The sequence below is a fragment of the Glycine soja genome, chromosome 10 (genome assembly GCF_004193775.1).
Source record: "Glycine soja cultivar W05 chromosome 10, ASM419377v2, whole genome shotgun sequence".
Lineage (NCBI taxonomy): Eukaryota > Viridiplantae > Streptophyta > Magnoliopsida > Fabales > Fabaceae > Glycine > Glycine soja.
The window spans coordinates 11,263,593-11,335,681 of record NC_041011.1 but is presented as its reverse complement, the minus strand read 5'-3'; the positions used below and the strand labels follow the sequence as shown (position 1 = coordinate 11,335,681).

At 31.8% G+C, this 72,089-nt stretch overlaps 4 protein-coding genes and 1 long non-coding RNA gene across 7 annotated transcripts; 4 read left to right on the top strand and 1 right to left on the bottom strand.

Moving 5' to 3' along the window:
• The first annotated feature begins 6,594 nt into the window (after positions 1-6,594).
• LOC114370960 lies at positions 6,595-8,564 on the top strand. The gene is made up of 2 exons (XR_003657972.1): positions 6,595-6,769; positions 8,075-8,564. It is a non-coding gene; the product is annotated as an uncharacterized LOC114370960 (long non-coding RNA).
• Positions 8,565-13,995: 5,431 nt separating this feature from the next.
• LOC114370883 (myosin-binding protein 7-like) lies at positions 13,996-18,227 on the top strand. The gene is made up of 4 exons (XM_028328286.1): positions 13,996-14,529; positions 14,821-16,329; positions 16,863-16,909; positions 17,790-18,227. The coding sequence occupies exons 2-4, from the start codon at positions 15,013-15,015 to the stop codon at positions 17,896-17,898; spliced, it is 1,473 nt and encodes a 490-aa protein (XP_028184087.1). The 5' UTR covers positions 13,996-14,529; positions 14,821-15,012; the 3' UTR covers positions 17,899-18,227.
• Positions 18,228-29,491: 11,264 nt separating this feature from the next.
• Positions 29,492-31,898, bottom strand: LOC114369408 (LOB domain-containing protein 20-like). Its single transcript, XM_028326640.1, has 2 exons — positions 31,432-31,898; positions 29,492-29,922 (listed from the first exon to the last, which is right to left on the bottom strand). The coding sequence occupies exons 1-2, from the start codon at positions 31,822-31,824 to the stop codon at positions 29,596-29,598; spliced, it is 720 nt and encodes a 239-aa protein (XP_028182441.1). The 5' UTR covers positions 31,825-31,898; the 3' UTR covers positions 29,492-29,595.
• Positions 31,899-44,228: 12,330 nt separating this feature from the next.
• On the top strand, positions 44,229-51,568 carry LOC114370553 (calcium-dependent protein kinase 20-like). 2 transcript variants are annotated; one of them, XM_028327936.1, is made up of 7 exons: positions 44,230-45,577; positions 47,789-47,932; positions 48,062-48,214; positions 49,287-49,402; positions 49,708-49,875; positions 50,518-50,742; positions 50,816-51,568. In XM_028327936.1, exons 1-7 carry the CDS (start codon positions 44,668-44,670, stop codon positions 50,885-50,887), a joined length of 1,788 nt encoding a protein of 595 aa, XP_028183737.1. In that variant the 5' UTR covers positions 44,230-44,667; the 3' UTR covers positions 50,888-51,568. The 2 variants fall into 2 exon arrangements, with proteins under 2 accessions (XP_028183736.1, XP_028183737.1); XM_028327935.1 differs by having other exon boundaries at positions 44,229-45,577; positions 50,518-51,568.
• A 1,643-nt stretch (positions 51,569-53,211) lies between these two features.
• On the top strand, positions 53,212-56,219 carry LOC114369690 (APO protein 3, mitochondrial-like). Of its 2 annotated transcripts, none has more exons than XM_028326935.1 (4): positions 53,212-53,455; positions 54,347-54,744; positions 55,073-55,503; positions 55,596-56,219. In XM_028326935.1, the coding sequence occupies exons 2-4, from the start codon at positions 54,371-54,373 to the stop codon at positions 56,003-56,005; spliced, it is 1,215 nt and encodes a 404-aa protein (XP_028182736.1). In that variant the 5' UTR covers positions 53,212-53,455; positions 54,347-54,370; the 3' UTR covers positions 56,006-56,219. The 2 variants fall into 2 exon arrangements, with proteins under 2 accessions (XP_028182736.1, XP_028182735.1); XM_028326934.1 differs by having other exon boundaries at positions 54,342-54,744.
• The last annotated feature ends 15,870 nt before the right edge of the window (positions 56,220-72,089 follow it).

Below are 72,089 nucleotides of genomic sequence, written 5' to 3'. Positions count from 1 at the left end.
TGGTGCCTCCTCTGCCAGCGAAACCACTTACCATAATGTTAATAACTTCTCATCTCCCTCCTCCCTGGATTGTTGAGGTGCCAACTTGGTCTGCTTGGCTTTTATTTGTTCTTGCTTTTCACCAGGGACTTTTTGTCCTAAGCTGCCATGATAACTTCCTCAGCCCTTGCCCCAACCTCTATATCTGCCCATGTTGTTATTAGGGGTGTATATGTAGTTTGCAAGGGTGCCTTTTTGTATGAACTCTTCTATTATGTCTTTCAGGGCCACACACTCCTCTATGGTATGGCCAAAGTTTTGTTAATGTCAACATTGCTTGGATTTGTCTGCTGAGTTGACCGGCTTGGTTGGAGGAGGTAGAGACAACATTTTTGTGTTGAATGCTTCCTCCAATAATCGTGCTTAGCTGACGTTTAATGGTGTGCAGTGGTTGTACTTCGGTAACCTACTAGATTTTTTTGAAGGATTTATCTTGAATGGGCCTTACTTTGTCTTTGGTGAGTTCCTCTTTTTCTGCTCTCCAAAACGTATTTGGTTGTGGAAAGTAGATAATTCCTCCATCTGGATGATCTTGTCACTTTTGCTCGGAGTTCGTCCAAATCTTTGGGTTGTTTCCTACAGAGGTTGTCGATGAACATCCCAAGCTTTAGTGTTGTGATCATGGAATGCAGTGTGACACCGAGGTCAAGATCTCTAATTTTGACGAAAATAGTCATGTATCTCTCCATGAACGACTGCAATGATTCTTCATTAGCTTGACATAGATTGACCAAAGCTACTGATGTTGTGTGATGAGGACGGATGGTTGCATATAACGCTATGAAATGTTGGGCTAAGGATGTGAATGAATCAATAGATCATAGGGGGAAGCGCTTGTACCACGTTAGCATTGGTCCCTTGAGGGAGGTGGGGAAATCCTTGCACAAAACGGCATCATCATTGGAATACAAGTTTACCCAAGTGGTAAATGCATCCAAATATTCATCCAGATCTAATGTTTTGTCATATCTTTCAATATTTAATGACTTCTAGGTTATGGGCAGAGGTATGTCCATGATGCCATCAACGAATGGGTGCAACTGAATGGCATCATTGTGGATGTTCAGGGACCGAAGTTTGGAGTGGATTGGGGTTTCCTCCTGATTACTGTAAGAGGAGAGAAGAGTATGGTTTTCCTAGTTTCGTGTTTTGGCATGGGTGGATACTTGAAAGGATGGGGAGTGTGGTAGGGTTAGTGGTGGAGGGGGTGATAGAGGTGGATAATGAATGACAAACCTTGATCTGAGGTTTGTTTTTTCCTCCCTTAACTATTGCATGCCTGCATCATGCTTTTGCCTCGAGGCCTCTAGGTCAGCCTCACTTTTCAATGCATGAATTTCCTATATTGTTGATGTCGTTGCCCTTGTGGAGCGTGTAGACAAATCGGGGTCACCTCTCCTTGATGGTACCATCTTATGGCTGAAGGAAAAAGTTTCCTTGGCCCAACGATGGGAGCCAAATGTTCCTACGGAGTTCCAAATGAGTTGTTTGTCTTTGTTCCTTCTCTCTCGTTGTAGCAGGATCTCTGACCTCCTATCCTGGTATGAGGTGAAATACCTATAAAAAGGACTCTAACGATCAAGTCAGATGAGCCTGAGGTGTTTAAGTATTTGTATGTAAAGTAATTGAAAAACGTACATAATGGTCTATCCTCTAAGTCTATACATACATGTCTGATCTTGAAGAAGTTACGCCTTTTGAGGAGTCACATTGACTAACTGTTCCTCTAAGTGTCGTGGGGTGATCATGGGGAGTTAAAGGACACTACGATCTGAGTACTAGCTGAGTTCGTGGGTTATATGATACACTTTCATTATACGAAAGCTAAGAAAAGTATTAAAATAACAATAAGAAAGCCTTCAAAAAAGCTACCTTATTGTTTTTTAAGATCAAAAATTTAAAATTCCTTCAAAATAGATGAAATTTTAAAAATGAGAAATGATACACATTGAATAATTTATACAAAATTATTTTTTGTATTTATATCTCTCAATTATTATGACATGTAACGAATGATGTGAAAAAGAGAGATAAACACAAAAATTATTATTGTACAAATAACATTTCTCTTTGGTATGATTTTAATAACAAGTTGCAGTTAAATATTAAAAACTAATTTCAAATATATATTTTATCATCAAAATTCAAATATGTTCTTAATATTTATTTTATATATTCTCTTACTGTTTTAATATCAACTGAACAATTTAATTTAACTTTCCATCTCTTTTAATCTATCATTTTTAAAATATTCAATTTTAACTTGAATTTCAATATCATTTAAAAGAAATTATCAATAATTAAAAATGATAATATATCACAATATAAATTGTTTATCATAAATCTAAAATAAAATTTATATGTTTTAAAATATTTATTTACTATAAATTTTAATTAGGCTTAATTGTATTTTTACTCTTGACTTTTTACTTGTTGGCAAATTTTAGCTTCAATTTTTTAATTTGACACATTTTACCCCAAACTTGTGAGAAAGTTGCAAATTTTAGCTCAATCATTATCCATTAATAATCACAAAAATTGGGAGTAAAATTTGTCAAAAAAAAAAAGTTGGGTGTAAATTTTGCTCAAAAATAAAAAGTTGAAGGGAAAAGTGTAATTATATTCCTAATAAAACGAAAGAAAATAAAATTCTTTAAGTTTCTTGAAAGTTTGAGTAAAATGTACTAAATTAATTTGTTAAAGTAAAATTTTTCAAAATTAAAAAATTAAGAATAAAAAATACATGAATTGTTATAAATCTCTGATAATATTTTTAATTTTTATAGATAAAAAAAAAATCGTTGCGATTGATGAGAGAAAAATACACATCCAGGAGGTTTCCTATGGCCTCATTTTGAATTTGAAGAAGTTTCGTCAGCACCAAATATCTTGATGAACTTGGTACTACTTGATAGTAAATGTGGAAGACTGGAAGCTATGAGTATGAATGACTCTTTAAATGCAAGAGATCACGTAACAGATGTGCAACCAATAATACTTGGGTGAATTTGATTTGATTTCTTTTTATTTTTTTATTTTTTTCAATAGTTGATATTTGTTTCTTAACGAATAAGAAATGACTAAGTCTCTGTTCCCGCGTGCTGCTGCTACTACTCAACCTTCCAGCGGGCCATGGGGTCCAATTCTGCTGCATTTTTGGGCCACCATTTTATTTCACTTGCTAAATACATTATTTCAAAAGAAAAGGAAAATTCGTTTAAGAACTAGGGTTTTAGCTTTCAAACCCTCTTTAAGTATAAATTAAACTAGGTATATGATTTGTAAGAATTTCACTATATTCTCTCCTGTTCGACTTGATTTAAAGTCCCTTTTCTAAAGCAAAAGTGAAATTACACTCTCATCTTATATAAATAGGTTAAATTAGCTTTTTTCTTTAATTTATTATGGATTAAAATATGTTTTTAGTCTTTTAAATTTGCATAATTTTTTTAGTCCTTAAAAAATATTCTATTTTTATTAGTCTTTCAAATTATTGAAAAGTTGCTTTTATTTCCTATCATTTTTTGTGTCAACAGTATCACAATTTGTGACGATTTTACACTGTTAGAAATATTTTTTTAATTTAATTTCTTTAAAATAATTTGTTGGAATAGGTAAAAAAGTCATCAAATCATACAAGTAAAATATCTCAGCAGTTTAAAATTGCCAAAAATCATTTTTTCAAAAATAAATTTTAAAAAATATTTTTTGGTGGTTAAAATATCACCACAAAGTGTGAAGCTATGAATCCAATAAATAATGAGGGACTAAAAATAGCTTTTTGAAAATTTGAGGGACTAATAAAAACAATTTTTTTAAGAACTAAAAAAACAATTACCTAATTTTGAATGACTAAAAACATATTTAAGTCTTTATTATTTAGGTTCAATTTAATCTTTCAATTTTTAAAATTGATTCAGTTTGGTCCTTTAATTTTTTTTTGAGTTCAATTTGGTCTTCTAATTTTTAAAATTGATTCATTTTTTATGAAAAATATGCATTTTGTGATAGTTTTAAACAAGTGTGATTTCTTACTGAATGACCGATTTAAAAAAAAATTAGAGTACAAAATTGAACTAAAAACAACTAGAAGATCAAATTGAATCTAAAAAAATAAAGAACTAAAAAATTAATTTAACCTATAGAAATGCTAGTAACGTAAATTTTAATATACTATTTATTTTATGTTCAAATTTATTAAAAATCATAAATTTGTGTGAATATCACTTCTTGTTTGATGAATTTTTATTCTAATTTTATATTTTCAATCAATTTTAAGCTAACAATAAAGTGTGTGTATTGAAGTGTGTTGTTAGCACCCCTCATACAAATATTATTCGTTCTAAAAAAATTATCTCCTAAAAAATAATTTAAATTGTTCATTTGGAGGTGTTTGTTTCAAGTTATAAAATTATATTTTTGGGAATTATATTTTTAGGAATATTATATATATGAGAATATTATTCCCATGGATATGTTCGATTGTCATTAAGAATTTTAGAAAAAAATTAAAACTTATTAAATTATTTTAAAAAAAACTGAAAAAAAATAAGTGAATATGAATAGTTAATTAGTTATTGTAGAAAATATCTTTCATTTTCATAAAAAAATATAAGATATCCAACTCTTAATAGGTGATTAAGAAATATCGTAAACATGTGTATTTCATATTCTTAACACATGAGTATGAATAGTAAGAAGTTCTAATTATGACATTGTAAAAGTAATTTAGTCACTTTTTTTTTGTTCATCACATTTTTTTAAAAATCTTAATTTTAGAGCTATATAAATCATTATGAGTAAACTTGATTAAGTGTCAAACGAAGACAATTAAATATAAATATTTAAATTAAAATATTGTGACAAAAGTGTGAGATTCACATCATATTCTGAAATTTTTTCCTCCAAGAGTAATCTCTTCTTTGCAATCAAGTCAAGGGTAATGGTTTTTAGAGGACAAAAAAACTACCATAAAAAACAAAGAAAAAAAAACTTCAGCTTGAAGATAATTTTTAAATTTTAAAAAAAGGAATATAACTATGATTTGGTTGCGTGCCTAAATTTTAAAATAAAACAATTAAATAAATTATCAAGTATATGTCTTTTTGGGTTAGAGATAGTATCTGTCTCAAATATAGTAATGTGTTAAATATTCATTTGAGCGAATAAATTGATACTGTGAGATTAGAGTAGACAAAAAATTGAATAAAAATTGATGACTTTAATTATGATTTTATACTTTTTTTGTTTTTAAATGTGAGAATAAAAAATAATATTAGAAGATTTATAACAACTTATAAATCATACTCGATCAATCGAAATAGATTCCTTAATTTAATATTTTTTGTTTTAATTAAAAGAGGACTCTTATCAGAAAATATTTGTAAAGATAACGCAGAAGGTCGTAATACCATCATCACCTCGTCAAAAATTGAACATAAAGGTCAAGGTGGGGGAAGAGGGCACCAGCAATAGATTATTATATAATTGATAAATCATTGAAAAGAACTTATTGGAATCTCTTAAGATGTGTATGGGCCAGCTTTAAGCGCCTTGTTTATCCTACAAAGGAAAAAAATAAATAAAACTGCACCCAAAAAAATGATAGAAAATTAAAGAAAACTATGTAGTTTTTTTTTATAAAAAATATCACCATTTATTCCAAAAGCCAAGTGAATTATGAGTTTCTGGCTTTCCTTGGGATGGGTTCATGATTATGAAGGGTCCTTTCTTATTTTTTGCTACATTCTCTTAAATAGATCATTATTAGAATGATGCTTAATAAATTCTTATTATCAAATCCAATCAACGAGGGATAATAAAAGAATGGAAATTGATGTTATATGAGAAAGCATAAAATTCTTTACTAAAAATTTATGAGCATATAAATAATTGGCGTGCTTATTTTATAATTTAAGAAAGTTATTTAAGAATTTGAATAAATATAAATTATTGCTTTCTCACTTCGGTGAGAAAGAATTAATATTTTTTATTCACCTTATTGAAATATTTTTCCTTTTTCTTTTTTTTATTATTTTTACATTTCCAATGAGAAAAATTATTCTTTAATTTTTACTTTTGCATTATTTTCTCAATTCTAGTGAGAAAATATTCTAAAAATGTTTCAAATTCCAAATTTTTCTTAAAAAACATATAAAGAAATATATAATGAAAAATTTAAAAGAAAGATATTTTATTCATTTTCTGTATTACTTTTCCACTTCTAGTGAGAGTGAAAATATAACTATTTTTTTCACTTCCAATAAAAAAAATATTCTTAAAATTCCTTTCTTTTGATAAAATACTCAAGACTTTTAAATGATTGATTTTATAGTTACATAAATAGAATATAAATATTCTACCAAACATAGAGCAGGAATAATGAAATTAGAAAGAAATAATCTCTTCTTTTATGTAACATCCTTTTTAAGAAGAATATATTTATAAAATACATTATTTTTTATTAAATATTTTTTGTTTTTTGTTTTTTTATAGAAAATAATAATAATAATTAAATTATGTTGAGTTAAATGTTTGTGGGCCTTTGATCTTGGAAATCCAATTCAACTCTAAAAATTAACAGGTTCTCTGAAATTCTAGTTTGTTCCTTACAGGTCTTCTTTTTTTCTCTCTTTGGAGATTGTCTCATCAGAATCGCGAATGGATGAGGGAGAAGAAACATAGAGGATCGTCGTTTCTACCGCTTTGTTTGGAGGGACGCATAATTGAGGTAAGGGGAAGTGGGTTATCTCTTCTTCTTTTTTCTTCTATTCTCTTCCCATGGATGAGCAACAACGAGTCACAAATGGACTTTATGATCTTAGGTTTATGTGTATTGTGTGTTTAAATTCTTGGATAGATTGTGAATACCCAAAAGCACTTTCAATTTTGAAGTCATGAATTTATTGTTTGAATGTTCTTAATGTTATCCCTTTTTTCACTAATTGAGGATTATGATTAATTGTGTTTAATTATATATGAGTAATATGTATAAGTTCTACATATGTATACAAGTGTTTTACCACTAGGACATTTGACTGTGAAAGTTTTGTCATTTTTGTGAAGATGGGTATTGTACATCGAACCAAATACTCTTCAAATTAGAATTTGCAGCTGCTTTAAATAAAATTGGCCAAAATCTTCCTTCTATTGAATTAAATTGTGTTTTGATTTGAATTACAGGGTTTGAATTCTTGTGGCCGAATTTCTCATGCTTGAATTCCTTGTGGCTGTGTTTTAATATAATTAGTGTATAGGCATATATGTTCTCAATATATAGATACGATCCTAATTTGTAGTATAAATATATAAATTTATTTAGTGATGTGACTGCAACAATTCATTTTAGATTGTAATTTCATATATGATATATATTTACTTAAGTATATTTCAGGAATCAGTTTGTGATTCATGAGTCCAGAATTTTTACATTTAAAAATATGTACTCATATTATTATTATTATTATAGTATATGTGTGTAAAGCACAGTGACTATATATTTCCCATATATTTAAAAGCTTTGAAGATAAGTATATTTTATTATTAGTATTTTTATACATTTAATTAAATGCCTATATGATGTATTGTTTTCTATTGGTAATTGATGGCTATGATTTTGTAGTGTTATTATGATATGATCTTGAAAATTATTGTTATGTTGTAATTAGAAAATATTATTACTTGATTTTATGCACATGTATATTGTGTCCTATAAATATTATCATGATACATGATGTTTATACTATGATTCAATGCATGATGTCTATGAATGAATGTGAATGCAATATGACATGATATGTGTAGGTGTTACAAAAACATTAGGAGAACTTAGTCCCCACCGAATAGGAATCTCCAAGAGACTTTGAAAACAAATCAAGTGCATATTGTCTCTGAATCATGTATTATGTTGTTTATACGTGTTTTGAAGTGAAAGATGTTTATAAACCTAACCGAGGTCATGAATGAGTGGATGTACGACTCTACCCTTGGGGTGTGACGATTTGAAATCTCCTTTAAGCTCATACTGATCATGTAGGTTGGAGTATCCTTGCAAGGCCGAAACACCCTAACGCGCTACTGGTGGTGTCATCTCAGTGAGAGTGATAATGTCAAGTTGCTCATTGTGTGACAATCCGTTGACTACATGGACTCTCAGGCTACATTCACAAAGTGTTTTTGAAATGGTACCACATGCATGCTAATTCATAAGTTAAATGTGAACCATCCTGCATCTGTGTCTATGTGTATTGAACATTTGAAGTGGATGTTGTGTGTTTGTGTGATACAATTATTTATAATATATCTTTTCTCTTTATGTCTTCTGTGAGTTTTAAATATTTGTGAAATGTATCTTACTTTCCATTTGTTTGTTTTGTTTGTATTTGGACTGAATGTTACTTTTACGGGTGAAACGCTATAAGGTCAAGATGATGATGTGGGAGGAAAAGCTTAGCCCTTTGTTTATTGTCTTTTATTTTTAGTTTTATTTTGGGACAATAAAGCTTTGACGGTTTGTGTGGTTTATTCTTTTATGTAGTGATTTTTTAAAACTAAATTAGTGATTTTTATTTCTTAAGTTTGATTATGCTTTAAGGAATTGTAAGGTAAAATGTGAGTCAATATATTTATATTGACAATATTAGTATTTATTTGAGTTTGAATTATTTGAGTTAAGTATGTAATGATTTTTACCACATGATTATGAAAGTTTTAAATTTATTATTTTATTTCAAAATAAGTTATCTATTTATTTATTAATTAGCTACGCATTAAATGGTGTCTCATCTTCAAATCTCTTATTTTCATTTTTGGTGGGAAAAAAATCTTCAAATTAATTTCTTTCTTTGATAAGATCTTCGAGATTTTTTATAAAAATATTTTTAGGATTTTTCTATTTGGTTGTCTTTAAGACACATTTTCACATTAATATGAACAATGGAACAATACACATATTGATCTAAATTAATCTCTATGAATAATATTGATTAGTGAGAGAAGAAGAATTTACCTTCTTAAAATGTGAATTAAAAAAAGATAACCTTAACATGTTAAATATAATGACCCATGAGAAGAATAATAGAGAGAAAATAAAGAAGATTTGAGTTTAGAGAAAATAATAATTTATGAATATTCTTTCCAAAAAGAATAATTTATTTATAAATATAAAAGACAACTCAAGAATTACGGAAGATAAACATCAAGAAAGATTACTGTAAGTCCTTACAGCAGAGTACAACAAATCAGCAATACTTGCCAGTTCTTTGTCTCCGCAAACGAACAAAAATAGTAATATAAAAACAATTATTTTAGCAAGTATTAAAAATAACAAAAATTAAACTGGAAAATGTTCTTGGTTAAAAAAAACATTTCTAGCATACATAAAAGCTAAAATAAAATCAACATTTGATTTTTTTTAATGGCAACATTTGATCTCATAATGCTAAAATGGGAATTGTCAAATTTGCAGATTTTTTTTATTCTGATTGCAGAAAATATACAAATGGTTAATATAGTTTTTTTAGGGCAAATGCTGCAATGTGTAATAATTACCTTTAAAATTTTAGTTAGTATAGCTAAGCCTGCATTCCTGTTTCAACACAAAAACGAAGAGTTTTTATTTGCATAAAAAAATCAATTTTTTAAGGTATATATATATATATATATATATATATATATATATATATATATATATATATATATATATAAACTAGGAGTTACTGTCAAACAATATAAATGTATACACGACTTTTTTGGTGGAGGCGATTCACAAAGTTTTATAAACTAACAATTAATTATAGTTGCCGAAACGGTAAACTGAAATTCCAACGCTGCAACTTCCTAAACTTCAAGGTCAAAGAACACAATAACTGTGAAGAAAAAAAATTATTGAATCACAAAGATATAATTCCCAAAGCTCTAAAATAATAGCAGTAGTAAAAAGAAAACAGAAAAAGTAAATGGAAAAATGCGTTCAAACTTACTTTGAACTAATTAAATAGTATACATTGACTCTATTTTTATGGGAAAGGTTTCAACTCACACGAAAATGGATCAATAAACACAAAATTTAAATAAATTATAATAAATATTCTTGGTATTACTTTTTAATTAATTAATTTTATTTTGTAGCTAATAGCTGGATCAATAGGCTTTGTTGTTCCCTTCGCTTCCTGGACAACAAAGAGTATTGTACATGCATAAAGAACATAAAAAGTCTTGCCAGAAAGAGTGAAAGCTATTTTTACACATAGGATGACTGGGAGGGAGTTCTTGAATGTGGAATATTTGAACTCATACATGTCGGTTGGCTGTGTTCCCGATTAAGATAAATCCGATTTCATTGTATCGTAGAAAAGAAACTTCGCTTCTAGTTAGGAACCCTAAGCAAACTCCAGTGATATTGAATTAGCGAGAAGGTTTATCTTGGACAACAAAATTATATTGGATCTTTGATTTGAATTTGTACAAGCCACCTTCAACATCGGTTGTGCCAATCATCATTCGTTAGGTGTTGTCTTGAATAAGACACTTGTCAACACAAAATATGAAAGTGCAGTTTAAAGAAGAAGCCAGTTTGGCGACTGAAACCAAATTGATAGTAAAAATAGGCATGTAAAAGATATTGTTCAAGATTAAAGCTTCATTTAATTTAACTGTGCCTGAATGAGTAGCTAGAATCTGTTGACCATTTGATAATCGAGCAATAATAGATGCAATCTTTGTGTATGAAGTGAATAAACTCAAGGAAAAAACAATATGATCAGTTGCACCTGAATCTAGGATCCAAGTGTGTTGATCATGTTTGCTTATGGTGCAAGTAAATGGTATAACAATACCTATAGTACTTTGCAAGCTGAGTGATAGAGTACCCATTTGATTAATTGAAGCAAAGTCCCTCCTTGAGGGAATTGTTGTTCAAGCAAACTCATCAAAGTCTAGTATTGTTGAGCTATAATCATCATTCCAGAGCCACTTGATTGATTATCTGAATTTTGATTATCACTGGTTTCATTTTCTACCACTGAGTTATTTATATTTGCACCTTGAGAAGGCTTATGTAATTGATGCCATAGGGGATAGCTATGCTTTTTATAGCACTCTTCTACCGTATGACCTGTAATGCCACGGTGTGTGCATATTTTTCCATTTCTGCCTCCATTACCTCTACCACTGCCAAATGAGGTTCTACCTCCTCTACATCCCCTAATAGATGAGAAATTCGAACAAAGCCCATTTTTCTTATATTTTCATTTGTGTGGTTGTCCTTTCCACGTATAGCTATATGAAATTGAGTTAGATGTTCTAGCTCCATTAATCACACTATTAAGCATGTTCGAATTCATAAATTATCTCCCTTGATGCACCACACAGGAAAACACCTTGCTTATGGAAGGTAAGGGATCCATCATCAAAATATTAGATCAAACATTAGAGTACTGCTCATTTAATCCTCTCAGAAATTTCATAACCTGATATTGTATTTTTCTTTGCATTATATCCATAAGTGCATTGCAAGTACATTTAGTTGCATAAACACAAAAAGGATTTGGTCTATAGCTTTATAATATTTTAATGGAAGAATCACTTTGTTTGATTGTTGTTAATTCTTATTGCAAATCAAAGATCCTCAACAAATCTCCCTGCGAGTATCCTGACTTCAAATATTCCTAAATGTCTATTGCATATCATCAAGCCACAAAATGCTTTGCCTGATCAAAGTTGACACAAAATGCACTAACCACGAAACCACCATATTATTACATCTCTTCCACGCTGGAAACAACACATGATTTGACGTAGGCTTGCAAATCATTCCATCAACAAACTCTACTTTATTCTTTGCACTCAACGCAATGAGCATCGACCTGCTCTATGAATTGTAATTCATGGGATCAAGAACAGGTGAAACCAATGACATAGCTGGATTTTCACTAGGGTGTAGGCAGCAGGGGCTATGAACATTTTGGGATGAATCTTGCAGAGTATCTTGACTCTCACTCATGATGATCAAAGATGAAAAGGAAGCAAAATTGATTCAATGAAAAGGAAAACAAAATAAAAGGATGCGCAACAAAGCTCTTTAAGTTAAGACCTCTTATACCATCATAAAGTTCATGATGAACATGAACGAACAGAGAAAGAAGCAAAAGCTTGCAGAGAAAGCAACAATTGATCAAATGAATTGAATGAATCTCATTGAAAGAATGAATGATGAATACACGTGTTTCAGCTTATATACAATCAGTTTTTGGCGCCAATCTAACTAATAGAAAATATAACTAACTATAACTGCTTTTAACTATCATAACAGAAAACAATTAGTGCATAACTAATTCTATATGTTGAGACTCACATAATTGAGGAATTTCCAAAAATAAGGGAAGAAGTCTATAGGAAGCTATTTGAAGATATGACTTTTATCTTAGGCAATCAAAGCCTTTAGCTACGTACTCAGCTACCTGAGCTCATTCAATACCAGACAAACAAACATTCATTGGCTACCATAACTACTCATATTAGATATTGGCTTCCTAACTCCTTTAATAGAAGTGCATATGAGATAATCATGTTCAAGAGAACTCTGAGGAAGCATAACCTAGTAAGAAGAAGATCCATCAGCGGTGAAGATCCCAATAACAACTACTTGAACACTACTTATTATACCAACAAATGTTGATTCGATTGGCTTAGATTCAATAGATGTTGAGTTGATAATCGACGAGTAGTAAATTATTATTCTCACCATCTCATTTTATTTGTGATTTTTTTTAACATCTTATTGTCGTGAAATATAGTAATCTCTAGTAGAAAATCAAATTCACCACACTTTAATGGAATCTCTCATTTTTCCCCTCAAAGTTGGAACCTGAAACTAAGGATAAAAATAGGTTAAGTTAGATTAGCCTTTAGTAAGCTTGAACATGATCTTTACTAAAAAATAAATCTTTAACTTGACCTATCTACCACAAGCCTCTTTTAAAGGTTTGACTCGACCTTACTTATAAGTATGTTTAAAAAACTTATTATGACAACTTATAAAATGGCCTATAAGCCACACATTTATGGGCCTAAGTGGGCCTAAGCATGCTTATTAGTAATTATTAATTATATAGCTTTTAAATTATCGTGTAATTTATTATATATAATTATGTATAGCAATATGTCCGTCTATCAAACTTAATAAACTTTTTTTTAAAGCCTAATTAAGGCCTGACATTTTATTTAAATAAACTTTTAAAAAATATCTAATTTTTACTTTTTAATAAACAAGATAGGCTAGGTCAATTCTTATATAAGTCATAACATAAATTCTTGATAGGTTACTTAACCTATTTTCACTCATACCTAAAAATTTGCTTAACAAATTTGAGTTCAATTTCATTGATTCCAACAATATTTTTCATTTCAAAAATATTTTCCTTTCTCCAGTTATTTATTATTTTAAAATATCAAGAAGGTATTGCTTTTTTAAATAATATCTTAAAAACAAATGTACTAGTAGAAGTATAACTTTAACTATACAATATAATTAATTATTTATAAAATAAGAAAACTTTAATCACATAAAATTATTTTATTATAGTTAGAATTAATATAATTAATTATTTTCTTAAAACATAGCACCTTAAATAACAAATAAAACCCACATAATATAAAATGTAGTTAATATATATATATATATATATATATATATATATATATATATATTCAATTTCTCTTTCATTTTATTTAACTTTTTTTTACCTTCCACCTATACCAAAAAAAGGGAAGCACGCTTAAAATTTTCCTAATATTTTTATTTTATCAAATTGGTAGAATGTGATAAATAGTTTTCTTTTTCTTTTGAAAAAAAGAAAGAGGTTAATCATTATTATTATTATAATACTAAAAAATAGTGCATTGAAAAAAAAGTTGTAAATTCCGACAACGACACAAAGCTACCTCAAACAGCTCACTCTCTCTTTCCTGGCGTTTACAATTTTCACCGTTCATTCATTCTCTCTCTCTCTCTCTCTTTGTTCTTTTCTGTCCTTCTCTCTTTCTCTCTCTTCGGGGAGCGAGATCAATCAGCTACAGCTTCTTCCCCCCCACAAAAACCAAAAATCAGATAACCCAGATAAAACAAACATCCCAAAAATCAATGAACACACAAAAAAAAATAATCTAGGGTTTCTGAATAATAAATTCGCTCTTGCGTTTTTTCGTTTTTCGTTTTTTTTTCTCTTTCAACTTTTTCCTTTCCGCCAAACAAACACCGTTCCCGCTCCTCCATTGTCCATTCTTTCATTCCAAGAAAGCGAGAATTCAACTGTTCTCGGATTGGTACCAGCTGGTGCATCTTTTTTTCTTCAATTTTTTTTTTCGGAATTCTTTTTGGTTCCTAATTTTATCAGGAGAAGCTGAATTTTCCGGGAAAATTTGCGTTGTTTTCTCTTCCTTGCGACCTTCGCCGCCGGCTGCTACTGATTCGTCAACGGCAACTCCTACGAGGTGGGTCCTTATTTTTCTTCTTATTTTCTATTTTCCCTCTTTTTTATTTCTTGGTGGAAAATTTCTCGCCTTGAGTTTCTCGGTTTGGGGGGGGGGGGGGGGGGTGGGAGTTAGGTTATGTGGTAAGGTTTTGAGCTTGTTTGCAAAAAAGGAAATTAAAAAAAATCGATTTTTAGTTCTGGGGTTGAAGTTTTTCTTTATTCTTTTTACCTTGTAGGTGCTGTTTTTCTTTTTGTTGAATTTTGTTGTTAGGTTTAATTTGACATTGTTGTTTACTTTTATTTGTTATAGGTGTTTTGCCTGATTTGTTGATCCTGCGGAGAAGGTGCTTGGAATAGAGGGAAGGGAAAAGACAGAGGGAATGTTATAATAAATCCCAAATTTCCAATTGATGAAATTTTATGTTAGTTGATTTCTCTTTTATTTGGTGAAACGTTATTAGCGACTTTAAGTTGTTTAAGGGTTTTGAATGCATTTTGATCTATGGCTTCGGAAGTAGTCCCATCTTCCGGGGATTTGTTGAAGTGTTGCAACTGTGGATGTGGTTGCTCCTTGGTAGCTCATTCTTCGGGGACATGGATGCGGTCCGTTAAACGGAAGCTTGATGAGTTTAAAATGGACGACCAATTACCCATTCCTGCGTTTGCGCGGATTGAAATTGAGAATGAATGTGTGGCCTTACGCGAGATGGTCAGCATGCAGCAGAGAACCATTCAGGATTTGAATGCTGAGTTGGACGAGGAGAGGAATTCTTCGTCCACAGCGGCCAATGAGGCCATGTCGATGATATTGAGGCTGCAGAGGGAGAAGGCGGAGGTTCAAATGGAGGCGCGCCAATTCAAGCGTTTTGCAGAGGAGAAGATGACACATGATCAGGAGGAGCTTCTGTCTTTGGAAGATTTGCTCTATAAGAGAGAACAGATAATTCAGTCACTTACCTGTGAAGTTCAGGCTTACAAACACAGGTTGATGAGCTTTGGTCTTACCGAGGACGAGGCTGAGGGTGATCAATATGAACTTCCAACCTATGAATATCCTCCTTTGAAGTGTAATGTGATGCATGATGCTATGGATGCTGATAATGATGACACTGATATAGAGAAATATGTGTTTGATGAAACCCCAAGTGACCGTTTGAGGAACTTGGAAAATAGGATTTCTAAAATGGAGAAAACCTCAACTTACAGTCAGATGGATGGGGATTTTACAGGGAAAAATGTTCTAGAGAAAGTGATCGTTGGACAGTCTCCAAGATGGACTAAGCATCCTAGGAGATCGTCCAGTGACTCAGCATCTTTGAGCGGGATGGGAAAAGAAATAGGTCCTGAGTCTATGATGGATTCTCCCAAGCTCAATAGTAACTATAGGAGAGATTATTTCTCACAGTCAGAGGATCCTTCCAATTTCAAGAAGGTAGATAATGCATCGGATGACGATGATACGAGTGACAGAATTTATACAATTGACTCTGTTCATTGTGGGGCACCATATAATGGTTTCACAGATTCCAAAGCTGGTGCTTTTGAAGATTATGCAACCACTCCTAGGGAGTCAGGGAATCATGCTGCTGATTTTGAGGATCCCTACATAAAGAAGCTTCATATGAGGCTTCAGGCACTTGAGGCTGATAGGGAATCAATGAGGCAGGCAATCATTTCAATGCGCACGGATAAAGCACAGGTGGTGTTACTGAAGGAAATAGCTCAACATTTGTGCAAAGAGATGTCACCAAAAAGAAAAATGGCAAGGAAACCGTATTTTGCTGGCAACTCTAACTCTATGCTCTTTTCAATTGTTAAGGTAATTTAAAGATGAAAATGGTTACTAGCAATATGTTGTATGTGTTTCTTCCATATATGATATATCTGACGGGGAAGGACACATCCTATTTAATCTATCCATCCTTTGGTGTTGTCTTGGGCTTGCATTTAGATAATCAATCATTGTTCCGTCATTCTGCTTATTATTGCTTTACTTCGGTTAAGAATTTATTGCAAGTGGTTTTCAGCTAAGTTGGCTTTTCCAAGTTTATGAAAATGCCTCACAAGCTAACTTATGAAGTCAATTAATGCATGAAAAGAAATGCCTTTCATTTAACAGCAGAAATAATTCATAAGCTGTTTTTCCTTTGTTCTCTTGGCAGTTTTGTTTTCCCTCTTTGTAGTAGACATTGCCTTTGTAACACCTCCGTTACTGTATGAGATATTGAGATGCAGTGGGTGCTGTCTCGCAATGCATGCTATTTTTTTACTAATTGCATTATTGAAAACATGCATATATTTGATGAAAGCTTTGAAAATGGAACTTATGCCATTTCATCTTTTTGTATTCAGTGGATCTCATCAATTGTTTTCTGGAGAAAGAGAGCTCACCAAAGCAAGTAAGTGACAGCTACACTTTTTCTGATTGCTTAAAATTATATCTTTACCTGTTGCAGAATTTATTTATAACTTTGTCTTGTTATTTATGGGTGGTTTACTAAAGAGGGAGTGAAATAAGGCATAATTCATTACTCCTATAATAAAATATTAAGAATTTAGTCATATCTGTATCTTGGAAGTTTCACCATTTGCCTTTAAAACTATATTACAGTGGGCTGGGATAATCAAAGTATTGAGTGTATTTAACATGCATTGGATTTGGGGTCTGGTCCTTTTTTTCCTTGAACTTTTCTTTTCCTTCAAAGGGAAAGTTGGACCAAACACAATTTTAGAAAATATTTTAAATCTAAAAGTAGGTTTTGCTTAATGAAATAAAACCAAATACAGAGCTTCTATAGAAGCTAATTGATGGAGCTTCTACTTTTACAAATTATTTTGTTGTTTGTAACATGGCAACATCTCGTCTTTGAACAGTATCGGAAGATATTACTGTGAAGGGAGGGATGAGCTTTTATTTGTTCTTGTTATGGAACTTTTCAGGATGTTTCTCAGTATTGATGATCTCATACTGATACAGTTCCCTCAAAGCATAGGCACTTTTTTTTTTTTTCATTCTGATGATTTCTGTTAATTATGCATCCAGGTTTGAAACAACACAAGTGCCCTGTGAAACCACCCTATAAAAGATATTAGCAAATTTCTGTGTAATGTTGTCTATTAAATATGCTAGTATTTTCTTATAGGTGTTTTCATAGGTTATGTTATGTGCATTGTTTTAAACCTGCAAAGGAAGAGAAATGTTTGTTGCTGATATTGTCGTACTTTACCCTTGATGATCCTTGGCAAGAAATTGTCCATCTAAAATGCTTGTGACTGTAGGTATATGTTCGGGCTACCGCTTGAGAGTGTCGGCTTGCTGATGCTCCTGGACAAGGGAACGCGTGCAAGGCCATGGAGATGCATTTCAAGTACGCAAGTGTGGGATTAACTCTTCAATTCCCTAGTCAAATGTGGGAGCAACAACTGAATTTTAGTAACACTACTACGATGAGATTTTGATTTTTCCCCATGGATCGTTAAAATTGGTGTATTGTGCAGTGTTCTTTTATTGCTATTTACGTGAAAAATGAGTGTAATTTGTTGGTTGATTTGGTGAAACTTGGATATGATGTGACATACGAGCATTCTCACTTGTATGGTTTGTTGGAGTTCAGTGCGAGGTACATCTTTGGACAAATCTTGTATATAACATATTGCTGCAAGTTTTGTCACGCTTTATGCAATGTTTATATCCAAAATCTCAGTTATTACTTTGTATAGTGTTTGTTGCACATTCAAATGTATGTACCTTCAACTTCCAAACTCGCACATTCAAATCTGCAGTGCGGAAGGGATGGTCGTGCATGTTTTTATTATTATTATTCCTTTTACATTGATTAAATTCATGTATGGTAATGTAAATTCATTTGTTTGCAAATAGGGTTGTCATGTCTTTCACTCTACTAGCAATTGTTCTATATTAATAATTATTAATGATGTATATTTTATGAGGTTAAGGATCAATCAATGACTGGAGACGCCCATGTTTTACGTTTGCTTTCATCTCCACAATTTCTGTTCTCCCTAACGAATGAATGGATTTTGTTGTGAATTTATTAATTTAATTATAAATAACTTTGACTAAGGTATGTGTGCAATGAATTTGTAGCTGCTCTTTGCTTACCATCTCCATTCTTTTGAAGTGTTGACCTCGTGGATAGGTATGCGAGAGGTTTGCAGATTTTTTTATTTTAAAGAATGAAGTATGTTTGACCCAATTTGAGGGTAGCTAAAGAAATGCTAGTGCCTTTTATTATGTATATTGAGTTTGAATATTATTAGGGAAAAATGGAACGGTTTATAAGTTAAAAAAGAAGGGGTATATTTTGGCCTTCTGGTATGTAGGGACGGAACTAGATAACTTTAGTTAGGAAGTCAAGGTTTTAAATTGTGGTATAAAACTATAGTTAAGATTTTATAAATTTTTACAACTTCATGGGTACCACAATAACAAAACTAAATTTAATCCAAAAAATTTAATGTTTTGTTATTTTTTAATTTTTTATATAAAATGATTGATTAATTATTTTTTTCTTATTATAATATTTTTTTTTAAAAAATGAAAAGCAACTCTCTTACCATGTCATACTCAGAGCAAAACAAATTACATTTGGTCAAATCGCAGGAAAACCCATACCAGCCAAGGTCAAAAGAGCGCACCATGCACATGCAGCACACTTAAGGCAGGGGAATTGCTAGGGGCACCCAGCAAGATTGCTGGTGCACCCAACAATTTTTTATAATTTCCAAAATATCCCTTAATGTTTCGCAGTTAATGTTACAATTGTGGAAGAACCTTCTTCCGTGTCATCTCACGGAAGAAGTTCTTTCGCAGGAAGCCACGGAAGAAGGTTCTTCGGTAGTTGTAAATTACAACAGCGGAAGAACTTTCTTCCGTGAATTCTTGCGGAAGAACTTCTTCCGCGAGATCGCATGGAAGAAGGTTCTTCCACAGTTGTAACATTAACTGCGGAAGAACCTTCTTCCATGCCATCTCGTGGAAGAACTTCTTTTGTAGGAAGCCACAGAAGAAGGTTCTTCCCCAGTTGAAAATAACAACAGCGGAAGAACCTTCTTCCGTGGATTCCTGCGGAAGAAGTTCTACTGCGAGATCACATGTAAGAAGGTTCTTCCGCTGTTGTTATTTTTAACTGCGGAAGAACCTTCTTCCGTGAGTTCATTTATTTTTTTGGTTTTTAAATTTTTGGATTATTTTTGTATTTGCCTATATTATTTTATATTTTATATTTTACTATTACAAAATTTAATGCATATTTAATTCGGATTATTATTACAAAATAAAAAATATTTATTTAATATATATTAAATTTTGTAATAGTAAAAAAAATTGTGATAGTATATATTTTATTTTTAAAAAATATATAGGTTATTAGCACAACGCTCTGGGATAATGAGCCAATTAGGTTATAAAATAAATAATGTTACTATACATATCACTACAATTTCTAATGCATATTTAATGCGTATGTAAATTTAAATAATAAATTTTGTGATAATTAATTTTGATATAAATCATACGAATTATTTAATCCATATATTTTTTTAAAAATAAAAAATATTTACTATCACAAATTTTTTACTATTACAAAATTTAATATATAATAAATAAATATTTTTTTATTTTATAATAGTAACCCGAATTAAATATGCATTAAATTTTGTAATAGTAACCTGAATTAAATAAAAAATATTTAATGCATATTTAATTCGGGTTACTATTACAAAAATATTTAATGCATTAAATTTTATAATAGTAACCCGAATTAAATAAAAAATATTTAATGCATTAATTCGGGTTACTATTACAAAAATATTTAATGCATTAAATTTTGTAATAGTAATCCAAATTAAATATACATTAAATTTTGTAATAGTAACCCAAATTAAATAAAAAATATTTAATTCATATATTTTTTTAAAAATAAAAAATATTTACTATCACAAATTTATTTTACTATTACAAAATTTAATATATATTAAATAAATATTTTTTTATTTTGTAAAAATAATCCGAATTAAATATGCATTAAATTTTGTAATAGTAAAATACAAAATACAAAATAACATAGGCAAATACAAAATAATCCAAAAATTTAAAAACCAAAAAAACAAATTAACTCATGGGAGAAGGTTCTTCTGTAGTTGAAAATAACAACAGCGGAAGATTCTTCCGCGAACAGCGGAAGAACCTTCTTCCGTGGCTTCTTGCAGAAGAAGTTCTTCCACGAGATGGCACGAAAGAAGGTTCTTCCGCAATTGAAAATAACAACAATGAAAGAACCTTTTTCCGTATGAAGGTATTCACATTTTTTAAACAAGGGCAATTTTGCCCATTCACATAATTGCTAGGTGCACCAGCAATGTTGCTGGGTGTACCTAGCAACTCCCTTAAGGCAGTTGCTTTGGGCCCAGTATTTTTGCTGGGATACCCAGCAACGCAGAGAAAGGACTAAAATGTCCTTTACTTTTTCTTGGATTGACGATCCATATGAATTGATGATCCATATGAGCCATACGGATTGACGATCCGTATGACCCATACGCATCATCAATTCGTATAAGTTTTTTTTAACTTATAACAATCCGTATGAGATTTTTTCTTTTACAGATTGTCAATCCGTTGGTCCATACGGATTGCCAATCCGTATTGGGCCTACAACACACTTAAGGCAGTTGCTTTGGGCACCCAGCAACACAGTAATAGGGCTAAAATGCCCTTCACTTTTTCACGGATCGACGATCTGTATAGTATGACTCATACGGATGGTCAATTCGTATGAGTTTTTTTTTTAACTCATACGGATTAATGGTCCAAGCTCGAACTTGTGCCTTCTGCATTATTAATAGAACACTCAAACTAACTAAGCTAATAGACACATTATGTTGTAAACAAATAGTGTCGCTATATATAATAGACACAAAAATTATATAATGAGCTTTTCAATATATAAAATATATTTGTTAACTCCGTATGACATACAGATTTTTAATTTCTTTTTTAAATTAAAATAAATATTAAATTTTTAAATTTTTTAAATTATAAGTATGTTAGTATGATTGTTAAAAATATTAATTTAATGTGTAAAGAAAAATTATTTGTTTATATGTTTATTTGAAATGTAATTCGTATTATTGTTTTAAATATTTTTAAAGAAGTGTAGATTGATAATTAATTTATAATTACTTATTTTTATATTTTGAAAATGGTATAATTTGTAAGATAATTTATAGTTGTAATGTATGGATAATTTATTTGAGTTTTTGTGGTCTAAAATTGATTGTTTTGTGAGGTAATAATTTGATGAATTAGATTAAGTTGAATAAAATAATTTATTTTACTACATATGCTACGGTTATAATTTTTTATGTATTATATGGTTATGAATTGTAAGAATAAAAAGTTGATGTTATTGGTTTTTAATACATAGGGTTATCAATTTTAATGTTTATAAAATGATATGCAGTAAAAAATTACGTAGGGTTTTGTGTGATAGTATATGTATGGTGCGGTTAGGGGTTGTTTGTTTGTGATATTGAAAATTTTGAATCTCTTGTTAAGATGGACGAAGATTAATAGATGTATGAGAATATAATGTCTGAAGAAGTTGATATGAATGATGAAAATGAAGACGAAGTTGGTGTGAATGAAGAATATGTTGATTGTTCTTATGCGTTTAATACTTCTCAGGTAATAATATGATTTATTGTTATTAAATTAATAAAATGAATGTCCTTTTGAAGACTAAACTTATGTGGATTGCATTGTAGGTGTTTGCTACCCGAGATTATGTTTTGCAATAGACTCAATCAGTTGCTTATAAAATTGGATTTGTCACGGTAATTATGAGGTCAGACATAAACATTGGTATGAAAGGAATGACTTCATTTGTGTTAATTGGTTGTGAAAAGAGTGGTCAGTGTAGGTCTAGGAAGAAAGATTTTGTCAGAAAAGATACTGGCAGTAGGAAATGTGGGTGTCCTTTTAAGTTTCGTTGGAAACCAGTGGTTGGAGGCCAATGATGGATGTGAAGTTAATGTGTGGGAGTCATAATCTTGAATTGGCCAAGTCATTAGTTGGACATCCATACTCTGGCCGATTGCCAAGGATGATAAGACAATTATTACTTATATGACAAAGTCAATGGTGAAGCCAAGAAATATTCTGCTAACGTTGAAGGAGCATAATGCCAATAGTTGTACAACAATCAAACAAATATATAATGCAAGAAGTGCATACCATTATTCCATAAGAGGCAATGATACTGAAATGCAACATCTAATGAAACTTCTTGAATGGGATTAGTATATTCATTGACATAGATTAAAGGATGAAAATGTTGTATGTGATATCTTCTGGTGTCATCCAGATGCGGTGAAGTTATGCAATGCATGTAATTTGGTGTTTTTGATAGATAGTACCTACAAAACAAACAGGTACAGGCTCCCGTTACTTGACTTTGTTGGTGTAATACCAACGAGGATGACATTCTCTACTGGTTTTGCATATTTGGAGGGAGAATGTCTAAATAATGTGGTCTGGGCTCTCGAACAGTTTCGAGGTATTTTTTTGAGACATGATGCCCTCCCTGTTGTCACCGGCAGAGACCTAGCATTGATGAATGCCGTGAAAACTGTATTCCCTGAGTGTACCAACTTTTTGTGTAGGTTTCACATCGACAAGAATGTCAAGGCAAAATGTAAATCCATAATTGGTTAAAAAATGCAAGGGAGTATGTTATGGATGCCTGAGGGGAGTTTGGTTGATTGTTGTTCCAAGCATCAATTCGATGATTGCCTTAAGAAGTTTGAAATTGCTTGTTCACCATGACCAATGTTTGTTGACTATGTCAATGAAACATGGATAATTCATCACAAGGAAAAATTTGTTAAAGCCTGGACGAATAAGGTGATGTACTTAGGAAACACAGCAACAAACAGGTATGAAAATGTTTATATTTTTTTATTAGGGTTGAGGAATTCATGGATTTTAATTATTGTATTTGTTTAATGCTTTTTGTGTATTTAAAATGTAGGGTTGAATCTGCTCATTGAGCTTTAAAAAGATTGTTACAAAATAACCTTGGAGACCTATGTAGTGTTTGGGATGCCATGAACAACATGATCACGTTGCAACACATAGAAATTAAGGCATCCTTTGAGGCAAGTACATATGTGGTTGAAAATGTTTTTAAAATTACCTTATACAAGAGGCTACTTGGCATGGTATCAAGGTATGCTTTAAATCAGATTGCTGCTGAGTATGAGCGTGTACATTATGCTGACAAAAACCCTTCTCGTTGTGGATGTGTCATGAGAATTACTCACGGTCTTCCATGTACATGTGAGATATCCAAATATGTTCTTGGTATCATACCACTTGAGACAATCTATATGTTTTGGCGGAGGCTAAGTTTTTCAGACCAAGGGTTATCTGAGCCCCAAGTGACCATAACCGAAGAGATGGAAACTATATCCAAGCGATTTGAAGAGTTTGATGTTTGTGGCAAAGTTACTCTAAAGAGTAAACTCCGAGAAATTGCCTACATTGATCTAAACTCTATGTGTCATCCTCCAGAGAAGGTCAACACCAAAGGTGCACAGAAGAAATTGATGACCAAACACCAAAGATAAACAAAGTGTGATCCTTCTTATTGGAAGTATGTTGATGCTTTACATTCTGTGCAAAATAGTGATTCTTCAGTCAAACGTAGTGCATCATCTTCTGACTAGGCCATTCCAAGAAGGATTATGCCGATGTTGGATCAATTTCATCCATTCATTCACAATTTCATTGAAAACATTGTGGATGTGAAAGCTAACGATAACTATGGATATCGTGCAATTGCTGTGTTATTAGGTATGGGTGAAGATTCATGGTCATTGGTGCACAACCATTTGCTTAAAGAACTTGTCAAATGATTTGATGAGTATATCAACCTCTTTAGTGACATATGCAAACTTGAGGAATTAAAGAGGTCCCTACTTGTTGAAAAGAGACTATTTTGATTTAAGTGGAGAGTGAAGAGTGACATTGTAATATACTACATTAATATATAATTGTTTTACTGGAAATTCATGTAATTATGTATTATACTTTATGTTAAAGTTCACTGTTTAGGGTTACTATAATACTTAGGGTTTAGTCTTACGTGCGGTGTTAGAGTTAATTGTGACGTGAAAACCAGGGTTTAGTGTTACACTTTAGGGTTAAATAATTTATGTTTGTCCATAGTAATATAAAAAAATTCAAATAAAATTGCTAAAACAAAAATGTTGTCAAATCAAATAAAATGATAAACATAGTCTACAAATTTTTGTAAAAAATTATAAATGTCTTTATGCGTGATCCGTGCGCCGCCTTCGTCGCGGCCGCACATATACATTGCGATCCATAATGACACCCTTAATGATCCTTAGGCAGTCTTGCATGACATCGTATGTTTCTGTGCCTTTAGTCATCATCCTTAGGTTGAGCAACCACTCCAACATTTCTGCAATTGCTTGGCAAGCCTCCTATGATATTGACAACAACAAATAAGGTATAATCATATTGCATAATTAAATTAAATGAAATTAAGAATAACATGAATATATATGTTACCACTGCATGTCTAGGCTGCTCCACATCAGAAGGTGCTGGTGCAGGTGCTTCCTCCGTAGCTACTGTCGCCACCGGGTACTCTAGCACATTTGGTTCCACATATGTCTCATCTTGCATGATAGATGGATGTCTGGGTGGATCACTAGGCTGTGTCAGCCTGGTGCACATTGTCCATGTAGTCTGGTGCATATTGTCCAGGCACAACACAAATCTGGCCCACCGGTGCAAGGTAGTCAGAGAAATGCATCCATCTGTCATCAATATCTTTGAAGCATAATCTTGAACCCGGACAGTGTAGAAGAATCGTTTGAACATACCCAAATTGCCTCACCACCCTCTCTGATCGGTGTATGACAACAATGGGATCCCATCGGATATGTCCAAAAAAACATGAAATGAGGTCAAACTGCACCGTGGTCACCTAAGACATCCAGCAAGCATCAACAGTCGTTAGTCGATCTAGATGCTTCCAATACGTCAATACTAGTAATGCCTTCGTAGATGTCCAACGGTAGGCATGTGGTGACCTTTCATCATAGTCTGAGTCTGTAAAAGCCTCAGCAATAGATGTAAAATGCTCATAAATCCAACACTACACAAATTTGATCAGAACAAAAAAAATTAAAATGAACATATTAAAAACAATTAAATAACAATCAATGACAATTACCTGTAATAGTGTGATATATCCAGCAAGTTGTCTGTCACCGCTCTTACAAGCATTATTCAAATTATCGTACATATACACTAGGACGGTAGCTCCCATGCGTAGCTTCCATTATGACTAAGGTCTCGAAAGGCGTCCAAGAACACCACATGCATGTGTATTGCACTCTTGTTAGCAAAAATAGTGCAACCTAACAAATGTAGCAAATAAGCTCGAGCTGCTACATTCCAGTGTCTGGCCTCACATTTACTATGATAAATCTCTCGTAGCCACGATAGGCGTACGCATGCTCCATGACACTGTACTGTCTCAGCTCTAGCTTCATCTTTAGTGACTTCAAGTAACTCCACTAACATCAACACCACTTCGTCAAAATGAAGAGTGTCGAAGCTGTGGAACGCGCCTATGATGGGCAGATGAAGCAAATAGGCCACATCATCGAGGGTGATGGTGACCTCTCTTACTGGAAGATAGAAACTGCTCGTTTCCTTATGCTACCTCTCCATAAAAGTTGATATAAGTCCCCGATCGCCAGTGTCCAATGAACATGCAATCAAAGGACTTAATCCTATGGTAGCAACTAACCCTTCAATCTCAGCAGCAGGCGTCTTGAATTTCTGAACCTTCATTCCATGGGAGGATAACTTCAATTTAGGACGTTCCTAAAAAAAAATTAAATAATTTTAACAATAATAACAAATACTTATTGAAATACAATTTATTAAAAACTATAAATATCTCTTCATTCTAAGCAATGACTGCAACATGATCAACATAGGCAGTTAGCACTGATGTATCACACGACCCACCTAGAAAATCCTGGGCATCAACACCTGCTTCTTCAACATGTTGGAAGACCTCTTTAGCTGCGTGATCCACGTGAGGAGCATCCTCAACAACATCGACAACAACATCGACAACTTCCCATTGCCTACATGCGGATGTTGTGGGCCTTCGTCGCTGGGGAGTATCATTTGAATCACGATTATCTTTTCTCCCTAAGGCTCTTCCTATAACTCTGCCTAAGGCACAACCTAAACTTCTAATTCTAACCATAATCTGTAAATTTGCAAATACATAGAAATTTATGTCAAAATTCAAACAATACTTAAATCAATTACAATACAATCATTCCTAAATAAAAAAAATTATTTTAGAGTTAAAAGAAAAACAAAATCAATATATTTAGAATTAAAAGAAATAACTATTTAAAAACATATCAAAATAATTTTTTTTTATTTATCTAATAAACAATAACTATTTACAAACAAATGACAAAATAATATATTTATATTTCATACAAAAAAACTATTTAAAAACAAATACAAAAATTAATATATTTACAATTAAAATAAATAACTATTTCAAAACATAATTCAAAATAAACTATTTTTATTTAAAACACAAACAATACCTATTTTTAAAACAAAATTAAAATTTATATATTTACAATTACAAAAAAAATTACTATTTCAAATCATAATTCAAAAACTATTTTTTATTTATAAAATAAACAATAACTATTTACAAACAAAAAAAGAAAATAATATATTTATATTTCATAAAAGAACCTATTTAAAAAAGAAAAGAAAATAATACTTTTTATAAAAAAAAAACTTTTACTATTAAAAAAAATTTAATACATTTTTTAATAATTTAAAAAATAACATATGATTCGTATAACTCATACGGATTATATAATTCATATGTAGTATACGGAACCCAACCACCACCAAGCTGCCATTAATGAAGGAGAAGGAAGCTTACCTCAGTGGTGGAAGCGACACAGAGCGATGGAGACATCCTTAATGCCGACAACGGAAGCAACCAATGGCGGTGATGCAAAGGAAACCAAGGAAGAGGAAGCAAGAAGACGAAGGCGCAACGTGAAGAAGAGAAGGGAGATGACGACATATGGACGAGGAATAGTAAAGCACAGGAAGTAGGGTTTTTAAAATTTAAGTGAAAGATATTTTTGTCACTTCACTTAAATTGCTAGGTGCACTAGCAATAATGCTGGGTGCACCTAGCAACCAATGGAAATCGCGCGAGACTTGTATAAGTCTCCCACCATGGGAAACTCAATTTGGATTGTTAGATTTTTTTTTTTAATTTTAAATTGATGGTTCATATTTTTTTTTTATCTTTTTGGTTTTCTTAATTTTAACACACACACTCTTTACTTTCACGAATTTTATGAATACTAACTTCTGTAATATATTTATTTTCTAATACATTACAAAAATTAGTTTTGGTAATATATATAATTTTTTTGTAATGTATAAAAAATTGTACTATAGATTTTCATAATTTTAAGTTTTATGTTACGGAAATTAGTTTTCATGAGTTATGAAAAGTGAAAAAAAAAAAAAGAACTGTAAATAAAAACTATCAAAAGTTGCTCTTATACTCAACATTTATGTTGGACCATGGAACAGTTTTTTATAGCTTTTTTTGAATGAATAATAATTTTAATTGTTTAAAAAACATCATTACTATTCTAAGTAATACGATATTAAGTAGATTTAATATATGATCATTTAAACGCTTAAAAAAACATCACAATATTTTAAGTAATTAACATATTAAGTATATTGAACATATATGAGGGTTGAAGAAAAAATGTGTTGAAGAGAATTACAAAAAAAGACAGAGTAAGTTATAAGCTTTTTTTCTTCCTTAAATTAATAAACTAAGGTTGAGAAGGGTCCACATCTTATATATCCTTCACAAAGACATCATATCATTTTTTCTTCATAAAAAAAGAGAGAGAAGAAAAGGATATGATAATATTTTACCTTATCCTTGTATTATATATAACACAATAAATTAAGAGATCTAACTCAATTAATTAAATAAAATATATGAGTTATGTATATTATAAACTTCTGACACATGATCATATATATAACAATGTAACTTAGGCCTTTGCCTTATGCCTTTTGATTGATATTCATTAGTGACACACAATCACAAGCACAACAACTAAACAAATTAATGATATCATAAATTATATAAGACTCAATAGTGACAATGAGATTATAATAATTAATTTTTCAAAATTCACATACCTAAATCATTCCTAGACAAATGGTCATTGAACTTTTAAAGTTACATTTTTAATGGTATATTGTAAACACTTTAATTATGAGCTTAAATAATTATATTGTCTTGTAATTAATTATTAATAATACCTAAAACAGCTGTTACTAAAAAGAGTTTTTCGAATTAAAATTGTTATATAAGATCAACAATGTTATGAATTAATTATTTTATCTATTGAGAGTGAAATTTCAAAATTATTAGATTTTTTTTTTTGTCTTAGACCAGAGATCATGAGTGTCCCTCACTGGGTCAAAGACTCATCTTACTCACTAAATAGATTGTTTATACTCGTGAGTGCAACAAGACCTTACAACATTATACCAACTCTTTGGGTTCACTAGATTATAAAATATTGATAAATGATTTTACAACTAAAAAATCTAGAAGAATAATATAAAAATTAAAAAATAATATTTCATCAATTTTTTTCTTAAGCTCTAATTTCTTTAAACGCAGTCCTGTCATGATAGTTTCTTTGATTTTTATGGATTATATATATATATATATATATATATATATGAGATACATATATCATGCAAATTAAATATTAAATAATATATATATAACGATTTCATGAGATACATTACATTAATCATGAATGGCAATATTTAATTATATATGAAGTCGAAGCCAACAAAGAGTAATACTAACATACTAACATAATAATATAAACAAACAGGGAAACTAGTTACTCAACGATGGTTAAAGGCTTGCTGAGTCTTGCTTTCTTCTTCATCCTCTTCCTTACATAGGGGCAACCTTGTGAGTTGAAGAGGCTCCAAACTTGATGAGGAGGGTGCTGTGTCCATTTCAAGGTCAAAGCCAGTGTTATTGTTGAAGCTGCTCAAGTTCAGAAGGTTGGTTGAAGCACATGAGTTGTTGGAATATGCTGGTTGTAGTGCTCCTGCATTCATATTTGGTTGTTGTAGCTGTGTGGTCTGAAGTGCACTTGCATAGGCAAACCTACTATTCATCAGCTGAGTTTGCAACATAGCTAGCTCTGCTTGCAAAGTTGCCACCTGGATTGGATAAAAAATCAGCAATTTCATAGATAAAAAATTAAGGATTATTTAATTTTTTTAAGCATAGTAATAAGAGCCTTTCACTCAGTGAAAAAACCCTAAGTATTCTCATAAATTTTAATTGTTGGACTAACCATAAAATTAATCATTGATCCAAGACTTAATTAGTCACAGTTAAAAGCTCTTCATCTCTCTCAAAAGATATATTGTATGGAATTAAACTCATGTTTGTCCTCTCTACAAGTTTTGTGTGTTCTCAATTGAGTTATACCATTGAATATGTAGGATTATTTATTTAAGAAAATGTTTTCTGTTTTATTTTTACTTCTAATTAGAAAAATATCTCCTTATTTTCACTTTAATTTTCTTTTGTTCTATTTTCGCTGGAAACAAATTTAAAGTAGTATTGTCAAATAATAAAATATAGAGTAATTCTAGACATTGAAATTACAAAATAGCACCCCGGCCCATTTTGTATCTTTGAATTTATTTAGGATGTATGAGCATGCACAAGATCATTTGCGATACACCTGTTACATACACTTGCTTATCCATTTTAAAAATCAAACATGAATAACATGATCTTGACCAACCCTTTAATTAGGTACTAAAGAAACGTTTCTTCAAATTCCGTATTCACAACTTGGTAAAGAAGATATATTAATAATTTAATACATACCAATTTAAAGCAGAAAGAATTAAACTTAACATGATCTTATTTATCATTTAATTTTTATTGTATTCCGATTGAAAATTCTTAAATATTGTTAACAAAAAACAGACCTATTTAGTAAGAAGAATATTTGAGGAAAGCTACAATGAATTTGAAGTGACATTCATGAAATTAAACTGAAGCGGAAATCACGATGAGTTATGCTGTTACAGAATACAAAAGGGAGTGGATTCCTCTCAAGGGAGACCACTTGGATTTTCTCATGTAAAAATCTCCATCATCAAAACTTCATGTCTTCATTCTTTTATTATTTAAATTTTCTCTGTCTTATTTTGAATTAAAGACTGTAATTTCACACGACCAAAATGTCACATGAGGAAATTCCTTCCCACAAAATTAATAATATATATCCAGTCCTACGATATCAATGAATATTCTTTCACCAATTAGAAATAACATTCTACATAATATAAGAAATTTGATTATAAACTAATAATAATATAAGAAACTATAAATTGATTGTGGATATTATCATACAATCATAAATTATCATTTAGAATAATTTGTTAGTTTGATAAAAATATTTTATAATATCATCCAATCACAAATTATTTTATATATAATTTTTTGTCTCTTATAATAATTATTTAGATGATTTCTGATCAATTGGAATACATGCCTATTAAATTCTGATTTAATGTCAATTTTATTTTAACTTATCATTTTTTCGTTATAAGATATTATTTTAATTTGAGAGAGAAATTTTTCTGAACCTAATTTTTTAGTGATACATAAAAAAGACATATATGATTTTTCTTTTAAAAAAAAACTACCTGCTGTTGCAGAGCAAGGATGGTGGAGACACAACCATAAACTGGATCAGACAACCTTGCCTGAGCCTCATATGATATTGTTGTCACTGCTTCATTGCGGCGGTTCACCGAAATGTTGGACAAGAGCTTTGACACATTGCTAGCACCAAACACCTTGTGCACAGCTGCAAACTTGGCTGCACCCTGGTCATTACCAAAGTGGGGTGCAAAGATGCACCCTTCAATGCACCTCCTCCTCAAGAACTTGCATGCCCCACATGGTGTTGCGGGTGAAGATTCCACCATTGCTTCATCTTGTGTTTGTGCTGCCATGGCGCGCCTGGAAGCAATGCCTCTACGCCTGCTTCCAGAAGCGCCACTGTCACCACCACCTTCACCTTGGGACTCCGCCATGCTAACAATTAATTAATTGGAGTATTAATTATGATGTTAGAGAGTAAAAGCGAAAGGGGTGGTGGTGATGCTTATATGTTGTGGGGAGTGCACGTTAGTCTTGTGAGTGTGGTGAGGCTTTTGTTGTTTGAAAAAGAAAACGTTTAAGGTTGGTGAGGGAGAATGTGAGGGAGCACGTGCATGTGATGAAATTGTTGTTGCCGTTAGCATGTTTGTTAGATTCTATGTATATAATATTGAGATATGATGAAAGAGTAGTTATGTGAAACTTGAAAAGGTTGTCTTTGTGGTGGCCGGGGGGGAACACATGAACTGTGCAACATTTGTTACTCTTCGCGTGTGGGATGGTAGAACCTGACATGTATGGTTCTCGTGGGTAGAGGATTCTCATCCAAGATTACCCATTTTCTTTATTTTATTTTTTATCTTATAAGAAATAAAAGATTGATTAATAAGGGTCATTTTAAGCCACCGAGAATGAGTTTGGGAAGGGAACTTGTGGGAGTGAGACTTAGTACTTTTAAGCAGCTTTTAGAATTAGATTGGTCATTCAACTGATAAAGGTATTAGTTCAAAGTTTAATTTTTAACTGTAATTAAACTGGTAATAAAAATTTTATATTTAATATAATATATTAAAAAGAAATATAATATTACCTAAATTTGTATATTTTTTCCACTTTTATTATAACAACAAACGACCGCACTCTAGCTACCCTTAAAGGACCACAATGAAACTTCCCATCCTTAATATGTATATTCACTATATTCAATATTGTTCAGTATTATCCCCACCATGCAAGCATGAAAAACATTATTATATAAGATGTCTATCAATTGGACACCAAATAAAAAATAGTAAAATACAATGCATTAGTGTGTGTATATATATATATATATATATATATATATATATATATATATTCATAACCTGGTAAAAAAATATTTTTTTCTTCTTTTATCAATTATGGTTGCCATATGATATGATCTCACAGGAAAAAATAAGTTCTTGTTTATGCTACTTTTTATGCGACAGGATATTTACTTTTTCAGGATTTGTCAATATTTTACATTGTACAATGCATTAAAACGAAAGCCACTTAACTTCAACCAATAAACCTATCAAAGTTTTTTGTGAACAATATTTCACATTTCTTTATGATATCACATGACATTTTTTACTTTAAACAACTCAATCAAAGTTCTACTTCAACTAAAAAATTTATTAAAGTTTCTCAAATCAATCCCACATTTCTTTCTTTCTCACGTTTTTTAAGGTCACTTCCTTATTTATTTTTTAATATTATTTTGCCATGCTCTGACCCACTTTGCATGAAGAACAACCAGTGCTACAACAAGCAACTTTCAATTGAAGCGGGTTCCACTATTATGCTCTTGAATGGGTTACAATTTGACTTTGAGATGCTATTACTATACATGTTAGAAGTAGGAACTCCCGATATGCATAATGTATAATGTAATTTTTGAAAACCATTTAAAACTGGGCGAGCACTAGTTTTTCCAGTTTAGGCCGATTTATCAATATTTTGACCGATTTGTAAACAGATCAATTATCAAGTTCTTCCAATTCTCGATTTAACCGGTCCGGTCTGATTTTAACAACCATACTTTTAAGTATAAATCAACATGTGAGATCCATTATTTGACTGTTATTAAATTTAAATTCAAAAAGATAGATGAATTGAGTGAAAACAAAAAAGATTCAACAATTTATAAAAATAATCGAATGATTTCCAAAACAACCATTTCAATTCAATCGATAAATTCAATAAATTGTTCATTGAAAAAAAAAATAAAGGATCTTAATGCTAAAAGAAAAGCAGTTATAAAAAATGTATTTAATAGAAGACACAGAGACAATTTTTTTTATCAAATATCATCAGTGAATTCTAAAACTAAACAAAGTGAGATTTATTTGATAAAAAATTTCTTTTTTTTTTCGCATGTAATATGAAATATCATGGTTCTCAATAAGATTAAATGATCTAAGTTCAATGAGATGGAAGGTAAATGTAACACACACAATATTAATTTTTTAATGCTGTTGTATTATTAGGTTCTCTTTAAATCTCATTGTTTTTTTAATGAATTCTTTAAATTTCATTGTGTTTAACTCTGCCTCCCTAATTTAAATTTTTTTCTAATAAAAACTAAAAAATATTATTTTTATACCGGATCAGTTACTCATTCTGGACAAAAAAAATGACCAAGTACCTTAAATTTCACATCAGTTACCGCCTTAAGCTCAGCTTGTTTATTGACATAGAAAGCTTGTTTATGACTAAGCGAAGTGTACCCCACTCAAGCTCAGCTTGTTTATTGACATAGAAAGCCACACAAGACCATGGGTTTTTTCTTTTCTTGATTAAGCCTTTGTCAAGCAGATCCTTGATTTCCTTTTGACAGTATTGAAGAAGTTCCTCATTCATCTGAATTGGTTTGGCTTTTGTGGGAATTTGTTTTTTCCTAAAGTCTTTCTCATAGAGAAGGTCAACAATATGTTTCTTTCTATCCCAAAATGCATGTCGCAGATCGGAACATACAATTGATTCAATATGTTGTAATAAAGATTGAATTTTTTTCCCTTATCTGGGGTTTTTCCCGTTGTATTTGGATGTTATTAAAAGATACTTCTTCTTTTAAGAAGTTAATTTGGTTAATTTTGTTTTCTATAAGATTAATATTTCTAGAGATTGGTTTTGTAGAAAAATTGAATTGTAGTTATTCCTTCTTTAGATATTTGAAGGGGGAAAAGAGCTCTAATAAAGGAAGTACCTAGGATTACTTCATTCTTAAGGTTTTTTACCAGAAGAAAATTTGTGTTAATTCTAAGGTTTTGATTTTCAATAATTGCATTTGATAATTTAAAATTAATTTTTAATTTTGAGCCATTTGTTGTGCTTAATTTTTCTGAGGTTTTCTCAAAGAATTTTGTGGCAACTAATCCTTCTAAAATACAGTTTGAATCAGTCCCTGTATCAAATAGGGTCATAGTATCTAAGACGAAATCATTAATAATGATCTTGATGTTTATGTAAAAATTTAGGATTTTAATCTTGTTGATTAATCCCATAAACATTTCATCTTCTAGATTTTCATTTTCTTCATCTTTTTTGGTACTCTTAGAATCACTATTTTCCTCAAGTTGGGAAAGGATGATTTGATGAATTTCTTGTTGTTGGCGAAGTTCTTTAACTTCTCCTTTTAAATTATTAATTTCTGTTTGGAGATCCTGGATTGTGGTTGGTTTTGCTGAAGTATTTTCTAGTCTTTTGAATATGTTACTAATGTCCAATTTATTATTTGTGATGAAACCTTTTTGTCTAGGTTTTGTTTCTAAAGTTTTTTTCAATTTTTCCAGGAAAACCTTCTTTTCCTGGGGGTCAGGTATGGAGTTGATTGCCTCAAACAAGAGATCTTGTTCTCTTGTTAGAGTGTTAATTTGCCTCTCATCATCCATCGATGATAGTTAGTCATCTTGTTGAATTATGTTGAGGTTTTCATCAGAGAGTATGGAGGATGAAGCTTTTGTTTCTTCCTCTGAAGTTTCTATTAGCAAATTATTAATCTGCTCTTCAATGGCTGGTTCTAGGTTAAGATTTCTCAATTTTTTCTTTAACCTACAATATTTGCTAATGTGGCCTTGTTTTCCACAATTGTAACACGTTATTTTTTATTTTAATTTCTGTTTAGGATTTTTCATTTCTTTAATAGTCGAGGGTTTATGCGAGTATCTCCTTCTTGAAAATCTCTTTTTAATCGAGGGTTTGGCATATATTGTACACTTTATTTATTGTACTTGTTAATTAGTTATCATTATACATTGTTGAATACATGTTTTAGAATGGACTCATCTGAAATGCAGGCTGCACTTTAGAGAGTAAAAACTAATTATTTCCAACTAATTTGAAATTATCACCAAAATTTAATTTTATGTTGTACAAACTATATTTAGTTGACAATTTTAAATGAATTGAAAATATATGAACCATTAATATAATGAAAGATTGAGATGTAAGTACTTTTTTCTTTAAAGTACTAGATACACTTTAGAGGAGCTTGATAAATGATAGCGTAAGAAGAAATGGAATTAAAAAATATTATGCATTTTACTAAATTTTCAAAACTAATACCTATGTATTTTTTATTAATTTAAAAATTTAGTAAAATGCATTATATTAATCAAATCTATTATTTTTAATCAAATTTGTTAACTATTATAATCATGACTCATAATTATTTATCTTTTAAGTATTTGGTAATAATGCTAATTAAAGATTACAAATTTCATGTGGCATTTTTTTTTATCTAGATCACATGTATTTTTTGCTGCAGGTAATTATGTTTGAGATTATTATTAACAATAAAATTATTCATTCAAGTATCTAATGCATTTGTCTTAAGGATTATTTTTATGTCTTGGGAATACAATATTTAACCTCCTTAAACTTCAACTCTTTTGCAAATAGACATCAAAAACTTTAATTTTATCCTAATTGATCCTTAAATTTTATTCCATTTATTGCAAATAGATACCATAAACTTTAATTTTGTTCTAATTGATCCTTAAACTTTACATATTTTTTTTTTTTTACAAATAAACACCTTAAACTTTAAAATTTTTCCTTTTTATATTTCTATCAAGTTAGAGTTAAATATTTATTTTAAATATCAATCATTGAATAATCTTTTTTTATTTTCTTTTTTCAGTTCATTTCTTCATATATTGAAATATAACAAAATGTGGATTTATAAAAAGTAAATAATAAGAAACAACCAAAAGGTCTTTATTTGGTAATTTTTAATTCTAAATTTTATTATCTTGTAATGTTTGGAAAAGTGATTTATAAAAACAAAACTAATAAATGAACAAGAGTTAAAATAAATAAATTATTGAGATTTATTCTTTCTTATATAGGTACGTGAATACTTTAGTGAAGCTTGACAAAAAAAAATTGTCTGAACTAGATTTCCATCTATCCAAGAATTACACTGCGCATTGAGTCACAATGTAATTTATCTCTTTGTGAGTAGAATTTGTATGAGGTTTACTTTGAGTACACATATCCCTAGGAAGATTAGTACAATAATCTAGAAAGTTAACACATTAATCTAGACGTTTAAGATAAGATTCACCACTTTTGGCAAAAAATAATTTTTACCATTTTTGGCTATATCTACATTAGTCATTTCTTGCTAAAGATTCAAAAATAAAACCATCCATGTATTACAAGCTGGTGCACATCCCCTATGGCTTATACAATGGTCATTCAAGCTTGTCAATTGAACACATCACTAGCTTTGCATCATTTCCCATCATCTCTCACAAATTGCTCTTAAATCACAACTTAGACCCTTCATTCTCTCCTTCTTGCATGAGACCTTCAAGGAGGAAGAGACCACCATTTTATTCTTCTTCCAAGCTCCATAGTAGTAGTGTCTTGATATTTCTTCCATCAAAGCTTAGGTAAGGAGATCTTAATCTTCTTTCTCTTCTTGTTTTCCTTACCAAATTCGTACAAGCTTCTCATTCATGGTTCCAAAATTTCATTTTCATTCTTAGAAGTTTGAGGCATCAAGAACCTGAGCTCTTTGTTCATTTGAGTCATTTTGGGTAACTTCATTCAAGGTAAGGGGGGTCTTTCCACTTCTTGAATCATAACCTTGTTGTATTTAGAAGTTAGGCTTCATTGCATGTTGTTTTGATGTTCAAATATTCGTAGCTACTGCCTTGTTTGGAACTAGAGGATATGCTGTTTTTTATGGAAATTTTAAGGTTAGAAATGAGTTCTTTGGGTGTTAAAACTTAGGATTAGCCTTAAATTTCACTTAAATTGGAGTTTTCTAGCAAAAGTTATGAATAAAATAAGTTGAAAGACATTTTGTAGAATAGAAATCTGTCACGAAATTGAATTGATTATTATAGTTGTATGGACTATTTTTCTTAAAATTTTAACCTCGAAAAGGAGTTTTTGAGGTGTGAAAATATAGGGTAGCATATAAGATTCATGAAAAACCATCAAGAACACTGAAAATAAGTTAGGAGTGAAACTTTGTAAATTAAAAATGAGTGACAATGTAATTTTAGATAGTAGACAACCTAACATTGGGATTTGTGCCTCAAGATAACTTACTTTAGAATTATTTATTTTTTGAAACTATTGATTTAACTGCTATATTATTGTTTAGATAAACTGCAAGATCTGATGACTGATGTTTGCTTTGGAAATTGTGATGATTCTCCTTTGATAAAATTACTGAGATGCATGCATGTATAATTATTTTTATTATTGGTAAATGGTAAAATCGATAGTGAATTCCGACAAATTATATCTGTGGTGTTCAAATTTATATGTGTGTGTGTGTGTGCATATTATGTGTGTGTATGCATATTGTTATTTTATTTGTACGTGTTGTGGTTTAGATTCGGGGTGCTTGATCTTCAACAAATTTGTTTGTTATGATTATTAGATGGTTGTAATCATAGTCGTTATGTTGTCTGATTGTTTTGTGTGACAAGTGGTTTCTATTGCTTAAGGGACCACGATTGATTCCCTAAGAGTAATATGCAGGCCTGAGCATCATCTCTCTTTTTTGTTTGTTTGTTTGTACGTGTTTGTTAATGCATGCGACACAAAAGCTATGTACGCGATACAGTGACAGAAGTCAAGAGGATTCAAGAGAAAACAAGGAACCAATGATTCTATTTTCTTCTGTGAGAAAGTGAGGTTACGTTGAGAAAATTGATGATGGAGAGAGATCCACTAAGGTATAGTGGGCAGAGAGGTTCGAAGAACGTAGGAAAATTAACGAATGGTGACTATCTAATATTTGGTACACTCATTTGGCGCGGGTAACTCACAAGACTCACTTTGCTACTCTGATGAGCTCTGACGACATCATAAACTTCAATTTTATCCTAATTGATCCTTAAATTTTATCTCATTTATTGCAAATAGATACCATAAACTTTAATTTTGTTCTATTTGATCCTTCAACTTTACATTTTTTTTTACAAATAAACACCTTAAACTTTAAAATTTGTCCTTTTTATATTTCTATCAAGTTAGAGTTAAGTATTGATTTTAAATATCAATCATTTAATAATCTCTTTTTTTATTTTCTTTTTTTACAATTCATTACTTCATATATTGAAATATAACAAAATATGGATTTATAAAAAGTAAATAATAAGAAACAACCAAAAGGTCTTTATTTGATATTTTTAATTATAAATTTTATTATCTTGTAATGTTTGGAAAAGTGATTTAGAAAAACAAAACTAATAAATGAACAAGAGATAAATAAATAAGTTATTAAGATTTATTCTTTGTTATATAGGTATGTGATTAGTTTAGTGAAGCTTGACAAAGAAAAAAAAATTGTTTGAGATTGATTTCCATCTATGCAATAATTACATTGCTCATTGAGTCATAGTGTAATTTGTCTCAGTGTGAGTAGATTGTGTGTGAGGTTTACTCTGAATACACGTATCCCTAAGGAGATTAACATGATAATCTAGGAAGTTAGCACATTAATCTAGACATTTAATATAGGACTCACCACTTTTGGCAAAAAGCAATTCATACCATTTTTGTCGAGTGAATAAACAATTTAGTCCCTGAGATTGTACTCACTTTGCATATTAGTCCCTAACTTAATGTTAAATTCAAAATAGTCCCCATCTTTGCATAAGTGTTACAAAATAGTCCTTTCGTTAAATTTTAAAGTAACATTGTTAGTGAGGTCAATTTTAGTGCAATGTAGACTATCCAATGTGACACTAAAGGATGACGTTGTATGACATGTGGACGTGCTTCTTAAAAGATGTCAGGTCATTTGATGATAACAAAACGAGTAAATAGGCAATTTAGTCCCTGACTTTGTACCCTTGTTGCATATTAGTCCCTAACTTAATGAAAAATTCAAAATAGTCCCTATCTTTTGCATAAGTGTTGCAAAATAATCCTTCCGTTAAATTTTAAAGTAACGCTGTTAGTGAGGTCAATTTTAGTGTCACGTCATTTGATGATGATAGAATGAGTGGCTTCTTCAAATTTGATGGTTCTGAACCAATTGAGGCATATATACGAAAAAGAACTCACACACAATTGCACAAATAAAAAGAACCAAAAATCCACAGCAACAACCTTATCTCTGTAGCCGTCAACACCCATGGGAGAGGTCTGCATAACCATTCTCTTTTCCTTTTTTTTTCCTTCAATTACCATCAATGTATCATTCCGGGTTTTGATTTTTGTTGTGTTCTGAATAGGAAGAGAAAAAACCAGAGGAAAACAAAGTGGAGGAGAAAAAAGAAGAGGAAGAAGAAAAGAAAGAAGAAGAGAAAAAACCAGAGGAATAAAAAGATGACAAGGAATCCAAGGAGAAATCTGCGCCGTCAGAAATCGTGCAAGGCATAACCTTCGCAATGCATGGACACTTTAAGCACAATTTCGGGCATCTTTTAAGTTAGGGACTATTTTGCAACACTTATGCAAAAGATAGGGACTATTTTGAATTTGTCATTAAGTTAGGGACTAATATGCAACAGGGGTACAAAGCTAGGGACTAAATTGCCTATTTATTCGTTTTGTTATCATCAAATGACATGGCATCTTTTAGGAGGCACGTCCACGTGCCATGCCACGTCATCCTTTAGTGCCACGTTGGATAATCCACGTGGCACTAAAATTGACCTCACTAACAACGTCACTTTAAAATTTAACAGAAGGACTATTTTGCAACATTTATGCAAAGATAGGGACTATTTTGAATTTAACATTAAGTTAGGGACTAATATGCAAAATAGGTACAATCTCAGGGACTAAATTGTCTATTCACTCCATTTTTTGTCTATGTCTACTTTAGTCATTTCCTTCTAAAAATTCAAAAGCTAAACCATCCACGTATGGTAAGCTGGTGCACATCCCCCCATGGCCTATACAATGGTCATTCAAGCTTGTCAATTGAATACATCACTAGCTTTGCATCATATCTCATCATCTCTCACAATTTGCTCTTAAAAATCACAACTTGAACCCTTCATTCTCTCCTTCTTGCATGAGACCTTCAAGGAGGAAGAGACCACCATTTTCTTCTTCTTCTAAGCTCCATAGTCCTGATATTTATTCCATCAAAGCTTAGGTAAGGAGCCCTTAATCTTCTTTCTCTTCTTGTTTTCCTTACCAAATTCGTGCAAGCTTCTCATTCATGGTTTCAAAATTTCATTTTCATTCTTAGAAGTTTGAGACATCAAGGACCTAAGCTCTTTGTTCATTTGAGTCATTTCATGTAAATTCATTCAAGGTAAGAGGGTCTTTCCACTTCTTGATTTAACTGTTATATTATTGTTGGGATAAACTGCAAAATCTGATGATTGATGTCTGCTTTGGAAATTGTGATGATTATCCGCTGATAAAATTAATTAGATACATGCATGTATAATAATAATAATTATTGGTAAAAGGTAAGACCGACAGAGTGTGAATTTCAACAAATTATATTTGTGGCATTCAAATTTATATTTTGCTACATATGTGTGTGTGTGTGTGTGTGTGTGTATGTATCTGTATTTGTATATTGTTATTTTATTTGCATGTGATGTGGTTTAGGTTCGAGGGTGTTTGATCCTCGACAAATTTGTTTGTTATGATTGTTAGATGGCTGTAATCATAGCCGTTATGTTGTCCGATTGTTTTGTGTGACAAGTGGTTTCTACCGCTTAAGGGACCACGATTGATTCCCTAAGAGTAGTATACAGGCTTGAGCCTTATCTCTCTTTCTTGTTTGTTTGTTTGTACGTGTTTGTTAATGCACGTGACACAAGGGCTATGTACGCAATGCAGTGACAAAAGTCAAGAGGATTGGAGAGAGAGCAGGGAATCAGTGGTTCTATTTTCTTCATGAGAAAGTGAGGTTATGTTGCGAAAATGGATGATGGAGAGAGATACACTAGGGTATAGTGGACAAATGGGGTTCAAGAACTTAGGGGAATTAACAAGTTGTGACTATCTAGCATTTGGTGTACTCATTTGGCATGGGTAACTCACAAGCCTCACTTTGCTACTCTTGATGGGCTTTAAGACTATGCTCTTTGAGTTGGGAGCTTGGGATTAGTGTGCGATGTATCTGTATGTGGCAATCACTCTCGACTATTATCCACATGATTATGTCAGACCATCAAGGCCTGGGAGGATTGGTGGCAGGTGAGAAGTGTGTTAGTAATGCACTTAGGATCTCGAGAGTGTTGTTTACTTAGAGAAACCATGCATAGTGGTTAATTAGGTTGCATCTTGTCCTTGTTTGACTATTGTGTGTTTGTGGCATTTGAGGAGTAGAGGAGTCACCCCTACAACCAACAACTTTCAAGTATTGAAGATGTCGAGTACACTGGCGGGCTTGGTGTAGCTTGTAGAGTAAGCAGGTATTGCCATGCACTATTACATGGACCACATGTTACGTCTGCCATACTTGAGTCCACATAGTGCCAATAGATAAACCGAATACAATGCCCATTATTGACCATACATTGACTTGCTATATCCCATGGAATTCACCACTCGCACAAAGCTTTGATATTATGATAATTATTGCTAGAAGAGCCATGCCATGATTTGGAATTCCTATTGACTCCAGTGGAGTACAATGGGTGGGGCAACATTCATCAATATAACGTGGAACAAGTGCACCCAGTCAAGGTTATAGAGGACTAAGGAGACCATACGAACATGTTGCCTTAGGAGATTGAGGAGTACCGAGAGCTTCAGAGGCAATTGGAGAAGACGTCTGAGAAGGAGAGTGAGATTCTTCTAAGGACGCATCTTAGATAGTTCAGTACTCTTGGTGTGATAAGTGGTCTGTTTTAGTCCTAGTTTTCTTCATTGATTTTGATGTATTTTAAGAGAGGTTTCTCCACATATATGTATTTTGTTGAAGCAAAGATGTAAAAATTGATTTTGCTTACTTTCATATTATCATGGGTTGTGTTCGTATTATTTCTTTTGTGACATTACTGATGTTATTTATTTATGTATAAAGACTAAGTTATTCTATATCGGAGTTTATTTTAATTCAATGTAAATGTTTATTGTTTCCAATTGACACATTGTTTTTAAGAAAATAACAAAAAAAAAATACATGAAAAAGTTTTACTAATGATAAGTAGCAGTTAAATATTGTAACACATATTTCTAAAATAAATTAAATAAAAGAGTTTTCAAGTAATATTTTAATGTCTAAAAGTCGAGGTGTTACAATAACTATTTATAAAAGAGATAAATTTTAAGAATTAATGGAGATAGAATTAAAAGTAAGGTGTCTATTTGCAAAAAGAGTAAAGATTAAGATCAATTGGAATGAAATTAAAGTTTATAATGTCTATTAGCAAACAAGATAAAATATAAGGATCAATTAGTATAAAATTAAACTTTAGATTGCCTATTTACAAAAAGTTTAGAAGAGTTAAACACTTTTTCACTTAACTCATAAAGTTGATACAACGATGTGAAATAACACTGCCTTCACATATGAGTGGGGGGGGGGGGAAGGTGGGTAAATCTTATTAGTGAGAGAATCATGTTCGATCTTTCTTATGTGTATAATTTCTTTGGGCAAGTGATAATCACATATTATGAGTGAGATTAGTCTTTGACCCGATGATTTGAAGACACGTGATCTTTGACTCAGGACAAAAAAAAAAATCTTTTTTCACTTAAGTTCTATAAATTTGATTTTTAAATTTTATGGTATTCAAGTAGGAAACTTTAATTACTAATATTATTATCAAAAGATTTAAAAACATAAACAAAAAGGTTATACACATACAATGTAAAATAATAATTTTACATTATTATCAAATCACAATTCCTAAAAAAGTTAGAATCACCGAAAAAGTTGGTTGGTAAAAAATTCATACCAATCGACAATTTTTTTTTGAATTTTTATGTAAAAGGTCTATAAATGAAATTAACAATTTTGATAATATATCCAAATTTATCATATATGGTAAGTTTGCTGATTTTTACAAAATTATCTTAAAAATCATATATATCAATATTAATTTATGATTGAATGTCAAAGTAAAATTATTTTATACCACATCAACATTAAACTCAAAAATATAAATATAATGGAAAATAATTTTTTTCAGAATAAAATATGTAAAAATAAAAAAATCATTTGTTACATAACAATTCTTGCAACATATTATAAAATTAAAGCACAATATAATGAATATATAATAATAAAAATAATTTTAACATATAAAATATTACAGAATATATGAATCATTGAGAATATAGCAAAAGAGAAAAATTAAAGCAAAATTCCATACATAAAAAAAGTCCAAAGATATGATAGGATGAATAGTGAAAGAAAAACAAACCCTGGATTGTAGTAATTTATTAATATTAAGTCTAGATCGATTATTAGATGCATGCATGCGATCTGGTTTTTCTCTTAACAAGCTACATGATGTGCTGGACACCATGTCCATGGCCACGTTCTGAATTCCAATCTCTCAACAACAACAACAACAACAATCACAATCTCAAACCCTTTCGTCACCGAGTCACGACTCAGTTCATTATAATCATCAATTTCTCTCTGCCATTCCATATGATATATCTACACGGCAACGACAATCTCGAATCTGGAAATCCGAAATCCTCAACCTCGAACGTCGTTGTCCTTTCAAGAGAGATATACATATAGATCTGCGATTTTGAATAGAACAAATTAGGGTTTCGTCAATGGCGTCATCGCGGCGAGAGCGGAAGAATCTCTCGCGTTGGTGAAAAAAAAAAAAAAAACTAAACTTCCGATGGGCAACAACTGTGTGGGACCCAACGTCGGCAACGGCTTCCTCCAGTCCGTCACCGCGGCGGTGTGGAAAACGCGCCCGCCGGAGAACCGCCTTCCTCCGCCCAACGCCGAGGCCAAAGCCCCCGGCGGATCCGCGCCTTCCACCGCAACCACAACCACCAACACCGCCGATTCCTCGAAATCACCGGAGCCTCCTCCCGGCATGCCGGTCCAGAGCACACCGCCAGAGCCGGTCAAAATGCCTGCCGCCGCCGCCGACGCTGCGAAACCGCTCCCGCTGAAGCCCGAGAAGCCGGCCTCGAGCCACGCCATGGAGCCGGTCCCCGGCGGCGGCGATAACAACCACCAGACCAAGAAGCCCACCCACTTGAAAAGGGTATCTAGTGTGGGACTTCAAGTGGAATCCGTGTTAGGTCGAAAAACCGAAAACATGAAAGAGTTCTTTAGTTTGGGGCGCAAGTTAGGGCAAGGGCAATTCGGGACAACGTTTTTATGCGTCCAAAAGGGCACAAACAAAGACTTCGCTTGCAAATCAATCGCAAAGCGCAAATTGACAACGCAGGAGGATGTGGAAGATGTAAGGAGGGAGATTCAAATCATGCACCACTTGGCGGGTCACCCCAATGTGATACAAATTGTTGGGGCTTATGAGGATGCTGTGGCTGTGCATGTTGTCATGGAGCTTTGTGCTGGAGGAGAGTTGTTTGATAGGATCATTCAAAGGGGGCATTACACTGAGAGAAAGGCTGCTGAACTTGCTAGGCTGATTCTTAATGTTGTGGAGGCTTGTCATTCTCTTGGGGTCATGCATAGGGATTTGAAGCCTGAGAATTTTTTGTTTATTAATCATGAGGAGGAGTCACCTCTTAAGACCATTGATTTTGGACTCTCTGTGTTCTTTAGACCAGGTATTGAATTTCCCTCCTTCTGGTTTAGTTAGTGATCCTTTGGTGTAAAGAATCATTACTTTAAGAGCTTGAATAACCATAAAACTTAGATGCAGTTCTTTAGATGTTTTTGGTGATGTTAGCTAATCAAAATTAGAGTTTCATTTTGGTAGTAATAAAGATTTCCATTCAATGTCAATATAGATTACTAAGATGAAACTTTAATTCTGATTGGAGAATTATACTAAAAGCACCCAAGAAACTGTATTTAGGCTTTCTTCTTGAGTAAATAGCTTAATAAAATTCAATAAGAATTTAACACATGAGAGCATAGACTTAGTTTAGATAAACTTCTTAATAAACAGTTATAGAAAAAGAGAATAAGAGGTAAAATGAACAAAATTTCTTGTATAAGTTAAAATCAACGTCAATTTCTGAAAGTTAAAATTGACTTATGTACCTCAATGTTTTGAGTAGATAAGATAGCTTTTGAACAAGTTATAGTGCGTAAGTTAATTTTAACTGAGAGATATTTGATTCGTTTTACCTTCCTATTAAGCTTCTTGCTACGAATAAAACTGATATGGTCATAAGTCACCTTCATTAGTTTAGATAAGCTTTTGTAGAAGCTATTACAAAACGTTCTTTTAGTAGTATTTGAGTTGATTATGATCATAAAGTGCTAGGAAAGACATCTTATGATCTTTGTTGTTGAAATGTGTGTGCTCCTATGCTACCAAAATAAATGCAATGGAAACAATAGAAAACATGTGGCTTTGATCTACAAGATTTATCTCTGTGATTGAGAGTGAGTTACATGTTTCTTGTGTTATAGATGAGCAAAGTTACCGGTTACACATTTGTTCATCATTTTTGTTTACTTTGATGATCTATGGTTATTGACTTCTATCTGCTAGTGCATTTGGAAATGGACTATCTTCTGTTTACTGAGCTAATTATATTAACTGGAATTGTGAATACGATTTGGCTCTGTTCTCTTTCTTGTCTACTACGAATAGAGTAAAGTAAAGACATGGCATGGGCACTGTTCCTTGGGGATTTGTTTTCACAAACATTTTCGTCTTGATGTTTTATGGTGTGTTTGGAATGGAGAGAAATAAGATTGGAGAGAAATGTTGTACTTTTTTGTAGGACCCACACCTTTTATATTCTACTTTAATTAAAAAATTATTTTTTATTTTCATCCTCTCTATTTCTCTCCTCTAAACTAAACACACCCTTAATATTTGTCAAATCAAGCATGAGGTTGATGTTTTGAGTTCCATATTTTTTCCACACTATTATATGCATAACCAGAGGGTGAGCACTGGCGCAACAGTAAAATTGTGCCTTGATGACCAATTGGTCATAAGTTTAAATCCATAAACAACCTCTTTGCATATGCAAGGGTAAGACTGCATACAATGACTCTCTCCCATGCTTTCACATTACAAGGAGCCTTTGGCACTAGAATATGTTAGTTTCATATATCTATAACTACTTTAACTTTTATTTCCAAAATTAATATTTTTATGCATGTGAACTACTTCTAAGACTCTAAGTTGATTTTCATTTAGCTAATGTCAGGGCATTATTATGGCTACTTTATGTTAATAAAAGGGAAGAGGATCTTTATGTCTTCCCCATATTGTTTGAGAGTTGAGACTAGAGAAGGAAAACCAGTTTCATATTTTGTTTAGATACAGTAGGATGACTGCTCAGCTGATGCATAGATATGCATTTTATCACCTCAATTGGTTGTTTAGAAGTTAAAGAATCATACATGTGACTATGTGAGCAAAAATAATAAAAAAAAAACTAAAAATGAATCATACATTTAAAACAAAAAAAGAATTTATTTTAACAGCTGTGGACTTTGGTTTATGGGATCTATATTCATAGAGTTCTACAGAGGAGAGAGATAGTGTATTGCAAGGGCTTTAAGTTTTTAGATTAAGTCATGTATGTATCAAGGGAGCTTAGTTCGGTTGGTTGAGCAAGGTGTGTGAGTTATTGTAAACCCCTGGTACCTACCTTCAATTTTTATGGATAAAAAAAGAAGATTAAGTCATGTTTGTAGGACATCCTGTTACGTGTTACCTCATAAAAAATGTTCTCTTAACTTAGGAGGGCTCTCCATTTTGTTTAACTATGTTAAGCACTTTTGCTTTTCCTTTCTATTTTGGATTTGGTTCATTCAAATTCAGATTGAGAAATTATTCATAACTTCAGGTGAAACATTCACTGATGTGGTTGGGAGCCCATACTATGTGGCCCCTGAAGTTTTGCGGAAGCAATATGGTCCAGAATGTGATGTTTGGAGTGCTGGGGTGATCATCTATATTTTACTCAGTGGAGTTCCCCCATTTTGGGATGGTGAGAATGCTATAATTAATCACTTGATTTCATGATGTCAACTCCTTTCACAGTTTTAGTTGTGTATGTGTTTGTGTTTGTGTTTGTGTAATAATGCTCATAATTCATAATGGTTGGTATATGGATCAGAAACGGAACAGGGAATATTTGAGCAAGTTTTGAAAGGAGAACTTGACTTCATTTCTGAACCCTGGCCTAGCATATCTGAAAGTGCAAAGGATCTTGTTCGGAGGATGCTTATAAGGGACCCTAAGAAGCGGATGACAGCACATGAAGTTCTTTGTGAGTATGCCTGTCTCATTGATGCTACTTGGCTTGATCTTAAATGCATCATGGAAAAGTTCACACTTTTTTTGGTCATTAGAGATCAATTTCAAATAATTTAATAGATAGTCTAGTTTTTTTTTTTTTATTGGCAAATGTTAATTTGTTAGAATGTTAGTTTTGTTAGCAGAGAGGAACGAACCAGTGACCTTTCCCCTCTTTCCTTTTCCCCTAACCGTCCAACACACCTATATCTCCAATAGATACTCTAGTTATCCAGAATTTTCTTTTTTTAACAATTTTTATTCGTGATGACAGATTATCTGGTTAGTTGCTACTTACTACTATAAACTAATGGCTGTAAAGAGAATGAGAAATATGCTGGCCATGAATTTAACATTGCCCCTACTAGACAGACATTACCAATACACCATTACTATAATATTCAGAAGTTAAAGCCAAAATTTTGATCTTTCCCTGTCAATGGACTTCTTATTTTTTATATTTCAGATAAAATTTCCTATTTCACATTTGGTGATTTTCTTTTGGAAATTGCATTGCTGATATATGCCCCTATTTCATTTTTCACTTAACAGACATGGAAATGCTGCACTGCAGTATCCAAATGAATAAATATAATTTGAAATTAGAAGTGTATTAAAGATATTTATGGTTGAATCACTACATTTTTTCCCCTTTGTTGCTTTGTCATTGTTGTTTATCACTATTTTGCGGTATTAGTTGGTGACTTGTTATTCATTAATAAATCATCATCTGAGCCTTGGAGTCCTCTCTTCATAATAGAGTTCAGGAATGTTACTAGATAATGTATTTAAATCACGTGCTCCTTCCACTTTAAATCCGGTTGCATAGCAAGACAAAAAGGTTTCAAGAACATTTAATGTTAGGTTGAAGAGATTAATACAGAATTCTCAAAAGTGGCATTAAGAGAAGCATCATGATCTATTGGTTCATTTTAATTTGTTATTATACTTTTAGGGCTGCATAATCATGACATTTATCTGATTATTAATCTTCTTCATTTTTAAATATACAAATACATTAAGCTAATAAGCTTGATGATGTGCAGGCCACCCATGGGTTCAGGTTGGAGGTGTTGCACCTGATAAACCACTTGATTCTGCTGTCTTGACTCGTTTGAAGCAATTCTCTGCAATGAACAAGCTCAAAAAAATAGCCATTAGAGTGAGTATCCAGTAGTTATTTGAGATTAGAAGTTCATTGCAAGTTACAGTCTTAGTGTCTTGTACATGGCCACCTTGTGCTAAAAAACTATTGCATTTTATTTCTGATATCTAATTTTCCATACAATGTTGTCTGGAACAATCTCTATAAATTGATAAAACTTGTGTAATTGATCGAAGCCTTGGTCATTTGAAGAATAAATTGGGAAAAAAATGCTGTTATTGTTGATAATATTGAAAATTTAGACATTGGAAGATAATTGCTCTATTCAAACTGTGGTATGACTTGATGTTATCCCTTGGCAGGTAATTGCTGAAAACCTGTCTGAGGAAGAAATTGCAGGACTGAAAGAAATGTTCAAGATGATAGACACGGATAACAGCGGACAGATCACTCTTGAGGAACTGAAAAATGGTTTGGAGAGAGTGGGTTCTGTTCTTAAGGATTCTGAAATTACTTGGCTAATGGAAGCAGTAAGTGCTTCCCTGGTATCCAATTGGCTGTTCTATGTACAATTGTTTCTTGTACTAAAGGATTTTTGACTGGTTATAGTTTGATTCGTTGGAACACAATTAGAAAGACACGGTACATATTAGAGCATCTACAATGCAGTTGCTTATGCAAATTGCTCAAAAATAAGATGTGTTGCTTAACTAAAATTGTCATTCGAGCATTTGACATAACATTTCTTATACAAGTACCATTGTTTATATAAGCAATGTTGCTTAACTATTTTTTTTTATCAATATAAAAGGTACTTTCCAAGCCAGGAATCAGCAGCAAAAGGAGAAAAAATAAGTTTAGCACTCTCATTAACAACCTTAGCATTGGAGTGAAATTTTGTATAGAGTTCTTAAATCAATGTGGCATTGTATGGCCAACAACTTTAAGATAAGAAATCATGCATTGTAGATGCTCTTAGTTGTTTATGAGAAACCATTATACTTTAAAAATGAATGGCTGCTTGTAACTCATTTCAGAAAAACAAGAATGCCTTAAACCAGAACTGGCCTTGAAGTCTTGGACTATTTATGCACTATTATATTAAACTGAATAATTGATTTTATTATGTATTTCATTAGATCAATCTTTTTGCTTTCTTGTTTATAATTCAGGCAGACGTGGATAACAGTGGTACCATAGACTATGGTGAATTCTTAGCAGCTATGCTTCATCTAAACAAGATCCAGAAGGAGGATCATCTATATGCTGCATTCACATACTTTGACAAAGATGGGAGTGGATACATTACAAAAGATGAGCTCCAACAAGCCTGCGAACAGTTCGGCCTAAAGGATTATCATCTAGATGATATAATATGTGAAATTGACAAAGATAATGTAATACATTGCATTCCAGTGGTTTACTTTTTCTGTTTTCTTTTATTTGACTTGAATTCTGCACTGTTTTCAGGATGGACGCATTGATTACAGCGAGTTTGCAGCAATGATGCAAGACACTGATTTTGGCAAAATGGGTTTTTAAACAGCATTAGTAAAATTATGGATACCTTCAAGCATTAGTGAACTCTTGATCTTGCCAAATGGGGACTTGATAGATAGATAGTCTCACAGATAGCATATTTTCTCTTCCAGATGCCTAAGTTATGTAAGTACATGCACTTAGAAATTGTTTGAGCTTCAGGGGAGAGGAAGCTTCAATGGCCTGCTAAACATAGTGTTTATGTATTTACAAATCATTCTTTTATTGAATTAGCCTAGTGCAATAGATCACAGTTTTTCCTGTCGAATCTGCAACCCTTTTTTGGGGGGTAAATGGATGGTAGAATGATTTTTCAGCATGTGATATGATGGTGCTACTTAGTGATGGTTCTCACTCTACATCCAATTGGGAACAAATTTCCAAAAGCAGTGATGAAGGACATGCATTTATGCACATCCAGCTGTGCATGTCTTGAATCTTAAAGCCATGCCATCTTTCAGTGAGTCTCAAATCATGTGCTCATGCTGAATATCATGTTGTATCAACTCATGTACCCTGTTTGCATTCATGTATAGAGCTAAGTTATCTGTAGCTTTGGTTTAATGATGTTTCACTTTGAGTGTATACACACAATCGTTATTTTTTTTTTCCTTTTTCTTTTGTAACTGTGTATTTCTTGCCAATGACACAAATAATGAATTTGATTAGAATCATGAGATGCAATGCCGCTGCCAACCTTAAGTTGTTCTATTTGGTTTAGCTATTAACTTTCTCAAGTCCTCAATAAGCAGGATCATCTAATTACCTAGACTTGGTTGATATACGCCTTTCTTATTCCCTCCTTAAATAATTCAAGTGCCAACATGATGACTTAAAAGAAAAGGAAAAGAGTAATATACTTTCATGAGCCAAGTAGTTTTATTCGTTGGGTTTCCCCCCCCCCCCCCCCCCCCCCCTCCTCTCCCTTCCTTGGGGCTGCTTACTTGGTTCTTAAAGGTTAAACAATTTAAAAATGTCATTTGTTAAAGACTCAAAGTAAACGAGTTTTAATAGAAGTTGGCTATATAGACAACATTTACCAAGGTTGCTTGAAAATTTAAGGTTTAATTCCAGTTACTATAGTTGTAACATCTTTTTCTTGATTTATGTGAGATATCTTTTCAAATAACAATTAAATTATCCTTTTGGAAAAGGTTACAATAATTAAAACTGTTCATAATTAAAAAATTATCAGTTTCGAGAATGTTAATTAAAATCATTAATTTAATTTCAAAATTAAAATTAGTAAATAGTAGTCAAAATTAAAAATTCGTTAATTCCTAAAATTCAGCTACTCCATATAATTTCAAAATTGAATTACCAATGAAGTTCAATTTAATTGATTAGATAAGATGTGTGAGTGTTATAAATTTCTACAAATAAAAAAATAACAGTTATTTATTTGGTCTCTCAAATCTGGTTATTGTAGTTATTTATTTTTTTTCCTTAATTTTCAAATTTCACTTTTTAGTTTTCAATTTTAAAATATATTCTTTTTATTCTTTCTTGCAATGCGGTAAAAATTATTCATAAAATATGTATAAAAGGACATTAAATATGTATGTAATAAGTAAAAAAATCGGTCAAAAGAGACTTAAAAAAACATTTTTTTTAAGTTGAAGAACTAAAAAAAACTTAAGTTTAGCAAAAAACCTTAATATTTTTTCTTTTTTTATCAGAAAAAAATCTTAATATATGCTCCAAACTTAATATTTTAGGGAGTATATATAGTAAGATTAATAGATAGATACATAGAGAGCTAATAAGATGGCCAATGGGGAACTACAAGATGTGTGTATGAAATAATTAAGAAGATAAGTATAACAATTCTTAACATTTCGTCATATCAATAAAATATACTAACATTTATTTAAGAAAATAATTTATATGAGATTTTCTTTTAAACCATTCACTTTAAAATTGAAATAATTATAATAAAATAAAATATGAAATTAAACATGAAATGTTGATTTATTTATGAAAATATCAGATTGATTATCAATAATAATTAGTTGACATAATTTAATATTACATTTATATACGATATATAACATTTTAGAGAGAAAAAATTATTTCGAAATAGATATTAAAATTAATTTTACATTTAATATTTTTTCAAAGACTATACTTTATCAATATTTAGTGAAAATAATGTATAAAAAGAATAAATAGATCATTAGTTAAATAAATAAATGATATATTAAAAATTTATATAATATTTTTTTAAAAAAATTCAATCAATTAATTATATTTTTTTAATTTCAGTGACAATCTTAATCGTAATGTAATCTGGAATTAGAGAATAATAAATGTCTTGGATAAGTGAATAACGGTTTCGGGGACTTACTCTAACATGTGAGCAACGTGAAAGCAACACCTGCTCGAAATCTTGGCTCCGCCGACAGAGAAGGGGACGAAATCGGCGCCACCCACCGCTGGTTTTAACATCACCTGTGAAAGCAGAGGCGCCAACGAGCAACGCTTGAGGACCCTGAAGAGGTGTCTCCGCCACCGTAGAGCCCTAACCTGAGCTCTCTCGCCGCCGTCGCAGGTGGTTTTCTTCCTCTCCAGGTATATTTTTTATTACCTTGTTTCCCGGGTTTTTATGATTCTATTGTATGTGGCCATTGGCTACAACTTTCCAATTTTCACTGGCACAATTGAAAAATGAGTATGAATGAAACTGTTTTTTCTCTGTTGCTGTAGCTATTTGTGCCACATTGTTATTGTGTTTTTGCAAATTGCATGTTTCATATTAGGCATTTCTTTGTATTTGATTGATGATTGCTGTTTTGGTTGAATGAATCTGAATAAGGCTTTAAACTTAAAATTTATTTTATTCTTCCGAGAGTGAGAGCTGTATAAGAGGCTTAGTATTATCTTTTTTGTCTTCGTAATGAAGGACTCCTCTGTGAGTGTCTTGCACTAATTTGCTGCATTGCTGAATTTCTTGAATCTGGAATCACAACTTTGTCCGCAATTGCGGTCGCTATTGGTGTTATGGTTGCAGCAAGCGTCCTGCATCCTCTTGTCATCTTTGGCGAGTCTTCGGCCAATTAAACTTGAGCTAATATTATTATCTCAATATTTATGCATTTCATACTCATTTGCATACAAATTAATTTTTTATACTCATATAATTAATTGATATGTATATATACATACATACATTTCAAGTTTTCAATTGCTATGCGACTTTTGCTATTAGCCTGGGACACTATCCGTTATATGATATTGCAGATTATTGGCTTTCCGCCACTTTCCACAATCCGCAATTGATCACACTGGTTATATGTATGAATTTACACGTTGAAGCTCTTGTTTCTTTGTTTGATGTTTGTTTCCTGGCCAACACATAAAACATTAAATCATAATGCCGTTTTTTTTTACATATAGAATTTGGATATTACTACATATTAGAACAGAAAAAAAATAAATACAAAAAAATTTCTTTCAGTGTAGGTATCCCTCTTCTCTGGAACAGTGATGCTGCCAAGACATGTTCAAACTATTGGTAGTCTCCTTGAGAGAGTTATGCAAGTTCATGTTGCGCAGCTCAGAGGAATAAATACACATTTCTGTCTTTGGTACTCTTCTGTGTCGACTTGTAATGAGCTGCCAAGAAAGCTCAACAAGTATGAGAGGAAACCACCGGTGACAAGTTTTAATGAACTTAAGCGTCAAGCCAGACTGGAGAGAAAGGAGAGGCAAAAGGTGCATGAGAATAAATTACAACCTCCCGAAAATGGCTTATTGGTGGAGCATTTAATTCCTATTGCTCATGAAGTTTATGCTGCCAGATGTGAACTAATATCTACTGTTTCAAGACTTGTCAACTACATTGCTATTTATACATGCAGGTCACACCATAACTCTAGTATTCTTCATTGTGGTTGTTCAAGCTTTTAGCATGTTGCCTGTAGATATTCTATTCAACTATGATATCTGGTTTGACTTTCTATCAAAAGTCTTTTCTTTCTATTTTTTATCTTGTATTTTTGGAATGAACTTGTACTTTTAACTTGTCAACTAAGTGATATAATATGATTTTTTAATGCATTATGGGTTTTAGATGATTTCTTAATGCAAACACTGAACATGATCTATCTGAAATGAATAATGTAAACATGTCTAGTCACTTGGGCTTTTTTATTATGCATAATTGTTTAAGTGTTGGATGCTTTGCAGCTTATGTGGAGAAGTTCATGTTGGTCATCCACCACATCAAATTAGAACATGCGATGTTAGAGGAAGCCCATCAAGCAAAGAACATAGTTGGGTCAAAGGTGGTGTTGAACATGTTCTGCCACTTGTAGAGTCATTTCATCTGTATGATAGAATAGGGAGGGCTGTTTCACATAATGAAATGCTTGAAGTAGACCGAATTCCAGCAATTGTTGAATTGTGTATTCAGGCAGGTTTTGACATACCTGAGTACCCTACCAGGAGAAGGTCCTTCCCTGTTTACTGTGTTGCTGGTAGGATTATTGATTTTGAGAAAAGATTTCCTAAAGAAATTTCTCTTGGTGAAGATATAGAAGCACATGGGTTTTGGTTTAAGAAAAAAAGAGTGGATGTAAACACAAATTCTATGGCAATGCAATCTGATGATATCCAAGGTTTATGAAAACAAATTCTTTTTCTTCTCTCTTAGACACCCACACATTCTTCCTTTGTTAACTATGCTGACTATGTGCACACATTTGTGCAGCTATTGCTGTTCGAGGCATGAAAGCCTGGGAAAAAATGCATGGAGGAGCTTCAAAACTTATGGAGAAGTATGCTGTCCAAACTTGTGGATATTGTCCAGAGGTACAAGTGGGACCCAAAGGTCATAGAGGACGAAATTGTCAAGCTTTCAAACACCAGATGAGGGATGGACAACATGCATGGCAGGAGGCAAGAATTGATGATTTGGCACCTCCAGTATATGTCTTTCACATTCGAGATGATCAACCTAGGAAACCTCTGGTAAATGAGTTGAAAAAGTACTATGGTATGCTACCTGCAGTGGTTGAGCTATTTGCCCAAGCTGGGGCTCCAGTTGATAAGAGTTATGCTTGTATGATGAGGGAAGATGTTGTAATCCCTCAAATGGATGAGGAAAAGTGGGTTGTTTAAAACAATGATTTGATTTAATTTCTTTCAACTATTTGTATATATGCTAACAAAGATAGAGGACCTGTCTAATGTTGGTAATTAGAGATATAATAGGATGAAAAAAGAACATTGGGCCGCTAAACTATCTCGTGTTCTATTGGCAACTTAAGGTTGCAGTATTGATTATATGGAACATATCTACTTTTGGCACCCACTGCAGGCCAACGGACTTGGATTTCTTGCTGGGATTCCTTTGAGAACAACTCTTCATCCCTCTACCAATCTCATTCATCACCTAATTTAGTTATAGTCTGATCTGCTTTTATGCAATATTTTGTAGTATAATTTCCTATTACTAAAACCAAAAAAAACCTTAGCCCACAGGGTTAATTTACTATCTTCTGGAGTACAAGAGGCAGAGGGATGGTTGACAATGCACTGGATAAGGTGGAAAAAGTGTTTTACATGCCAATCATATTAGGAAGAGGAAGTAAGTATAGAAGGAACTTCAAAGATTGGCAACAGTTCCTTGCTCGAGCTCTATCAGATTTGCCGAACAGGTATATTCTTTTGTGTTTTGAAATATTTTTTTCTTAGTTGCATGAATGTATCTTGGTTATGAGACTCGATGATTGCTATGCATTTATTTCTGAATTGCTTTGCTGAAATTGCTATCACTCCAATATCAAAACTCCACATCATCAAGAAAGGAACTCTACTTTGACTATATCTTAACTTCTGTGTCCATTAAAATGCATCATATCTATCTTATCTTCAATTTGTGCAACTTCTGTGTATGCACCCACTGGCTTGTGATGTAGCCAAAATTATCCTTTCTATTTAAATATATGAAATTTACCAAAAGCATTATGCATCACAATAACGTGAATCTGAACAGTATTCTTATTGAGAGGGACCCTATCAGTTTGAGTGAACCTTTCAAAAATTTATCTTTACGATACATCATTAATAAAGTATGTGTAATTGTCACTTTACAATATCTGTTAAGAAAAAAGCTTGCGAACATGTAATGTTTTAAGCTACAATTTCATACAAGAGATAAAGCTACAATTTCTTAAAAATTCCTTGGTCCTTTAGTTTAATTTTTAATAAAATGTAAGATTGTTAACCTATTTAGTAAATACTATAAATAGCCTACTGATCTTTCATACGTGTCATAGCAAACCACACAATAGAAAATGTCTTACTCATCACGCCTACGTACAGTGCATGTAAAAAAAATTTAAGTTGGATATTGGAGTTGTTATTGGATGCTATTTATGACTTTTTTTAGTTAAATGACGTGTTCCCACTTCTTTTATAAGAGTTGAGATCTGAGTTGGGGGTAGGATATCCTTCCCTTCCAGTAAATGTTGATATGTTGTAGGAGTCTGGTGGATGTAGAATGGGATGAATAACTAAGGGAGTCCAATTCAGTTGGGTTGAGTAAAGTGTTATTAGTTGTAAATTCTCTGATAATTGTCTTTCCCGATGGATAAAAAAAAGTTATTGTAAGTTTCATGGTTTAACATATAGACACTTTTAAGGCTCTAGTCTATTAAGAACTCTAACAGAGTAATGATAATAATTCTAATAAGCACTGTAATTATTAATCTATTAATAAAGAAGTTAAGTGTTGAAGTCAATAAAAACTAAGAGCCTCTAGAGTGTAGATGCCAGTGAGCCATAGTTACAAGTTAATTTGGATGATTATTGCAGGTGAGCAAGGGTGGGAGAATTGAGAACATTATGGAAGCAAGTAGATCCAAGTAACTCCTACATGGTTTAATTGGTAATTATTTAACGCATCTCATTATTTGCTTCGATGCTTCCCGAGTGCTTTACAGATTGGACAAACGGCAATGCACTTGGAGTACACTAAATCAAATAATGAGGTGTTTTAAGTAATATCCGGTTTAATTTTGAATCATGGTTATCTGGACTCCTTTCTTATCATTTGGGCCTGAATCCTATGTTGGGTCCAGAACATGACACAACTGTACTAAACCATCCTCTGTTTGGCTCCCTAGAGGGACAAAATTTCATTCTCGAAGGAAGAATATTCTTCCCCTTTATTTTTGTAAAGTGATAAAGTATAGTTGTAATAGTAATTAATCAAAAATGACAATTATAAATCATATATTTTATTAATATAAGCATAATGACAATGTACAATTTTTTTTACAATGCACTTATAATTAAAAGATGGTTGATTTTTATAACAATTCTTTTAAAAATTATACCCATGATGATTTCTAATTAATTTATAATGTTAATGCAAAAAAAAAAAAATTCAAATACGTGTACAAGCATAATAATATATAAATAGCATCATCATGTCAACCTTAAACTCTTTAGTTAGCAATTATTATATGTTTGTGTGTGTTTGGTTTTCAAGTTAGAGGCAAGGAACACCAATTCAACATCTCCTTTCCTTATCTGTTTTTTCCTTGAAAAGTGGAAAACTCCCCTTCAACACTCCTTTCCTTTTCTGTTTTTGTCTTCAAAAGTGGAAAACTCCCCTTCAACACCGTTGAAATGGTTTCCAAATTGAAATGTCATTTTACCACACATTTTATTCTCTTAAAAACAGTAAATGATTTTACCACATTCAAAATGACATTTTATTTTCAAAATGATATTTTATTCTCTTAAATGTATTACCACACATTTCAATCAAATCCTTAATTGAAATGTCATTTTGAAGTCCTATAATCCTATATTAAATTATCTTAATCATGTTATAACCCAAAATCAAAAGATTGAAACTAAAAACAACTGTATGATGTATACTTTGTTTTTTAGTAAACCAAAAAATATATTATATATGTGTGTTTGTTTTTCCAGTTAGAGGCAACAAACACCAATTCATCATCTCCTTTCCTTTTCTGTTTTTGTCTTGAAAAGTGGAAAACTTCCCTTTAACACCGTTGAAATGGTTTCCAAGTTGAAATGTCATTTTATTACACATTTTATTCTCTTAAAAACAGAAAATGATTTTACCACATTCAAAATGACATCTTATTTTCAAAATGATATTTCATTCTCTTAAATGTATTACCACACATTTCAATCAAATCCTTAATTGCAATGTCATTTTGAAGTCCTGTAATCTTATATTGATTTATCTTAATCATATTATAACCCAAAATCAAAAGATTGAAACTAGAAACAACTATATGATGTATACTTTCTTTTTTAATAAACCAAAAAATATATTATAATTGAAAGTTGAATACAAGAAATACATGTTCACAACCAAAACATAGCAGAATATCGTGAAAAAACAAAAGCTTTTTATACACTCAATCCTCCTACGTAATACCGAATGCTTCCTTCCACAAATTGCTAGCACCCCAGAGCTTTACAAAAAATATATTTATCATATGTTACACCTTTTTTTTTCTAATTTTATTTTCGGTTTAATAAATAGCTTTTTAAATGCAAGTCTGGTATACAAACATCACTTTCGTGATAAAGTGTGAAGCTATCATGGTCCTCCATGATTTAAGAATTATTATAGACTGAAAAATTATGATCACTTCATTTATTTTATGAAAAGAATGTAATAAATATAAGTCCAACTAACAACATCTACAATACATAGTTATTTAAATAAATTAGTTATCATAATTTAGTAAATCTTATAATTTTATATATATTTAAAAATTTTACATGAAATTTATTAAAATACTAAGATTATTAAAATAAATGATTGACTTAATTTTATGGGATCTTATAATGTTTGAAAAATAATATTTTATTTATACTATAAATTTATTAAACAATGATTACTTATATAATCAACTTCTTATCATTTGTTTCATTAAAGAAAAAGGTTAAAGAATGTTACTTATAAATAATCTAATCGGAGATGGTCTAATATTAGAAAATTTCTAACAAATTTCATGCATGGGCGCACATTTAGTCAAAAACATTGATTTTTCTATTGTTGTTGGGATTAGTGTAAACTTTTGCATTTCTTCTTGTCATGTTTTGGACTTCTGGGGCAGGGGAATAAAGGTAGTAGGAGAAGCTAAAGCATGAAAGGTTGAATGAATTGAGACTGAATTGAAAAAAAAAAGTAATATTAATCAGAGGTTCCACGTGGAAACAAAATTAGAAAATTATGCCATGTGTCAGAGAAAATACGGTGGTGGCTTTTGCATGATTTTAATGACGATCTGAGTTGTCCACACATTTTGGTCTTTGGTGGCACACGTGGCCAAAGCATGGAGTCTCACCCCTCTAACCTTACAATTTTTTGCTTTTATTATTTTGAAAAAAGGTTAGATTAGTAAAATTATAATATCGACATGACTATTAAAATAATAATTCACTATAAAAGCCAGATCTATCGTACATTGTGATTTGTTGTTGAATGAGTGTGTAAACTAGTAATGTTCCTTTTTTATACTTAAAAAACTAATAATCTTTTATTTTAACTTTTATTTATGCAATTATTTCTCTTAATAATAAGAAGAATAACTTGGTATTTAAATGCAGTGTGTGGGTGGACACAATTGGAGTTGGAGTGTAGTAAGTGGTCCCTTATCACTCACGATGACACTTTTTGTAAGTCAACATCATGTCGTTCTTGCATGACTTTCCCTCCCACTTAGGGCACCGCCCCTTTCTGGCGACTGGCAAGAGAGAGGAGAGAGAGAGAGAGTCATGGCATGGTCATAGTATCTCATTATGTGGTCTCCTCTTTTATCTTTGATTTCATTATTCCTATTATTTTGTATAAAACAAAAATCTTGGTAAATAAGAGAGAATTGAGATAAGTAATATATCCCTTTCTATTCATTATGGGAAGTTATTTTAATTTTTCAAAGATTAAAATAATTGACTGTTATAGTTTATGATTTTTTCTTCAGTATATTTTATTTGATTCATTGGAATCAAAAATAAATATTAAAAAATTATAATAATTCATATATTATGTTTAAGTAATTGATTATATTATTTTCATCAACAAAACTCTAACCTAAAATTTATTGATTCTATTGATGATTATTTTTTAAAAAAACTAACTGGTAGTTACATTATTTCTATTAACAAAGTTTTAATATAAGATTTTACTTAAATGATTCGAGTTCAGTTTTACTTAAATCATTTTTTTTTACCTTCAAAGGCAAATTAAATAAGAGATGAATATAACCCGTGTTCTTCCTCCGATCCAGTTTTTACACATATGCTTCATTTCAAACAAAATTTTAAGTATTTATTATGGTTGATCCGTTTAGCAAAAATTAGCATATAGTAGATAAGTTAGTTGATAATGGATAGCTTATAATTGGTAGTGGACGAGTTTATAGCATAAGCTAACTAATTGATTTAATTTTTGTTTGGTAACGTTAGGAGTTGAACTATATAAAATGACATAGGAAGACATGTTGATGTAGGAATTAATGAAACAAATTAACCTTTATTTTATACAGAGAAACACTAACCTTAACGATATAAATTTCATTAATTATAAGTTAATTGTAGGAATTTATGAAACAAACTAATGATCATAAGCTAGTTTTCCCAAACTTCAGAAACTTTCTAGATGCATTAATCTTTCTTTTATATCGAGTCATATTTATTTTTCAAATTTTTATATATAATATTCTTTGCTTAATGATAACTTCAAACGTAATGTAAGAGTAATAGTTTTTACTTTTATTTGTGAGAGATATTAGGGGTTAGGATTTTATTTATTTATTTATTTGTGAGAGAATAATAATTGAAACTAATTAATTGAAATAGAAAAGATAAAAATGAGATATTAGTGGTTCTACCGAACATGATTATTTTTGGTGCAAGATACTTTTAAATAAAATAAAAAGAGATATTAACAATACACTACTACAAAAAAGCAGTTTTAACATCGATTTATTAACATCGGTTTTGGACAAAACCGATGTTAAGTTAACGCAGTGACATATTTGTAAATAAAGTATTTTTCTTAACATCGGTTTTCCAAAAAACCGATGTTAATGCATACATGTTAACATCAGTCAGTTTTTCAAAAACCGATGTTAACGTATGATATGTTAAAATCGGTTTTCCAAAAAATCAATGTTAATGCATACACATTAACATCGGTTTTTTAAAAACCGATGCTAACATCATTAATTAACATCGATTTTTGAAAAATGTATGATATGTTAACATTAGTTTTTTGAAAAATCGATATTAATATAAACTTTTTTTTTAATTATTTATATATTTTAAAAAAAATCATATATTGCATTATTAATTATATTTTAATTAAAAAAAATAAAATAATTAATAAAAAATAATAAATTCAAAAGGTAAGCATTTAAAAATTAAACTAAATTTTTAAAATGAATTTTGTAATTTTACTTTTATTATTTCATGATTATCATTTAAATATAACACACATTTATATAAATTATTTGATATTAGTTAATTTGAAAATATAAAAAAATTGTTTTTAATAATAGAGTTTAACTTTTATAGAATTTTTATAGAATGTTGGTAAAAACAATTATATCATAAAAAAATTAAATTTTTTATTAATATATTTTTATTTAATTATTATAAAAATAAAAAAAAATTAGTTTTTTTCTTCTTAAAAAGATAAATGGAGAATATTGTTTAAAAATTCTATGAAATCCTACTATATTTATATTATCGTATTATCTTTAAATTTAAAGTAAATTAAAATATTTGTATATATTAATTTGATTTATTGAAAATATATGTTACACAGTGGTTTAATTTAAATAATTATAGTTATCTCATATATTTGTAGGATTTAAAAAAATGATATTTTCATTATTTTTAAACAAATTTTTCAGAACAAAAATAAAAATATTTTCAAGACACGAAAATTATGTTTTAAGTCTTTAAATTTAGAGTTAATTATAATCCACATGTAATTTATTTTTATTACATTTGTCATTTTTTTTATTATTTTTAACCTCATTTGTTAATTATGTGAATTTTTTGTTAATAAATTTAATAAAAAAAATTATTTAGGAAAGAAGAAACAAAGAAAAAGAATTATATTTAAATAGTGATGAATTTTTTTTTTGTCAAAAGTTATTTTAATACTCAATTAAATATATTTTAATACTCATTTAGGAAAGAAGAAACAAAGAAAAAGTATTTCGGATTAACTATTTTCAGTCTCTATTTTTTAAAATTCTAATTTTAATATTTGAAAAAATATTTGACTTGTCAAAGTCTTCAAACTTTTCTTTATTATCTTTAGATTTTGCCGTCAACTTTATTTGTTTGACAAAATGATGTTATGATAAACATTGAGACTATCATATGCTAGATAAAAAAATATATATTGAATTTTATTATTAACTTGTGTTAAAAATAAATATCTCTAAACATGAATTATATCACCCAAAATCAAAATCAAATATGCAAAACCAATTCCATTTAAAATTAATTTTGTAAATGCTGATTCAAATTACTATCTAAAAATTGATTATGTTGTGATGAAAATTCTACATAAAGTTGACTCAAGGATACGTTGCAAATAATGGTTAAAGTCGGCCAAATTTTCATACACATACACAAAATTTTATAATTAAATGACAATATAAAATTTTAACAAATTCATTAAAAATCATCAATTTTTTATGACTTATTTTTCATCATTTAATGACTTTTTCTTTTTCTTTCAATAAATTTTTTATGAGTCTCACTTGTCTCCTCCTTTAAAAGTGAGACCTACTAAAATTATAAATTTTAACTAATTATAAAAAAGGGTATGGGAGAATGTGGCTAACATTTCTCCCTTCCTCTGTTCAAACTACATTTAATTTTTACATTTTATCAATACTATTTTATTCGTTCAGTGGGATAATTTTAACTAATGATAAAAAAGGGTAAGGGGTAATTTTAACTAATGATTTATTAAAAAAGAAATTTTGATATTTTTTTATAAAATCTTACATGAAAACATATAAATAAATAATAATTTAATTTAGAAAAATTTAAATATAAATCCATTCTATATTAATTGAAATAGGCTAATTTTCAAATATTATAAATAAAATTACCCCCAACAAATTTTGCTTAAATAACTTCGTTAATTCGTGTTTTAAGAAAATCATTAATTCATAGATAAATTGTGTTCTCCCAAAGTGTTGATATTAATTTTTTTAAAATTCCTTTGAAAAAATTTATTTTTATATTAATAAATAGTAATGCATTTTTTAATAAAATTTAGTAAACGCTGTAAATTTAATTTAAAATTTGTGTTTTAAAAAAATCATTAATTCATATATATATATATATATATATATATATATATATATATATATATATATATATATATATATTCTCCCAAAAGCGCATTTTGTCCTCACTCAAACGTACTCACTCACTCACTCACTCACTCTCCCTCGCCGTCGTTGAGACACGAAGAGTAACTACCTAGCAACGCCGCCCTTGCCATCGCGACAGAGTGTCGTACATAGCAGAGCTCCCTCGCGACGCCATCCTCACTGTGCCGTTTCAGGTGAGATTTTTATGCCTCCATCGCGATTTCACCCTTTATTTTTAGGGAATTTGATTTCGAAATCACAATAGGAGTTGAACTTCACTACACCCGTAGGGACTTGGTGCTTGATGTTATGTATGAAAGTTTGAGATAACTAAGAAAAATTCCAATATTATAAAGCATAGAAAGATAACTAAGAAAATTTAAAAAACATCAAAAGTCCGATTGACTGTGCCTCTTTAGTTAGAAAAAGAAGTCAAGAGGCAAAACCTAGCACAAAAAGCATATTTGATTGTTAATGTTGATGGAGAGTGTGGAATGCTCCCAAACAAAAACCGTACCACGGTTATTTCCGGCAATGTATCTAAATTATTTGTATGGTATAAATTTCCAATTTTGATTAGACATGTTAATCAATATCCTAAGGATATTAATTAAAGAATTAAAATAATTTTTTAAAATTTTTTCTATAATTCTTCTAATAAATATTTTCTTCTTTTAATTTCTTAACTAATATACTTAGTTAACAACAACCTTTTGATTGTAGTATGGATTTGATGTCACTTAATATTACTTAAGAAACATTTTATCAAACAGTTTATAGACAAAGCATATAGTACCACTTATTGAAACTTCCTCTCATTTCAAGCTCGCCTTAATAGACAGTGGAATGAGCTGAGCTTTGCCTTCCTTCACTGTGGTTGGGATCCAAGATGATGACTAAATAATTACCAAACTAGTTGTCCAAAGATGAAGGATAATCTTATAGTTATAGTTGACCCAAAAAAGAATAATTGTAAAAATACTTCCAGGTTCTACACGAAAGGCTAAAAAATAAAATAAATTGCTTATACATATATATTAGCATTAACAATAATTAACCAAAATACAGCGCCATGCCCACTCCGAAAGAGATGAGTGCTCATCAATTCTTTACCACTTGGCAACTCCAATAGTATACCCACAAGGTTGAGTATACATTTAATGTAAAAAGCACTTGTATGGCTTTCTTTATTCAATTCCTTTTGCATATAAATGCTTATTATTATAACCAACGCTTGCTAGTCAAAGTTTAGTCACCGCAGTCCATGAAGTCGTAGTTAACAATAAGATGGCCTTGAGCAATGCTATTTAATTGCTTTGTTCGATCAAACAAAACTAGTTACAGTTTATATATGTATAGTACATGAGTCTTTTTTTAGTCAACAAAAATTCAAGGAAGTTAGCTCTCGATTAAATGCACACATGGTAAACAACTACCATACACATAATCTTATTCCAATTTACTAAAATGGATTGCAACACCGTAACCAACTACCACACACATGATGTCAGGACTCAAAGTTCACTTAAGTAGGTATTTATAGATTTTATGAAATATGAATTATATCCTTAGCAACTAAACTAACTTTGAGTAGCAATTACATGAGTCGATACTATAGAGTTTTGCTTTTGAGTGTAGCATTCATATTGATATTTGTTTTTGGGAATGATGATTGATGTAGGTGTTCATTCAGTTATTTCTTTGATTCTTGCTTTCATTTTGGACCGTGCTGCTCATCATCACAGGTACAAATGTTTGTTATCAATGAATATTTTTATTACGTGTTCACTGCCATTACTGACAATTGATATATGCTATACAAATTGTGTTCATGATGAGTGAACATTAGATTCCCGTTTGAGATTGAATGCAATGATTCTTGCAGATAGTTTGCATTAATCATTGTATTCAATCTTGAATTGTCCGTTTGGACAGTTTGGGGAGACTGATATTTTTATGGTAGATTCATGTGTTAAGGTTAAAATTATTTTGTTTAATTTGATGAAATTTCGGTAATGCATTTATAGTTGTGCTCTGAGTACATACTTGATTATCGGAAAATTAATTTCACTGATTCCATGTCATGTACTTGGAGACCAATGCGAAATGCTGCCAAAATTTTGTCAAATTTAACAAAATAGAATTAACCCTGATGTATGAAGCTACCATAAAAGACGGTCTTCCCGAATGGGATAGGGCCACACCTATAATAAAAAAGTGAGATTTTCATGTATCGAATAACTTTGAGAGTATGACCGAGTTATTACTTAGATGGATTGAAGTTGGATGAATGAAAGTCGCATCAGCTCAGAATATGAGGAAGGCGTCGAGCAATTCTTACAATTTGCTTCAGAAAGAGGTCAACCGGATGAAGATGGAAAATATTATTGTCCTTGCATCAATTGTTTGAACATAAGACGACAAATACTTGATGACATACGAGAGCATCTGTTGTGTGATGGAATTAAGAGAAATTATACGACGTGGATATGGCATGGTGAAATGACAGACATGCAGAGTGGGCAGCAATCTGAACCGTTTGATGTAGAAATGGGAGATCGCTTGGACGATATGATTCGTGACCTTGGGCAAGAGTCTTTCCAGCAAGCACATGCCCCTATGTATGAAAGATTGCAGAGTGACTCAAAGAAGCCTTTGTATCCGGGGTGCAACAATTCCTTGACGCTATTGTCGGCGGTGTTAAGTCTGGTTAATGTCAAGGCCAGATATGGATGGAGTGACAAAAGCTTTACTTCATTGCTTCAAATAGTGCACGATCTGCTTCCACAGGATAACACATTGCCTAAAAGCTACTATCAGGCCAAGAAAATATTATGTCCGATGGGTATGGAGTATCAGAAGATTCATGCTTGCCCTAATGATTGCATACTGTACAGACATGAATTTGAAGAAATGTCGAAATGCTCTAAGTGTGGGTTGTCACGGTACAAGGTGAAGGATGATGAGGATGGCAGTTCTGATGAAAACTAAAAGATGGGCCCTCCAGCGAAGGTGTTGTGGTATCTTCCCATCATTCCAAGGTTTAAACATTTATTTGCTAATGAGGACGACGCAAAAGATCTTACCTGGCATGCAAATGGGAGAAAATATGATGGAATGGTCCGTCATCCAGCTAATTGCTCCCAATGGAAGAAGATTGATAGTTTGTATCCGGATTTCGGCAAAGAGGCAAGAAATCTTAGACTTGGACTAGCCAGTGATGGAATGAATCCATATAGCAATTTAAGCACTCAACACAGTTCATGGCCAGATCTACTAGTAATTTACAATTTTCCGCCTTGGTTGTGCATGAAGCGAAAATACATGATGTTGTCTATGATGATATCGGACCCAAGACAACCAGGTGATAACTGCTAAATAATTGTATTTTGATAATAGAAAATAAGGCAAAATTGTCTTTAAAAATAATTATTTAGCAGTTATTTGTGCTTAAATATTAAAGAATTGATGTTTTGTTGAATTTTGGCTGCAGATATAAAAACTGGAGGTGTAACAAGCAAAAAGGCCAGAAAAATTGAAAAAAAGAAGAAAATCTGAAGCAGGCCCAGCCCAATACGCGCGTTGAGCGCGCGTCATGCGCTAAGCCCATGATCCAACAGAAGCGCGCGCTAAGCATGCAACACGCGCGCTAAGCCCGCGATCTAACAGAAGTGCGCGCTAAGCTTGCAAAATGCGCGCTAAGCGCGCGATCTACACGCGCTGAGCAAGGGGGTGTCGCGCTGAGCGCGCCTACGAAGGCCCAAAGCCCACTTCAGCAGCTACTATAAATAGAGAGCCAGTCCAAGGGACAAAACACACCACCACAGAACCCCCTCTCCTAGGGGTTTCATTTACTTTCTTTCTTTCACCCCTCTTCTCATTGTAAAGCCCTTAATGGCCATGAGTGGCTAAACCCTTAGTTAGGGTCTGACAGGCCTAGAAGCCAATGTGATGTATGATATACTCTTCACTATTTATCAATGCAATACCAGGTTTTTCTTTCCTATTTTCTTTTCTGTTTTTATCTTGCATACTCATCTTTATATTCTGTTAGGGGTTAGATGCTCGGGAGAGGGTAACTTTTAAATAAGATTTAAAGAAGATATGCATGCATTAGTTTTAGGGGTTAGACGCTCGGGAGAGGATAACTTCTAATAGAACAAGAAGAAAAGATATCATAATAAAATCATTGCTAGGCATAGAGTGATTGCATTATGCCCATGCGTCAAAGCAAACATCTAGAATTAGAACTTCATGCATTTTATCTATTGAGTCTTTGCAAAGGCATTTGGGGGATAGATAGGTAAAATAGGCTTGTCATCGTGAGGCATCAGGGGCAGGTAAATGAATAGATGTGGGTGGGATAAAATCACTTGAATTGGTAAAGAAAAAAATCATAAACTCATACATCCTAGGCTAGGCAGGCAAGTCTGTTCCCAACATTATCTTATCTTGACTTTATCTTTATCTTTTATCTAAATCTTTTATCTTTCTTATCTTTCATCTTTTTCTTTATCTTTTAATTTTATCTTTAATTCTTTTATCTTCTAATTTTATCTTTAAATCTTTTATCTTTTCTTTACCTTATCTTCTATCTTTCTTTATCTTTTATTTTAAATTTCTTATCTCTTGCTTTTAAATTGGATTTGCATTAATCTAAGTACAAACAAAGTCCCTGTGGATTCGACACTCGAACTTCCGAGTACTTTACTACTTGTCACGATTTGGTGCACTTGCCAACGAGTCAACACCAGGAAATGACATTGATGTTTATCTAAGTCCGTTGATTGAAGACCTGAGAAAGTTGTGGGATGAAGGGGTTTTAGTGTTTGATGGGTTTCGCAAGGAGACTTTTCAAATGCATGCAATGCTTTTTTGTACCATTAATGACTTTCCAACATATGGGAATCTCAGCGGTTACACTGTTAAGGGTCATCATGCATGCCCCATCTGTGAAGAAGACACAAGCTACATACAACTGAAACATGGTAGAAAAACAGTGTACACTAGACGTCGCCGTTTTCTAAAAGCTCATCATCCTTACAAAAGATTGAAAAAAGCTTTTAATGGAAGTCAAGAGCACGAAACTGCGCGGATACTGTTAATAAGTGAGCAGGTCTTCCAGCGGGTTGAACACCTTAATACTGTATTTGGAAAGACCCAAAAGAATGATAAAAGTAAGAGTTACATATGGAAGAAGAGGTCCATTTTCTTTGATCTTTCGTACTGGTCTAATCTAGATGTTAGACATTGTATTGATGTTATGAATGTAGAGAAAAATGTATGTGACAGTGTCATTGGGACACTTCTTAACATTCAGGGCAAGACGAAAGATGGTCTAAATACCCGTCAAGATCTAACTAACATGGGCATACGATCACAGTTGCATCCAAGGTCTGATGGTAAAAAAATATACTTGCCTCTAGCTTGTCATACTTTATCCAGAAAGGAGAAGATCAGTGTGTGCCAGTGTCTGCGCCCGATTAAAGTCCCACAAGGATACTCTTCAAATATTAAGAGCATTGTGCAGTTCAAGAAGCTTAAGCTGGTGGAGTTAAAGTCTCAGGATTGTCACGTGTTGATACAACAATTGTTAGCCGTGGCTATAGGAGACATTTTGCCTAACAAAGTCAGGTTAGCCATAACTCGCCTGTGCTTTTTCTTCAATGCCATATGTAGCAAAGTCCTTAATCCGGTCAAGTTTGATGACCTGGAAAATGAAGCTGCAATTATATTGTGCCAGTTGGAGATGTATTTTTCTCCTGCTTTCTTTGACATCATGGTCCACTTAATTGTTCTCCTGGTCAAAGAAATCAAATGTTGTGGTCCTTTTCATCTGCGCTGGATGTACCTGTTTGAGTGCTACATGAAGATCTTAAAAGAGTATACCAAGAATTTACATCGTCCAGAAGCATCTATTGTTGAAAGGTACATCGTAGAAGAAGCCGTTGAATTTTGTTCAGAGTACATTGAAAAGACTAAACCTGTTGGCCTTCCTGAGTCTCGCCATGATGACAGAGTGGGCGGTAAGGGTTCAAGAGGCTTGCATGTTATCACTCCAAGTGTAGAAGATTTGTTACAAGCTCACTTGTATGTGTTGAACAACAGTAATGAAGTTTTTCCATACATAGTTCAGCATGAACGTTTAGTCAAACAAAGTAATCTAAAAATGTCAAAGAACTGGGTCTTGAAAAATCATAACAAGACTTTCTCTGATTGGTTGAAAGATACAATCTTTGCTAACAAAAATGTTTCTGAAACATTAAGAAAGATACCTCATGGGCCTAAAAGAAATGTTATAACTTGGCAAGGATACGACATAAACAAGTATTCCTTTTACACAAAAGCAGAAAACGACAAAAGTACATTGCAAAACAGCGGGGTCACCCTAAGGGCTGAATCTCAACACTTTACAACTGTACATGATGACAATTCCTGTGTAGCTTCAATCCTTTATTTTGGCTTCATTGAAGAAATATGGGAGTTTAACTATGTCAAATTTATTGTTTGTGTTTTCAAATGTAAGTGGGTTGACAACAACACCGGTGTGCGGACTGATGATGTAGGATTTATGTTGGTAGACCTAAAGAAACTAGCTTACCAGAATGACCCTTTCATCATGGCAGATGATGATTCATACATGGACACTTATGTTAGTCCTTTGTCTACACAAATGACTTCTAACAGCGTCGGAGAAGAAGAAGCTGACGACGTTCATGCTAATCGTAATGATCATGATGAAGGAGAATTAATTAACATCGTCTAACGTAATTTTCTAATATAATATTTCATTTCAGTACATTCATTTATATAACTCATACAGTGTTTTTTGATAATATTAACTATCTCAACTTTTTCTCTTTAAAGGACCATGGCTACTCCACCTGCCTCGCCTTCTCCTACTCCTCCTACAGACGCATCAACGTCTCCATCTACGTTGAAGCAGACACGCAAGGCGACGTGGCTACGATCATTGGCCACTAGACCACCTTGGGCAGAAAAACCTGTGGTCAACATCGATCCTGCTACCGGCAAAGCCGACGATCCCTACAAGAAGAAATTAAGAACATATTTGGAGATTGTCGCTCGTGATAAGGTCGACATGACATGACACCTGGAAGGAAGTCCCTACTGCTCAGAAGAATTTGATATGGTAGGATATTCAGATATTTGAGTTTTCTTCGTTGATTTTCTTTAATAGTCTAAATTTGTCATTTACTTACAATAAAACCTAATTTATTGTTTGTCAAGCGGAATTTGAAATCCCTGAAGCTTTTCACACTAGGACAAAGAAGAAAATTCTTCATATTGTCAGCGAGCGCTGGAGGCAATTTAAATCTGACTTGACTAGGAAATGGGCACTTGCAGCCAACAAGGACGGTGTAGACGGCATTGTCTGTGAAAAATATGGCATTAGCAAGGATAAATGAACTTAGTTTTGTCAGACCCGCTGAGACCTCTCATGGGAGGTATATACTTTGTCATTTTAGTTGTTTTCCACAACAAAATCACTTCTTATAATTTATTGTAATAATCATTTTCATTAATGTTAAACTTTTGCACGATGTGCGAAAAAAGGCACAAGCCATCCAGAAGCAAAACACTGCCCCCCACGTATTATCTCGTGGGGGTTATGAATATTTAGAACAAAAACTCATGGTTGAGAAGACAAAGAAAAGACTAAAAGAAGCTGCCAAGTCTGGAAGCATTGAGGGCATCATTGACCTTCCATCTCCCATCAGACGCCACGTGAAGTGGAAGATGGCTCGCACGAAAAAAACTGGACAGATGACGTTTGAGAC

Coding starts and splice junctions, on each gene's coding strand:
- LOC114370883 (XM_028328286.1), top strand. CDS start 15,013: ATGGCTTCGGAAGTAGTCCCATCTTCCGGGGATTTGTTGAAGTGTTGC. Junction 16,330..16,862: donor TGCTCTTTTCAATTGTTAAG/GTAATTTAAAGA, acceptor TTTTGTATTCAG/TGGATCTCATCAATTGTTTT. Junction 16,910..17,789: donor AAGAGAGCTCACCAAAGCAA/GTAAGTGACAGC, acceptor TTGTGACTGTAG/GTATATGTTCGGGCTACCGC.
- LOC114369408 (XM_028326640.1), bottom strand. CDS start 31,824: ATGGCGGAGTCCCAAGGTGAAGGTGGTGGTGACAGTGGCGCTTCTGGA. Junction 29,923..31,431: donor TCCTTGCTCTGCAACAGCAG/GTAGTTTTTTTT, acceptor TATCCAATCCAG/GTGGCAACTTTGCAAGCAGA.
- LOC114370553 (XM_028327935.1), top strand. CDS start 44,668: ATGGGCAACAACTGTGTGGGACCCAACGTCGGCAACGGCTTCCTCCAG. Junction 49,403..49,707: donor TCAAAAAAATAGCCATTAGA/GTGAGTATCCAG, acceptor ATCCCTTGGCAG/GTAATTGCTGAAAACCTGTC. Junction 49,876..50,517: donor TTACTTGGCTAATGGAAGCA/GTAAGTGCTTCC, acceptor TTTATAATTCAG/GCAGACGTGGATAACAGTGG.
- LOC114369690 (XM_028326935.1), top strand. CDS start 54,371: ATGCTGCCAAGACATGTTCAAACTATTGGTAGTCTCCTTGAGAGAGTT. Junction 54,745..55,072: donor ATTGCTATTTATACATGCAG/GTCACACCATAA, acceptor GATGCTTTGCAG/CTTATGTGGAGAAGTTCATG. Junction 55,504..55,595: donor GCAATCTGATGATATCCAAG/GTTTATGAAAAC, acceptor ACATTTGTGCAG/CTATTGCTGTTCGAGGCATG.